At 45.6% G+C, this 72,089-nt stretch overlaps 1 protein-coding gene and 1 long non-coding RNA gene across 4 annotated transcripts; one reads left to right on the top strand and one right to left on the bottom strand.

Annotated features, from left to right (window-relative positions):
- Positions 1 to 25,981: 25,981 nt before the first annotated feature.
- LOC109736672 (uncharacterized) lies at positions 25,982 to 32,064 on the bottom strand. 3 transcript variants are annotated; one of them, XR_012189258.1, is made up of 11 exons: positions 31,849 to 32,064; positions 31,479 to 31,777; positions 30,911 to 31,030; positions 30,635 to 30,789; positions 30,357 to 30,458; positions 30,183 to 30,289; positions 29,453 to 30,108; positions 28,754 to 29,037; positions 28,564 to 28,673; positions 28,423 to 28,476; positions 25,982 to 26,451 (listed from the first exon to the last, which is right to left on the bottom strand). It is a non-coding gene; the product is annotated as an uncharacterized lncRNA (long non-coding RNA). The 3 variants fall into 3 exon arrangements; XR_012189259.1 differs by lacking the exon at positions 30,911 to 31,030 and adding an exon at positions 27,146 to 27,264; XR_012189257.1 differs by lacking the exon at positions 30,911 to 31,030.
- Positions 32,065 to 58,965: 26,901 nt separating this feature from the next.
- Positions 58,966 to 62,714, top strand: LOC109767376 (binding partner of ACD11 1). Its single transcript, XM_020326131.4, has 5 exons — positions 58,966 to 59,189; positions 60,514 to 60,617; positions 60,727 to 60,802; positions 61,215 to 61,295; positions 61,911 to 62,714. The coding sequence occupies exons 1-5, from the start codon at positions 59,145 to 59,147 to the stop codon at positions 62,403 to 62,405; spliced, it is 801 nt and encodes a 266-aa protein (XP_020181720.1). The 5' UTR covers positions 58,966 to 59,144; the 3' UTR covers positions 62,406 to 62,714.
- Positions 62,715 to 72,089: the final 9,375 nt, after the last annotated feature.

Here is a 72,089-nt window from a genome sequence, read left to right as displayed (position 1 = left end):
TAGTAAGAAAATTTAGGTATATGAGATTTGATGATCTAATTAAAATATTACTATATATAGCTACTTTATATACTTTAGTAAGAAAATTAATAGAACTAGTTTATTTTTAGTAAATTCTTAGTTGAATTAGTTAAATTAATAGAACTAGTTTATTTTGAGTAAGAAAATTTAGATATCTGAGATTTGATAATCTAATTAAAATATTACTATATAGAACTAGCCACTTTATTTTAGTAAGAAAATTAATAGAACAAGTTTATTTTTATTAAATGCTTAGTTGAATTAATAAAACTAGTTGAACTAATAGAAGTAGTTGAATTAGTTGAATTAATAGAACTAGTAAGTGTTAATGTTTCACCTATATGAACATAGGAAATGTCGTCTGACGACGAGAAAGATTTCATTAAGTGCGAATACTGTGAAGACCAGCGCGGCCTGTGCGACAGAAATTTCCTTGTTGATGATAGGCGCTTCAGCATCAAGCTGGATGAGACCTTCGAAGTGGATACAGTAAGTCACAACGACAAGTCTTTTTTCGTAATTAAGCATGACTTATATATGCTTCATTTGCTTCAACTTATAATTTTAAATTTTCACTATTCTACTAGCGCATCCCCTGCCATGCAAGAATTTTTGTCTTGGATAAGATAGGTTTTAGTGCTATGGAAACTATGGAGGTAAAGAGAGTTTACCTGAAGACCGAGCATGGTTATACTTTCAACGTCAAATTATACAATGCAGACACGTACACCTATTTTGAATGCAAAACTTGGCAAGCACTATGCAAGGCTTATGCATTTGAGCCTGATATGGTTATCACCTTTGATATTCGTCCGGAAGATGATATTGAAGGTAATAGAGACATCTGGGTCGATGTGCATACGCCTCCAGTTCTACCATTATATGAGTTTCTCAACCATATTTATGTCTTTCATATTGTTTATTCAAAAATAGTTGACAACTAATTTCTATTGACAGCTTATTTCCATTCAAGCAAACATGTCCGGCGCTTGGTAGACAGTACCTACTACTGTCCCGGAGCTGAACTAAACTGCGAGGAGATAAGTCATTATGTTTCATGGCTTGAGGATCTTCATACTGTTAAGACAATTTTTCTTCCTGCACTTAGAAATGTTAGTACTCAAAACGTGCGACCAATAGTGATCGTATTGAACTACGGTCACATCTATTTACGAAAGATGGTAAGATTTTTACTATTTGTCCTCAGTGCATCTTTTGCATACATTATTTGTTTTGCTAAACTTTCATTGCTAAGTATATTAATTACTATACGATGTTCTTCAACATGGACTCCCGATGACAGTTGTGCCTCAGTGGATCGAGACTAAAGGTCACATGTCAATGGTTAGCTTACGGCCAAGATATCCTACATTGCACATGAGTGCATTCAGGATTTCTAAAAGCGATGAATGCTTAATAGTGAAAGATTGGAGCAAAATTGTTAACGATCCCAGCAGAGAAGTACTAGGGGGCAGTAATGAGAAGCGCAGCCCACGATTAGGAGACAGGTTCATCTGCATGCTCCAGTATGATGAATCAGGAGAGCTATACATGTTCTATGCTATTTTACCTGAGAGAGAGCAGCAGGAGTGATTTAGCTACTTCATGCTCTTAGTACTTTTGTCCTCTCATGTCTGTGTTCTTCGTCCTGAACTTAATCTCAAAGGGTGATTTGCTTTTGTGGTGTTATGAACGCTTATAATATGATGACCATGTTGAACTCGATGATATCTTTGCTTCTGGTACAAGTGAATGTTTTTTCTTTAAGCTAGTGTTGGTGCTGATTAGATAGCGGTAATGACTATGATGATTAAACAGTGGTAATGACGACTATGATGATTTTTAGCTAGCTAATTTACTGTTGTTGATGATATGATGCAAGAGTTTTTATATTAATATGATGATGATGATGATGATGATGAGTTATCATATCATTTATAAAAGAAACCGCAGATTAGTTTCAGCTGGATGGATCCTAGCTAAGTGATCAAGTATATGCCATATCCATATTATACTTGATCACTTAATTATAAGTGATCAAGTATAATATGGATATGGCATATACTTGATCACTTAGCTAGGATCCACATGCATCCAGTCGAAACTAATCTGCGGTACTTCCACCTAATGATTTAACAACTAAAATAATCATTAAATTAAATTGAAAACATAAAATTAAAGGAAAAATAAAAAATAATACCAAAACACACCCAAACATTTAGTACTGGTTGGTGTTGGTGTTACCAACCGGTACTAATGTACTGCACGCACCCGGGCCTGGCTCGTGCCACGTGGTGGCACTTTAGCGCCGGTTCGTGATGAACCGGTACTAGGGGGGGAGGGGGGGCTTTAGTCTCCACTCTTTAATGCCGGTTGCAGAACCGGCACTAAAGGCCCTTACGAACCGGCGCTAAAGCCCGGTTCTGCACTAGTGAGTTGATACTAGAACACCATATACCAGGACAGCCAGCAACCAAACACTTATCTTCGTGGGTAGCCTGGCATGCCGTTGTCCCGTTTCCAGCAAAAATGTCACCTTGCAGCTCTCGCCGTGCAGGTCGCCATAGTTGGTTGCGGCAGAAACGGGTGCCGGTTCCAGCATCCGTGTATTGTGGTTGCAGCTTGTGGCCGAGCCGGTTCCAGCATCTTGCACCGCCTCCATTGTAGCACGATGTTGCAGCCGTTCCCGCACCTCCCCTTGCCGGATGCAGCTCTGGCCGAGCCGGTTACAGCTCAAGGCTGATTCGGTTCCAACATTACACATCCGTGATGATACATGTTTGCACAAACATTTGTTGTCACACATTTACATCAGTGATAATTTTATGATAGAATCAAGATAGTCATACTTGTGGTGTCGTGAAAGTGTTCCATGAGAATAATAGATTTATCATCACGAAAGTGTTGTTAGCGTGTTATGGAAGATGAAGGGACAACCAGGTCAATTCTATGCAATGAGAAGGTAAAAAGGGGTGAGGTGAAATGACTCGGGGAGGAACGAGTAATGAAAAGACATGAATGGGGGTGATTATCACTAGAAAATTAAATGTTTTCTAGAGGTGGAGCCAGAGAGGGGGTTGCTCGCCTTCGACTCTTGGGGAAAAGATGACGCCTTTTTTTGAGGGAGATAGGCACGCGCTTTTTTTCTGTGGCTGGGCTTTGATCAGTTGTTACGCCTGTAAACCGAACTATTGGCCACAACAGGGTTGCTGACATGCACATGTGCTTTGGTGGGATGGTTGCATGTCAAGAGAAATGAAGTAATGGGCCTACTTGATTATGTGGATAGCCTGAATGTAAAGAGAAATAGGATACTGGGGATGAACTCATTAGGTAATCTTATTTTTTCGAACCGTGTAGGAGAACTCCATGTGACAATATAGAAGAAAAGAGATACAAAGTCTTAAGAGTACAAAGACGACCCAACAGCAACAAAAAGGCAAAACAGAAAAGGACACAAACGATCCTAGGAGAACAACGACCTCAGGCATTTGGCGCCCGCTTTAGACCAGTTGAGTGCGTCGCCTTTGATTTTGTCCAAAATACGATCAATGGAGCTAGCTTTGTCATCAAATACTCTACTGTTGCGCTCATTCCAAATTGTCCAAGCAACCAAGACGACCATACTATTCAACTTCTTAATCTCGCTTGAAGGAACATTCGTCCTAGCCGTTGTCCACCGGTTCACAAATGAGCTACCCACAACTGGAGTGATATTAGGGAGACTGATCCAGTTCATATTGAGCACCAAATTATGTTGGATATGGAGCAGCCCAACAAAAGATGATCAACATCCTCTGCATCAGCGTTGCAGAGGACGCAACTCTCATTGTGGGGGAGATCATGCCTAGCTAAGCGATCTGCGGTCCAAAGTCGCTTGCGGACGGCAAGCCACACAAAAACTTTGCAGCGCAAAGGAGCCCAAGTCTTCCATATGGAGTTAGCTAAAATACAAGGCGGACGGTCCTCAAACCAGGCCTTATACGCTGATTTAGCAGAGAAACTATCAGAAGAACTTAACGACCAGTTCCAAGTGTCCTCTTGTCCTTGAATTAGCTGAACATCCTGTAAAGCTTCCCAAAGGTCCTATAGTTATATGAAATTGTTAATGGAAAGCTGCTGCTTGAAGTCTCTCAACCAATGACTATTTGTTAGCGCATCAGCTACCGTGCGCTTGTACTTGGTATGCTCAGGGACAGCCGCAACAATGACTGGAGCAATGTCAGCAAGGGAGTAATCATCTAACCATTTATTGTACCAGAACAGCGTGCACTCACCATTTCCAAAAGTTACAGCAGCAGCAGTGTTGAAAATTTCCAAGTCACGGCTGCTAAGTGGAACGCCCAAATGTCGCCAAGGCCTGCTTGCAGGGCCGTACTGGGGAAATCGGAGGCCCCGTGCAAATCAAAACTAGGCCCCAAGTACGAAAGAAACAATAATATTTTTTGTCAGCCAGTGTAGTTTTCCATAAAAAAATACACCAGTTGAAAGCAGAAGTTTAAAAGACTAGTAGATAGCACGTACCTGATTTGCTTTTTTTAGCTGTACAATGCTATTTTGGAAGAGCTGTAAGATTGAGAGAGAGCTGAGAGGAACTGATGGATCGTGATCGTGAGCTGTGAGGAGCTGTAAAACATTTCTAACCGTTCTTTACTCTAGTACCCTTTTTTGGTGTGTGATTCTTTACTCTAGTACCTAATGCTTCAATTAACACCTTGATTAACAAAAAAAGGGGCCCCTCTGGTGTTGGGGGTCCTGTTCGGTCGCTCCTGTTCACATGCTCATATACGGCCCTGCCTGCTCGGGTCCGCCGTAGCGAGCCATGCGCGCCGCAACCTCATGGTGGAGCTCATGGCTGCAAGAAAAGTGAGGCCGAGGCCTCCGACTTCCTTCGGGCTAGATACTGTATCCCACTTAACAGGGCACTGACCACAAACAACGACTTCAGAACCCTTCCACAGGAAAGCTCGACGGACCATGTCAATGGCTTTGAGAACCCAAGTCGGCGGGTCGAGAGAGAGCAAATGAAAGACTGCAATAGCGGTAAGGACCGACTGAACAAGGATGAGACGACCACTTAGGTATTATTATGGATTAGGGATTATAGATATAAAGAAGCATGTCACTTTCTTTTCTGAAAAAGAGAAAGAAAAACTATGCAATAATAAATACGAGTCGAACCAGGGCATCAGATAGTTTGGTTCATACGATTTTTATAAAAAAAAGCAGTACGTGAACTATTATAAATTTTCTATACGTGTGTCATTTAAGTTGTAAGAATAAGTCCCATATGAAAATTTCCATTTATGTATCTTTTGTTATATATTCTGAAAAGAGAATTTCATTGACTTATACATGTTTGAAGCAATCATTTTTCTTTCTAGTTGTAATCACGGATACTTCCAATCAAACTAAGCTGTTTGCAATAATGGCTCTCAACAACCATACACTACACACCCAACAATTTATATGCCACCACCAGCCGATTGTGTTCTCTGCATGCTTCGGAGCCTCCGGGTTTTGACACCTCTCAGAAATCCCCTGTTAGCAAAGGAGTTGAGAAAACTATGCAAGAAGAAAGCCTGTTAGGCGCATATCTGCGTGTGAGTTGTGGTATTTATTGCGGGTGTACAGTTGAGGCTAAAAACAGTTCTCTCAATGTCTTTGTCTTTTATTAGGAAGGAGTTTTCTCTACTTGTTTTTTACAGAACATAATTTATTCGCATAAGAAAAACAAAGGAAAACTGAAACGAAAATCTACTTCTTTTCTTTTGGAGGTGGTTTTTTTTTTTTTTTGCTTCTTCCAATTTCTCAATCCGAACCGGGACCAACTCAATCTGGGCCGTCTGGGCACCAGGAGTCGTAGTAGCCCGGTTAACTACTTGATCCCCTTCAGATTCTAAAAGATGTAATGGAGTTCTCACAAAAAAAATCAACATGTAATGGAGTTCTAAAAAATATCAACATGTAATCGGAATTGGCAACTGACATGGTCCACGACCGAAGAAACAAACCTTCTCAGCTCGGGCTCGAGGAGGAGAGCCATAGACACCCGTGGACGCGCGAAACCCACCATCGGAGCGCGTAAAGGAACCGTCTCCTGGACCCGAGGATCCATCTCGATGTGTCCGTCTGCATAATTAGCAGTTAAAGTGGCAGAACCCAAGAGTAACCTTTCAACCTGAACCACTAGGTCTCCACGTTATTAGAATATAACTTGTAATAGGATTAGGACTCCTACTCGGTTTGTAATAGGGCTAGGTCAGATGCGGCTTGGCTTTTATATATACAATTATTCAATACAATTCTACATGGCATACGATCCTAGGGTATGGCTAACCTGCTGGCCTCTCCACCGCCGCCACCGCCCGGCTACTTCGAGCAGCGCGCCGCCATCGTCGCCGCCAAGGTCGCCACGGCCGCGGCCTCCTCCGCCTCTACCTCTACTCTAGCTCTACCCCCACCAATACCCCCTTCCATCTCCTTCACCGACACCATCTCCGATATTAGCCCCTACATCCCCGTAACCCTAGACCTCGCTGGTCACAACTACTACCATTGGCGTCACCTCTTCGACGTCCATCTTGGGCGATGCAATCTCCGCTCTCACGTTGCCGACGACTCTCTTCCTCAACTTCATGATCCGCAATGGGTCAAGGATGATCTCGCCAATTTTCAATGGATCTACATGCAAGTCTCCACAGAAATCTTCAATCTTGTCCACTGTGACGGTGCCTCCGCCGCCGACCTATGGGCGGCCCTTCGTCAGCTCTTCCAGGACAACGTCGACGTTCGCGCCAACAACCTCCACACCGAGCTTCGGAATACGGTGCAAGGAGATGCACCAGTCGGCGTCTACTGCCAACGCCTCAAGGCGATCGCGGATGAACTCCGCGAACTTGGTGATCCGATCGAAGATCGCCAGCTCATCAACATCCTCCTCGTCAGCCTCAGCGAGCGGTTCGAGAAGCAGGCCTCCTTCGTCCCTATAATGCGTCCGCGTCCCTCCTTCGCCGAGGTTCGCTCGGTGCTCCAATGGGCCGATCGTGCCCTAACTACGAAGGACTCCCGTCCTCAGGTCTTCACTGCTTCTCCTCGCCCGCCTGCATCGACGCCGCCACCGCCACCTCCACCAACGGCACCTCCTCAACCATCCGGCTGGCATCCAAGTCCCAACTACCGGGGCAAAAACCCTAGGCGGCCGCAGTTCCGCACGGCGCCCACTCCTGCTCCGCCCCCGGCTCCACCAATTGCACCACCACCGCCCCCAGCTTCATCAACTACACCACCACCGCCGCCCCGATAGCGCCCATCTCCTGATCCATGGACAGGGCTGGTCCAGGTGTGGCCTATGCCCTGGTCCGCCCCTACGCCATATGGTCCCCCGCTTGCTTATACCGGGGGCTGGCAGCCCGGCGCTCGCCCTCACACCGGCGTGCCCATCCTCGCGCCTCGACAGCCGATGGCCGCGGACCACGCTGCTCCCTCCTACACGGCACCGATCTACAACACCAGTCCTTATGCATCCTATGTCGCTCCATCGTCCCCCTACATGCAGCGGTACAATGATGGTGTCTCTCTCTTTACGCCGATGCCGGCCCTACTGTCGACGCCACCACACCCGCCAGCTCCCATGCCTACACCGGCCTCTACTTCGACTTCGAGCTGGGACCAAGCTGCTTTTATACAAGCCATGAACAACTTTGCCGCACAAGGGAACTCAGGTACGGATTGGATTTTCGATCCTGGTACTTCTCGTCATATGTCTGCATCGAGTAATTTGCTTTCTTCTTGCACACCTTCGCCTTTTCCCTCTATTACTCTCGCTGATGGATCTTCTATTCCTATTTACTGTGTCGGTCAGGCTCAAATCCAATCCCCAATTAAGCCTTTGCTTCTTCGTGATGTTCTTGTAGCTCCTGCTCTGATTAAAAATCTGATTTCTGTTCGCCAAATCACCACTGATAATCATGTTTCTGTTGAGTTTGACCCCTTTGGTTTGTCTGTGAAGGACTACCCAACCAAGGCCGAGATCGCTCGATTCAATAGCTCCGGTGATTTATATTTTCTTCATGGTGTTCCGGTCGCTGCTCCTCCAACATCTATGGTGGCCTCTGTTGATCTGTGGCACCAACGTCTCGGCCATCCCAATAAAAATGTGTTATCCACACTTTTTAGTGAATTTTCAATACCTTGTAATAGAGACTCTCATAATTCTTCTATGTGTCAGTCATGTCAATTGGGCAAACATGTTCGCCTTCCCTTTAGTTCCTCTGAATCCTCTAGTATTTTTCCTTTTGAATTACTTCATTGTGATCTCTGGACATCACCCATAGAAAGTGTATCTGGTTTTAAGTATTATCTCATGATTCTTGATGATTTTACTCATTATGTTTGGACTATTCCTTTACGCAACAAATCCGACGTTCATAATATATTCCTTAACTTTCAGCGCTATGTCTCGGTCCACTTTTTCCTCCCTATAAAATTCATACAATGTGATAATGGTCGTGAATTTGACAACTTTAAAAATCGAAATTTCTTTCTACAGTATGGAATTCTCTTGCGCTTCTCCTGTCCTTATACCTCCCCTCAAAACGGCAAAGCCGAGCGTTCTCTTCATACTCTTAATGACATCATTCGCACTCTGCTTGTTCAATCTTCTATGCCTCCGCAGTTCTGGGCTGAGGCCCTCCACACGGCCACATATTTACTCAATATTCGTCCATCCAAAGTTAACCCACAAACTACTCCTTACTTCTCTTTATTTCTCTCTCATCCAAATTACTCCGACGTTCGCGTCTTCGGTTTTCTTTGTTTCCCAAACTCCTACTCCACTTCTCCTAACAAACTTTCCCCGCGCTCTACCTCGTGTGTCCATCTAGGTTTTTCTGACGAGCACAAGAGTTATCGTTGTCTAGATCTTGTTAGTGGTCGTGTTCATGTGTCTCGTCATGTAACATTCGCTGAAATCATTTTTCCCTTTTCCGAGCGTCGACAATTAGATCCCAACTCACCCACGCCGTCCACTAGTCCCTCTCATCGTAATCGTCTTCCCTTCTTTCACCCGCCGACCTATCCAGCGAAACCAGCCGAATCCTCTGCCGCGGTAGCGGGTCCTGCCGCGACCACTTCTGTCATCACCTCTGTTCCGGCAGAGAAAAACCCATTACACTCTATCGCGGCAGACCTCCTGTTGCCGCAGTCTTCACCGCCATCTCCCGCGTCCGCTTCCTCCGCTGCGTCGGACGCGTCCACCACATCTTCCCCCACCCCTCCTGCTCATGTTATTCCTGTTCCAACTCCGACTAACGATCATACCATGCGCACACATGCCAAGTCCGGGTTTCGTTTACCTACAAAAGATCGTCTCAATCTTCATGCATCTCTATCTCCTTCCTCTCTACCCAAATCTTAAAAATCAGCTTTCCTAGATCCTAATTCGGCCGCAGCTATGAAAGATGAATATGATGCCCTTCTGCAGAATAACACGTGGCAGTTAGTTCCTCGTTCTTCCAATACAAATATCGTTTCGGGCAAATGGGTTTTTCGCCATAAATTTAATTCTGATGGGAGTCTTGCACGTTATAAGGCTCGATGGGTATGCCGTGGTTACTCTCAGCAACACGACATCGATTATGATGAGACTTTCTCTCCAGTTGTCAAGCCCAGCACTATTCGCACTCTCCTTAGCATCGTCGTCTCTTCTTCCTGGCCAATTCATCAACTTGATGTCAAAAATGATTTTCTTCATGGCTCTCTTCAAGAAACAGTCTATTGTCAATAACCTCTTGGCTTCGAACATTCCTCCTATCCTAATCATGTTTGCCTTCTTCAAAAATCTCTTTATGGTCTTAAACAAGCACCACGTGCCTAGTTCCAATACTTTTCTACTTATGCTCAAACCATCGGTTTTACCCCACACTTCACTCTTCACCTTTCATCATAACAACAACACTGCTTACCTTCTTTTATATGTTGATGATATTATCCTCACAGCTTCCTCACAACAATTTCTAGATCATATTATCTCTCTTCTTCGCCACGAATTCTCTATGAAAGATTTAGGTCTTGTTCACAAATTCTTAGGTATTGCTGTTCTCCGTGACTCCTCTGGTCTTTTCTTGTCTCAACGTCAGTACACTCTAGATCTTCTTTCTCGTGCCGGTATGCTTGATTATCAAACTTCCCGTACCCCTGTTGATACAGGTTTCAAACTCTGCCGACGGTGATCCTTTCTCTGATCCTTCTCTTTATCGTAGCCTTACCGGTTCACTTCAGTATCTCACTCTCACTCGTCCTAATATTTCCTTTTGCTGTCCAACAAGCTTGTTTATACATGAATAATCCTCATATTCTACACTACAATCATGTCAAACGTATTGTTCGGTATCTCAAGGGCACACTAGACTTAGGTCTTCATATCAACAAATCCTCTCACACTTCCTTGACAGCTTACTCTGCTGCAGACTGGGCTGGTTGTCCAGATACTCGTAGGTCCTCATCCGGATTTTGTGTTTTTCTTGGTAACAATTTGGTTTCTTGGTCTTCAAAAAGGCAGGTTACGGTCTCCCGCTCGTCTGCTGAAGCTGAGTACCGCGATGTGGCTCATGTGATTGCTGATACGGTTTGGTTGCGCTAGTTGCTGTCGGAGCTGCACCATCCTATTGAGCAAGCTACCATTGTTTACTGTGATAATATTTCAGCTGTCTACATGTCAGGGAATCCGGTTCAACACCGTCGCACCAAGCATATTGAGATCGATATTCATTTTGTTCGAGAGAAGGTGGCTCTCGGTCAAGTTTGCGTTCTCCACATGCCTACTTCTGCTCAGTTCGCTGATATTTTTACTAAAGGCCTGGCGACTACTCCATTTCAAGACATTCGTTTCAGTCTCAACGTTGTTGAGCCTGCCGTTGACACTGCGGGGGGATGTTAGAAGACAACTTGTAATAGCATTAGGACTCCTACTCGGTTTGTAATAGGGCTAGGTCAGGTGCGGCTTGGCTCTTATATATACCTCTTGTACCGGCACAATATTGCATCAACAATTATTCAATACAATTCGACACTCGTCATTGCCGGAAGGCAAAAATGAACGACCAACTGCAAGTTTTCTTTGAGAACAATGAACTTGATGCCTTGTCCTGTCATATCTAGAACCATCAGCAACACCCCTCGCAACTGAAAAGGTGAAACGCCACGGGCTGGATGGCGAGATCAGCGATCTTGGGGAGTTCCAAAATGAAAATCATCACTGTCCGAGCGGCAAAAAGGAGGATCATTCTGCACCCGGGAGAAATCCTCAACTGAGTGCAGGTGAATTAGGATCTTGTACCCCAAAGAGTTGATGTGGCGTGATCTAAGACCAAGACCAACACAGAGCTCTGCCGCGCTGATCAACACAGAGCTAGCTTGCCAATAGGAATACCATTTGGATTATCAGTCCAAGCAACCACCTTGAAAGCGGACATGTCATCTTGTGAGGTGGAATCGGGGTGAATGGACTCGATCCAGCAAGAAGAGGACAGAACAATTGCGGCATTCTCCCAACTCCATGCATGATCTGGCAAGCCAGTTAAACCGATTAGACAACTATACAGAATACATTTGGCTTTGGCCAGAGCTTGCGTTTTCCATGGCCTTATGGACATGTGTACAACCCCAATCTTTATGTCACCCCCGTTCATCGTAGCCTGCTTCCGTTCCAATGAACGAAACACTACAAGGATATCTTCTGAATAGTGCTTATTAACCGCAAAGGAGTTGGGATCAATATTTCTACACTGACCAGCAAATGTCTCAGATTAGCTCTGGAAATGAAGGGAAAGGAGCCTCGAATCAGATCACCAGGTAAAGAGAGCCATGGCTCAGTGGTTGGGTATGCGGTTGTGCAGCCTAACGACCCGAGTACAATTCCTAGAATTGACCGGTGATGCACAGGGGTTTTTCCCCGTTTATTGCGGATCAAGCTTGGTGTGTGGTGGAACCACGCATCAAGAAATATCTTGATACTCATTTAAAAAATTCTGAGGACCATGTTTATCTTGGTACTCATACTAAAATGGCTGTATGCATCCCTAGTTGATGCAGAGACCGGGAAGTGAAAATCTCTCCCATTTTAAGGGGAGTGAGCTTAGCTCAACTGGTTGGGGGAGTGGATGTACAAACCTAACACCTGGGTTCAAATCCTCATGGAGGCGAATTTAGGTTCCTATTTATTCTTGAGGACCAGGCTCTCCTGGTACTCACGCATTTATTGAGGACTAGGCTCGGTGCGTAATCGAGATTAAAAATCCTAGTACTCATACTTAAAAGGCCATATGCATTCCTAGTTGGTGTAGAGGCCGGGGAAGTGAAATTCTCCCCCAATTTTAGAGTATATTGGCCAGGGAAGCCCCCTCCCCCTCCCCTTCGCGTCGCCTACCCCTAGGCGACGCCAGGGGCCCCGGAACCCTAGCGCCGCAGGCCTCCTTTCGCGCCTCCCTCTGCCGCCGCTCCCGCCGGCGAGGGCCGCAGTGGCGGCGGGCCTGGCGCCGAAGGCACTTAGGCGGGTGGATGCAGCGAGATCTCATCTGAGGCGGCAGGGGCGGCCCTTCTCATGGGATCCGAAGGCGGCGGCTGGGGCAGCGATCCCTTGCCGTGCGGCGGTGGCCGAAGCGCCATAAGCCGGCGGAGCGGCGGCCCTGAGATGGACGGCGGCGGTGGCAGCGCCCCATCCGATGGGGTGCCTGATCTGCGCGGAGATGGTGGCGGCGGCGACTGCGGATCCAACGCCCCGATTGCATCCGCCGCGGGGTGGCCTTCCACCGACCGACGGCGCATGGAGGGACCGGTAATTTTTTTTTTCATCTGTTGTTCTTTTGTTCTATATTCTTAAGAGACAATTTCATTGACTCACACCCACTAAAAAGAACAAATAAAATAAAATTCATCGACTCAAATCTGTTTCAAATAATTATTTGTTTTTGTGCGTGCAAGGACACAAACTTCGGCATAGACTTTCAGGCAATCTAAAAAAGTTTTGTAATAAATGTTCTCAACCACACACTACATGACCAACAATTTATATGATGCCGCCAGCTGATGTGTTCTCCACATGCGGAGTCACCGAGTTTTGACACCTTTCAGAAACCTGTTAGCAAAAGAGGAAAACAAATGCAAAATTTAAATAAAAATAAAGGGAGATCATCTTGAGAATAGGAGACGCCAGGAAGAAAACGCTCAGCAAGTCGTCAACCTCTTGCTTAGCATCATTCGCAAGAAACAAAACCTCTTGCTTAGCATGAAGTGTGAAGACGCAGTGTTGAGCCATATGATTTTCTGACACAACACAATAAGAAGCATCAAAGGTCAGGGTTCAACGACGACTCGTATTCTCTCAATGTCTACAGTCTTTTTCTTTGGACGCACTTTCTTCATGTACTGTACCATCTATCGCGTGTTTTTTTATATATTGTGCATGTGAGAAACAAAAGGAAAACATGAATATATTTTTTATTCCGTCAAAAGAAAAGAACATTAATTTTTATATTTTGAGGTGGACCGGGTGGTTTGCTTCTTCCAGTTTTATTGCCATAGCTCCCAGGTCGCCCACTCCACGCCCTTCAACAGTCCTCTCCCACGACATCTCTCCGCTCGTGACGATTTCGTGCCACTTCTGGCGAGTCTGTTTTGACCACTCCACAACAACCTCTATTTTGGCAACCTGCCGCCCGATCTCTTCCCAAAATCAATCGAAGTTTGCGAATCCCGCTAGCGATTGTAAGGTTGTAGATCGGTTTCCCCACCATCGGGCGTCCCTGTCCCGCACTTTTTTCCCATGGTTGAACCTTCCAGGGGCAGAACGCCAGAACCTATCCCCTTTGACAGTAGAAATCAGTCTGAGTTTCCCGTGAGACCCCTCCCTACCAAAGCCTTTCACGTCTACTGAGGAGGCGGCCGCACGCCTTCTTGATCGCGGGCGGCAGCTCCTCCTTGACGGTGAGGCGGTAGCGGTGTGGCGGGGAGAGCAGCGTATCGATGCGGCCGTAGTAGCTGTGCGGCGGGGACGCAGGCTCGTTCTTAACACGACATCCTATCTGGACACCGCGGTGGTGCGGGGGCGAGGCCGGCTCCTCCTTGACGCAGTGTCTGATCTGGACACCATGGTTCTGCCGGGGCGAGGCCGGCTCCTCCTTCACCGGCAAGAGCGTGGACGCCTACTGGGTCTTGACCCGGTGGCGCGGCGGGGAGGCTGGCTCCTCCTTCACGTGCGCGGTCGACGGCGGTGACGGCTCCATGCCACGGAGCGACCGATCTGTCATTAACTCGATTTGACAGACGAAATCTTCGTCCGTCAAAGCAGCCTCTTTGAGGAGTCGGGGCTTGTGTGTGATAAGGCTGGCTTCCTGCCAGCTTCTGGCTTCCGGCTTCGAAGCCGGAAGCTGCTATTTAGGGGCTTCCTGTTGCAGTTGTGGCTTCCGACCTTGTGTGTGATAAGACCGGAAGCCACAGCTGCAAGCGGAAGCCCCTAAATAGCAGCTTCCAGCTTTGAAGCCGGAAGCCAGAAGCTGGTGGGAATCCTAACCAAACAACCCCTACATAGGACCCTCAAACTAACTCTGGCCATCGTCATCGTCATAGGCGGCGGACTCATCATTGTTGTCCGCGTAGTCGCGGTGCTCCTCATCCGTCACGGCATCCAAGTCGGAGTCGGTGTGCTACTCCCCCTCCATGCTCTCAATGTCATCGTAGTCATCGAGAGCTTCATATGGACATGGCGATGGCATGCGGACACCCGAATCCTCGCTAGAGGGAGGGGTGACGTCCTGGCTCGAGGAGGGGACACACTATGGCCTATCCTAATACATATCTCCGTTGCATTTTGTGCACGCCATGCAACAATAATATAATTTGCAAATATATATCTCTATCCAACTTTATAATGATTAATTTAGAAAGTAGGTAGCTATAAATACTATCAACTGCACTAATTAACTGTTTGTATCAATTTTCTAACAAATAACCCATCACACACACACACACACACCATACATATATATATACACGCATCAAATTAACTAATAAACTACCAAATCCAACAGGGAAAAAATAAACAAGTTAATTAGATCTATGCATCGATACACAAATTACTTCTAACAGAAACATATTTTACGTCTAATTTAACTAACATTTCCACAATTTCCACAAATTAACTATCCACGTACGTACATGCATGCACATTTTGCCAAAAGAGGAAAAAAAGGTGAAGAAGCTCACCTCGAGCGCTCCTCCCTGTACTTGCGGACGCCGGTGCCAATGCGACGATGAAAGAGGTGCCCGGCGTCGATTGCGGCGGAGGGACCCGTGGCCGCGGCGGAGAGCATTGCGGCAGGGGCGCAAATGGTCGCGGCGGTGCCCGTGGCCGCGGATGCGACGTCGTCCGCCAATTCAACGGCCGCCGAGCCGGGGGGCCACGGTTCCGATGGGGGCAAGGCCTATGGATGCGGAGGCGACAGAAGCGGCGTCCTCGGCGTAGCCGCGGTGGCGGCCGTTCGTGATGCGGATGCATCGGCCGTCGAATCGTTGATGCGCCGATGACGGATTCCAGATGGAGAGGCGTCAGTGCGCGCCTGGGAGAATGGATGAGGCGGCACGGCGGCGATCCATCGTCGGAGGGGAGAGGGAGCTAGCTAGATAGGGTTTGGCCAGAGAGTGGGAGAGTGAGACAGTGAAACCCCCTCTTGTTTCACATTTAAGACAAAGTGTTTGCTGAGTTTTGCAACACGGTATAACGAGGCGGGCGGTCAACAGGTCAACAGCACGTGACCGTGTGGCGCACATGTCAGATATTTACCGAGTTTTCGGCGACAAACTCGGCAACACTGTGACGCCTTCCTATTTTTGAAGAAATAATAATGTAAAAAGTTTCCGAGTGCTACGCACGTGCAACTCGGCGGCAGAGGGACACATGGAACACCCATTTAGAAAAATACAATTTAGTAAATCTTTACCGAGTCTTTATTGGCTGAAACTCGGCAAACAATGGCCGCCGTCACGGCCCCGTCTACTGCTTGACAGCTGGTCCCGCATGTCAGCTATGGCCGAGTTTTTTTTCTCTGGGAACTCGGCGAACGTGTTATTCTGCATGTTTTTGTTTTTCCCGAGTCGATTTTCATCAAAATCTTGCAAAGGCACAGCTCTGCCGAGTTGCTTATCACTGTTGAGTCGGATTTTGGATCAAACACGGCAGACAAAAGTTCGCCGAGTTCCTGATAGAATGAAATCGGCGAACACTTGGAACTCGGGACAAAACCAGATTCTAGTGGTGCCTGTTTGAAATAATCATTGGTTTTTCCGACATGCAAAATTGTTTGTAATAATTGTTCCCAATAACCATACACTAGACGACAGACCATATATATGCCACCATCAACCGATTGTGTTCTCCGCGTGCTTCAGAGCCACCAAGTTTTGATACCACTCAAAAAAAAAGACTGTTAGCAAGAGAGTAGAGAGAACTATGCAGGAAAAAAGTAAAGGGGGTTCATCTTGAGAATAGGAGACGTTAGGAAGAAAAAACGCAGCAACTCTGTGCTGAACCGTTTAGTATGAAGTGAAGACATAGTGTAGAGCCGTATGAATTTTCGACGGAACACCAAAGGTCGGGGTCTCATTATAGAACGAGCCCTCGGCTCGATGGTTGGTGTTCGTGGTGGCCAGCTAGCCCGCCCGGGTTTGATCCCTAGGATCAGGATCAGCGTCTCACCCCGGGTATTTTCCCTGGTTTCCCCGGATAGTTTCGAAAGTTTTTCAAAACGTGTTGTGTATGTATAAGTTGTAGGCTTGTTAGGCGCATAGCGGTGTGTGAGCTGTGGTGTGATGTGCGTCTGATTGGGTTGTACAATTTGTACCGTACAAGGCTAATTTTTTCATGAAAAGCTAATTTATCGCACATGTGAAAAACAAAGGAAAAGGCATATGGTTTCCTTTTGAAGGTGATTTTTGCTTCTTCCAATTTCTTGCATCAACTCCCAAGTCGCCCACACACCCCTCCTCTTAAGAGTCCTCTCCCACTACTACTAGTGTCTTCCCCCTCCCCCTTCCACGCTAGCACATTAGCGCTAATGCATCTTCTAATAACCACCGTCGCCGGCTTAAATGCCCCTTTGCCCCGTGAGACGTGAGAAGGCGGCAGCGATGTCTCCCGTGGGTGTGCCAATGGACATGCCGGTGAGTGCCCCCCCCCCCCCCCCCCCCCCCCCCCCCCCGCTTGTGGCGACGCTTGTAATTTTGCAGGTGTGCATGGGGTATTGGTTTGTCTCTGAATAAGCCCATGCGCAACGCGATCCAACTGGCAGAACAACCACCTCCTGCCTATAACACTATAAAATGAGTTGTTCTTCCACCTCCAACTCTAACCTTTTTGCCTTGTTTAAGTTCCATTATTTTAAAACCTCGATTTGCTCATTCCTCTCAATCCCTCCACCCAAACTTGTTAGAACTTTGGGGAATCAGGAAGCAAGACCTAATCTACCCTATGACCAAACCAATTTGTACTCCCCACAAGATTTCTTCACCATTGACTTGGTAATCTTGGAGCTTGGGCTCCTAGGAGGTTAGGGTAACTCTAGAAGCTTCCTTGCTAGTGGGGTGCTCCGAAGACGTTTGTAAAGGTTGGTGGCCACATTTAAGACCAACCCAAGTGTGGTGTTCCGGAAGCCTTGGCTTTGGCACCCCTCCAATGGAGATTATCGTTTCCCCAAGGGAGTGCGAACTTCAGGATAAAATCCGCAACATTGACTCACTTGTGGTTAATCTTTTCCAGCACTTTACTTTGCCTTGTATGCTTGTGGGCTTGCTAAGTATATTGTTACCTAGTTTACACTGCCTTGAGCTTTCTTGCCATATAGGATTGCTCATATTGTTTCATATCTAGATAACTCTAATTATTCGCAATTTCATACGTTTAAAATTTGTAGTCCCCTGTTCTTACCCGCTCTAGACGACCGTATTGATCCATCCACAAGAGTTTTTTAGTCCTCGCAGGTGAGGTGCTCGAGCGGATAGCCGCGCTTCTTCTTCGAATTTCTCTTCTGGGCTCTGATCCTCCTCGTGTTCGTCCAACTGGATGTAGTCGACAAAACACATACGTAGATTCAGCCAACTCCTTTCCGCAACGAGGTTAGGGTTTCTCTTCATGCGTGCATCATGGCGATATTTGATGTCAATTACTTCAAATCTATTTAAATGTTCAACGAGGATGATGACTGCAACTCCAGGGCGCTGGTCATTAAGTGCACGTGCACGAAGGCATCCCAGATGACAAGGTCGAGCTGGATCTGATAGAACAGCGGCAGCGATGGGTCGGCGGTTCATTTTAGCAACGGTAATGGTAGTCCGGTGGTCTACAGACCTTGATGTAATTTTTATCATCTTTGAGGTGCTTTGTACTTTTGATGAACCTTTATAATATATATGGATATTTTCGCAAAAAGGGATGCATGCTACCTCTTTCCCCAAAAGAAAAGTAAAAGCCTACGTGTGCATAAATATATGCCGAACCAGGGCTTCTAATAGTTTGTTTTGTAGGTGAGTCATTTAAGTAGTAAGAATAAATCCCATATGAAATTTTCCATTTATGATTCTTTGTCTCTATATTCTCACGAGAAAAATTCATTGACTCAAATTTGTTTGAAATAATTATTTGTTTCTGCTACGTCCAATCGCATAGAACTACACCCAAATTTAAATGTTTATAATAAATGTTCTCAACAACCATACACTGCATGGCCAACAATTTACATGCCACCATCAGCTGATTTGTGTTCTCCGCATGCTTCAGACTTACCGAGCTTTACACATATGAGAAAGCCCCTGTTATCAAAAGAGGAAAACAAACTATGCAAGAAAAAAGTTCATCACGAGAATAGGAGGCGCCGGGAAGAATACGCTTAGTAGGTCTTCGATCCACTACTTAGTTTGAAGTGAAGAAGTAGTGTTGAGGGAGGATATAATGTGCTCTCGGCAGATCCATGCTCCAAAGATCCGGGAGCTCCCCAACCGTTGGATCGTGGCTCCAAGTTTCTGAGAGACGAGTCGTGCAAGTTTACCCAAAAAAACCAAAGAGATCTGTAATTTCGCTCAGATCCAAAGTCCATGCAAGATGACCATTGGATCCATGATCCAACAGCTGGGACATCCTGGAGCATGGGAACAGCATGGGAACCTGGTATTTCCTCATATGATTTTTTGACACAAGACCAGTATCAGAGATCGGGTTTCATATTCTCTCCATGTCTCCCGTCTTCTCTTCGAAAGGCGTTTTCTCTACGTGTTTTCTTTGCAAAAAATACTTCATTGCACATGAGATAAACAAAGGAAAACATAAATATATTTTCCTTTTGATTTGAAGGTGGTTTTTGCTTCTTCCGGTTTCTTCCCTTAACTCCTAAATCGCCCACACCACCCTCCTTCAGGAGTCCTCTCCCACAACTACTAGTAGTCATCTTCCTCACCTCCATGCTAGCACACCAATGCTAATCCACCCCCTAATCACTACCGCTGCCAGCCTAAATCTCCCTCTCCTCTGCTACCCGCGAGATGGCGGTGACGGCTCCACTGGAGGTGCCCATGGCTGCGCCGATGATTGCCCTATGTCCCGATTCCCCTATCTCTTGCCGCCCTGCTCTCTACAATCTTTTAGGTCATTGCTAGCGCTGGATCTAGTGGTTTCAGCCGCATGAGGTGGTAGTGGCTACTTCTGCACTACGGCATGGCCAGCCTCCTAACAGCCATGGTTATGGTCTTTGGTGGGCTCACATCCCGCTCCTATGCTGGTGCCACTATGGCCTAGCGTGCCTTTGGAAAGATTCATTCCCAACATGGTGTTTGAAACACACTTAATGTCCACGGTGAAAACCCTTGTTCTAGCCTTTGCTGGCTAGACTCAACAGTGATGAACTTGCATTGTTGTCTTGTTGAAAATGTTGTCTTAGTGATGATGGCGGCGTTAGGGTGTATCCCTTCCTGAAGGCAGTGTCGCAGAAGAAGTCGGCATAGTCCTATGTGTTACATTCATATCTTATAATGTTTCCGCCGTTGTTGCTTTTGTTACGTACTTCACTTGTTGATGACTTTGTCCTCGCAGTCTTGGATCAACTTTCATAAATATGGATGTGTGCATCAATTGATGCGAAGGCCGGGGGTTCCAACCTCCCATCGAAAGAGGAAGAATTGATTTTCAACACTGCAATTCATTAGTATACTGCTTATTAATTAAGTCATTAGAAGAGTCCTCTTCTTTGGCAACCTGTCGCCTGATCTCTTCACAAAATCCTTTGAAATTTGAAGGTCCACGATCGTCTCTTCCAATCCCCCTAGCGATTGTGAGGTTGTAGCTCAGTTTCCCCACCATCGAGCATCCCTATTCCACACTTGTTGCTAGTGGTTGAACCTTCCAGGGGCAGAACCTATTTCCAGTGAGAGTAGAAATCAGTCCAAGTTTCCCGTGAAACCCCATCCTACCAAAAGACTTTCGCGTTTGCTCGGGCACGTCATCATAGAACTCTAAGTCAACCCTAGCTAGTCGCGGCCGTGTGGAGGTGAGTTGGGAAGCAGGGGGCGAGAGTGTTCTTCCCCGGATTGGTTTTCTGAAGAGGAATCGACATGGGTGATAGAAGGGGCCTTGCACTAGACATAGAACGGGACGAAGGATTTCAAGCTGTCAGAAGTAGAGAAGATAGTGTCGAGATCGAAAGAAGGTATGCCTGTGCCTCGATAGTGAACAAGCTACATGCTGTCGTTAATCTCTTCTTATAGAGACCAGCAAAAGCAGAGTATGTGGGAAGAACGTTGGGTAATCTATGGTGCCCTCTCACTGGATTGCAATGCAAAGATCTTGGTAGGAATGGGTTTTTGTTTACTTTCCATGATGAGAGTAGCAAGAATCAGTTTTTCTTTACTTTCCATGATAAGAGTAGCAAGAATCGGTTCTCCTTACTCATTAGTAGAGATAATGTAAGAAAATAAATAAAACCGGGGTTAACCAGATAAAATGAAATATGTGGGCACTAGCATTCAGGGCATAATTTTATAGAAGGAGCCCACCCGCTTGAGGCTTCAGAAATCCGCTCCCGACGGGACTCGAACCCTGGGCTACTAGAAGATGTAGGGAAGGGAACCCTCGGTATGATGTGAAGAGAATGCTTAGGGCTCCTTTCATTCAAAGAAATTCCATTGGATATTTGGAGGGTTGGAATCTATTGTATTTTTCCTACGTTTGTCATTTGATTCACAGGATTGAATCCTATAGGATTTTTACCTATGGAATAAAGTGCACTACATTTCATTGAAAATCTAGCATCCACTTCAACTTTCAACTCTTTTGTTTTTCCTGTGGCATCAAACACTATATGCTAATCATATAGGATTTAAATGGACATGTCACTCAAATCTTATATTTTCTCTATTCCCGCGTTTTGAAAATCCTTCAAATCAAAGAGGGCCCTAGTATGAAGTGACGATGGGGTATTGAACCATATATATGTTTGTCTGGTGTGACACCATGCCACCTCCCACCACTACATATATAGTACATCAGAGCGTGATAATGCACTCCGACCTATCTCCCCGCTTATCATTTTCACTGCCTCGTCCTCCTATATATGTATCCTCCAGAGCCGTGTGGGCAGGCCATGTCCTCCGCAGCTTCACCTTCCATCCTTTGACCTCCATTAGCTTTTTGTGTGTTGTTAAATTCTGAATTCCTTGCGCGGTCAACTTTTTTTTTGCGTGTTCAATTGTTAAGTTGAGAGCTTCAGACGGGGTTGGACAATCATGCCTAGCTAAAAACATGTCAGCTTCCGACCGTGTAGTTTCCTAACACAAATTCACTAATGAAATAGGGACCATATCTCCATCGGGGAATAAAAAAAGACAAATCTATATTGACCGGAACACATTTGAAAGCTCTATTTTGTTGTGTTTTTGGATCTTGACTGGCATCCAGAAAACCACTTTCACTTGAAATATTGATTTTTGATAAGGGAATATATTACTACCACGAAGATACCAATTATACCCAACCTCTGCACCAACAAAATACCCGAAGACATCAAGGATGCACACAGCAAAAAAATAAAATAAAAAGGAGAAAAAACACCACGCCACGGTAATCAATCACTCGTAGCAGCAGCACTTTAACCACCACCAAAGACAGCACCCGGACTACAAAAAAAGGTTCTCCATAAGCAACACCTCCAAGAAGAAAACAATGCACAAGCGTTGTCATCGCCAGATCGAAGATCTTAGGTTTTCACCCTGGAGAAAGTCCGAGTTCCCAAAACAATGTCTTCAACAAAAGCATTGCCAGGTACAACCAATAAATGCCTGACCTTGGGTTTTCACCCTAGAAATCACGACTCGGTACTCGAGAAGCACCACCAAAGCCCGCCCCCACTTGCATAGGCCGCCGTTGTAAATCATCAATCACCAGGCTCACGGGTAACGTGTATGCGGTTTGGACAAGATGTGTAACTATGTTGATCTAGTCACAGAAGGAAAAATGGTCACATTCCAAATTCTAGGAAACTATTAAATTGTCCAAATTATTATCAATCTTTCCTGAGAGCAAAAGAATAGAATATGTGTGCGCTGGATTTATTTTCTCTTTTGTCCCATTTTACTACCCTTCCTAGTGGGAATTTAGGACAGTACTAGTAGACTGCCCGTGCATTGCCACGGGCTCTTGAAATAGTTTGCAAGAGTTACATGTTAACTTTCTAAGGTCTCGCCCCGTCGTAGATCCAGATCCTCACCACTGATTCCACCCCGCCTAGGCCGCCGCCTACCGCCGTGCTGCCCCATCGCGTTCGCCTCCGCTCCGGCCGCCCCGACCCCGCCCGCCTCCTCTCCGGCCGCCTCCGCCTCCGGTCCATCCTTCGCCCGGCCCCGCTCTGTCCGCCTCCTCTCCGGCCCTGCTCCGTTCGCCTCCTCTCCGGTCCGTCCGCTGCCCCGCTCCGTCCGCTTCCGCCCCGCGCCGCACGCCGCCGCCCCGCTCCGTCCGCCTCCGCCCCGCGCCGCACGTCGCCGCCCCGCTCCCCGATGGCGCCGAAGAAGACGCCGAAGGGAAAGTCCGGTTTCTTTGGCATGAGGGCGAAGCCCTCCGGGAACTTCGGACTGGAGTTCTCCGATGCCGGGCAGCGTTGGTGGCTCGGCACGTATCCCACCGCCGATGAGGCTGCTCGTGCCTACGACGTGGCGGTGTGGCGTGCCGAATGGCCGAAGACGGATCTAAACTTCCTGGAGGTCGAGTCCCAGGCGGTGGCGGAGTGGCTCGTGCCGCAGGGCATCCGGATGGAGGAGATGCCGGCTAAGATGGCGAAGAAGAGACCGGCGGTTGTTGTCGCTCCCGGCGAGAGCGACGAGGCGATGATGGCTTGGTTTGCGTGATTTGCAATTTGCTGCAAAGCCATCTCTAATGAAATGCTATTTGCTACATTTTTAAATAGGAAAATTATTCCGATCAGCCAGGCATAACTCAACAGACCAATCTCTAATGAAATGCTATTTGCTACATTTTTTAAATAGAAAAATTATTCCGATCAGCCAGCCATAACTCAACGGACCAATCCGAACCCACATTTTCTAAAGTAAAAAAGAAATTCCCTTGATAGATCAAGATGCCAAAGTGTCGTTTGCCCGACTGCTATGTTCCTATACACGCAGAGCAAATTAATTTTCAAATCAAAGAATTAAGAAAAGGAAGAATATCATGATGTTCGTGGCACTTGCCAGGTCTGCCATGCTACCATGGCATCGTCTTTTTAGTCTCTACCCACATGCCGAGTTGAGAAATAATCTTCAGATATACCCACTGTTAACACACTCACGTACATAATGGCCCTTGGCTGATTGATTTGGCTGGCTGTTAACACAAGCACACAACACACAAAATCAGTCAATAGCCACACGTATGCATTGTTTACTTTATTCCAATTGTGATGCAATCGTGACACCTATACACGCCCCGTCCGCTCGCCCGTCACGGTAATTGCCTACTCGCGCAGGTGCCAACCGCTCGACCTCGCCACCGCCGCTCACCACTCAGTCTCCACCGGCTGCCCATTGCCTCTTGCGCCACCCGCGCGCTCGCTCGGCCCAATGTTGTTGATTGGAATGCGGGACCGAAGGTAATCCATGGACAGGTTTTAGTTCTGCTTGGCATCAATCTTTGGTACTTGTCAATCCATCTAACGCACAAAAAAATCGACTCGCAGACAGAAAAGTGATCTAACTCTATTGATGAGCACAACAGTATATACCATCCCATCATGATGTTGCCATCTCTCACACTTGATGATTACATCTTGTTATTTACAACATGTACACCATCGGGCGATTGCTTTATTAGAAATATATTTACACAATATGATCAGAGCAACATCAAGGAGTCGGATGCTGGTGCACAGATTCTTCTCAAATTCCACATGCAACCCTTGTAGAGAAGAACGACATATTTTCCTTAGGTGATTTTTGACCGAGCTCCTACAGAAAAATTCAAAGAAATCATGAGGAGCATGGAGCCAGGCAAACTAATCAGAGTAAATCATGAGAGGAGAAGCCTCTCAACCTACTACAGAGAATCGAGTCAACATTAATTCGTGTAAGAATTAAACCGTAATGTAGATCAACAACCCAGTAGTTGATAAAATAACCCTGACACAACCCATTAATACAATATATGGTCACAGGAAGTAGATTGAGATTGTGCAGATATCATGATCTACGAACTGTATCTACGAATATTGATTGCAAAGTCACAAACAGAACCTCCTCACATCACAAAACAAATGTTTCATCAACAGAAACTCTAGCGAATGCCAATTGGATTATAGAAGTAAGATAGAGACATCGAAAAAAAGAAAAGATAATTCAAAGAGTATATATTCTATTTTCTTACTTGACATCACAGAGAATGCAAGTCAAAGATATTGCGATACATCTTACCCTTCTATAAATTGACTGCAAGGCACAATCCCCAGCAAAATATACAGAATGAATTGCTCCTATGGTCCAAGTATTGCATAAATAGTTATATACAGACTATTCAACAGTGAGCATAAACATGGCATGTACTACCAAAATCCCTTGGATATGGAGCTTAGTGTGCATGTCTATTCGTCTTGTTTCCCTAGTACAATGCCCATGCGTTGCCACGGTCCTTTTAATTATTTTTTCTGATTGCATACATAAGCATAATGCACTTCCAATTTCACATGTATAGAAAAAAATTACAGTAACAATCGAAAAATGTACTTGATGCAATGTATTTTCATTATTCCACTTCACTTGCATCTCCTAGTAGAACGCCCGTGCGTTGCAACGGGCTATATTGATGACTTCTTTTTTTACGTCAAAGCACTCTTCTTTTCTTCCATTCTTCCTTCCCCCAATTAAAAATGTTTCTCAGAGTGATATGTGAATGGATAAATTTACAACGATACTAAAATATGAAGGACTAAAACCATATTTATGGAAGAACATATTTCTACAACACATTCGACATGAAACTTATGGTGTTTGATAGATTGGATAAAACACGATGCTGACTTAGCACCAAATCTCATTGATATTTCAAAACATGGTTGTCGTACCATTGTACCTGAAAGATCTGTCTCCCCCTTCCTCGCTCCCTCTCTAGTAGCCATCTCATGAGCCGGTCATCATTGTTGCTGTTGATGGCGATGACAACAATGAGGAGGAACACCACAAGAGCTAGATGTTCTTGACCTCTTCCCTATGGTAACTGCCGCCTCTGCATTGGGTGTCGTTCATCAACACCACCGCTGCACCAGCTACTACTTGTATAGAAAATAAGAAGATAGAAACTTTGTGTGTTGGGTGGGCTTGAATTTGAAATTATAGCCTTATAGGAGGAAAACTTATATGAAATATGCTACAAAAATATCATCTTGTGTTTAAAGCCATGGAAACAAGATCTTTAATAAGGCCATGAGAAGACATGTGCAAAGCAACATAGTACTAAGGTGACTATGCTTTGCCATGGATTCAAGAAAGACATGAAAGTCCAGCTATAGTAATTTTCTCCTACACATTATGTGTAATTTAGACATAGATCTATTCAAGTCCAAAAAGAATAGTGATGAACACTGATTTATCACAATTTTAATCACAACACCTGTTTAAAAGATCCAGGGAGAGAAAGAGATCCATCCGGGGAGCAAGCATGTGTCGTTTATGACGGCCAAAGTGCAAAAGTAAAAAAGGAAAACGACCAGCAACACCACCACAACCTAGTTCTCCTTCTAGCACCGCGTGCAATGAAGAGGGTCTGAGCTTGAAACAACAGCCTCGTTGGGTCTTTTTTGTTGCAGCCGAGATGTAGGGGATTGCAAGCACCCTGCCTAGAGGATTCCAGAATGAAACCTGCAATATTAAAGGCAAACAGAAAATCATTAAAGGCAATCTTAGAGGTGCAAAATCATCAAGCTATGGATGCCCTCATAGAGAGACTTCTTGTCATCAAAACCGACAAGGTACAACTTGCGTACTCACACAGCTCCCACCGTCTAATTTTACTTTTTACCAATCCAAGTTATTTTTAAGGCTTCATTGGTATGCTGCAAAATCACACACATGTATAGAAATTACCATTACAATTTGTGTGGCATTCATAGAAGTTACTCCCTCCGTCCCATAATATAAGAGTGTTTTTGACTCTAGTATAGTGTCAAAAACGCTCTTATATTTTACGACAGAGGGAGTAGAAAAAAAATGCTAATCCAGTTTAGCTTGATTGGTTACCTTGGTAAACCCACATGTCATTGAACTTAATTATACCTTTTCTAATTTGGGAAGGAATGGGGAAAACATTTGTAGTCTGCACAGTTTTTATATGTAGATGTATTGTCTACCCGACAAAGGCCTTTTTTAGGAGAAAGGCAGGAGCTTTGCCCAATTCATTAAGAGAGGAAAATAAAATTACAGAATGGCCCTGTTTATGAGGAAAACAAGGCCGAAAACCATGCGATTTAAAAGGGAAAATTGTGCAAAGCCCCGAAAAAAGAAGAGAAACAAAAAAGAAACAACAATTCCGACATCAGCCAACTCGAAACTATACCACCAACTTGCCCACACCCCAGAGATGAGTGGATGAACTCTTCCGAGATGCCTTCAAGAAGGATAACGACGCCCAAGGGCGCCGCCGTTTCCATCCTTTTCCCACTAGGATCGGAAATCCTGTATTTTCCATATCCATACGATCGAGTCATTAGGTTTCTGAAATAGTGTAATGGAAAAAGAAGTGCTTCGAATCATTGCTATTTGACTCGGACCTGTTCTGAAAAAGTCGAGGTATTTCGAATTGTTTGTTGACACGGACAAAGTAAGTCGCGGTCATCGACCCCCTTCGAAGACTTAAGATTTCGCCTAGAGTGACCCACAACAGCTGGCAGACCTCAGGAGATGGCCGCCCACACCAACAACCCCCACGGCAACCCTTAAAACCAGCAAGCCATGGTCTAGTGAAGAGGAGGAACTCATCGATGACAACTCCAAAGAGGAGGGAGCTACAACGCCATGGTCGCTGGTATCCTTCAACACCCATCAAACCAAGACTTTCGCCCTAAGCCCCTCGACCTAACCCAGCCCCGAGGAAGGAACTCAGCCACCGCCGATCGAGAGCAAGCCAAGACCACGCTATATGGGCAGCAGCAAACCATGACCACCAGTTCCGAGAGCCCTTCGATCGATCCGCACGACCAACATGGAGGCGAGTCAACACCAACGTACAACACAACACAACCGAGCCTCAGATACACCACGAAAGCCAAAGCTCACGCGGTAAGCACGGCCCGGACGCAGCCCAACCATGCCCATGTCACAGTATCCAACGGCCAGCCCCATGGCCGGAGCGGACAGATCGGGACCGCCATGATCAGAGCCTTCGAGCCCGCTCCCGGGCAGCTGCCCCAGCAACCGAGTCGCCCACGCCTCCTAGGCCACCCACCTCACCACATCCGCCGACGCAAGAGGCACGACACCGCGCTGGCCGTCGCCCTCCGCTTGCCGCCCGCCCCATGAGCTCCCCAACTCATGGAGGACACAACCGCGGAGAAAAGGAACCGTCCCCGCCGCCGCCCGCTCGACGACGGTGAGGGGAGGAGGAGGGTGGGGGTCGCCGGGCTTAGGGTCGCCCATGGGGATGGAGTGACATGGGGCTGGTCGGCATTTCACTGTCTAGCTGTTTTATCATTTCCAACAAAGGCCTTTCATGCAATATAATTGGGCTATTAAGTTCTAGTATCGATCATACTGTGAGAACAACAAAAAAGAGCATATTGTATACAACGCCACAATAATGATATCATAGACATACATAAAAGTACATGTTAGTACCTTGAGCATTTTAATCCCTTCCTCGTACGTTAGCTTCAACGTTTTCTCTAGGTACTGTATATAAATTAGAAGAAGTTGAGACAGTAAATTAAGCAAAAGCACACATATAACAACACAAAACAGTAAGGAGTAATGGCTTACCTTCAGAGGTTCAAATGGATACTGCCTATTTATTTTCTCGAGTTCCTTCTGACAATTTTCATTTGGGTGTTTGAATATTGCTACAATTAGCAATCTATGATATCACAAACCTGAAAACAAAAAATCAGTACTTGGTCAGCATCGCTTCAATAGACAAACTAAAGAATTATTTCCTCCAAATCTTCCTTGCCTCAAAGTAGTGCTCCTTAATCTCCATTTCTGCATCCAACCCAATAAACTCACACAGATGCCTGTGAGTGTTTGATTTTTCTGATCTAAATACCGGACCAGCCTCAAACACGCGCCCAAAGCCACCACAGATGCTCATTTGCTTGTATGATTGTGGAGACTGCGCTAAACAAGCAGGCTGGTAATTGTACGCCAGCTTGAATGGAGATGCACCAAGTTCACTTGATCCACCAATCAACTTTGGACTGTGGATCCCAAGTCCGAGAACAAAAACTCGCTGAAAGTCTGCATGTGTATCCAACAATCATGACATGTACTCCCTATGTAAAGAAATGTAAGAGCGTTTAGATCACTTCTTTAGTGATCTAAACACTCTTATATTTCTTTGAGGAGGGATTATGGACCAAAAGAAGAAAATAAACATTGCATGCTACAGAAATGGATAATAAAATCTATCTGCATGAGATGCCACATGAATGTCACAAACATAAGCATAGTTTCGATGCACACTATCCATGTTGCATGTTAAATACAGGTTTGTGCACGTTGCCTTTTGCTGGTAGATGGAGATACTAAGATGAAAAATGGTCACACAAAAATTGCTTTTCAAATGTTAATATTACCAAGACTAATCCATGAATAAAATGTATGCAAATATGCACAGTAAAGATACTTAAAATAGTTACTGTACTAAACTCACTGATATAGAGCTATCAAAACCGGAGCCAAGGCTCAAATCTTGAACAACGATCAAAGCAGACTTCAGCCTTGTGGTTGCCGCATAGGCTCACCACACTGACAACACCAACTCTCTTCCGTCTTCTCAGTTTCTTGACAAAAAATGATACTGCTAATTGCACATTAGGGAGTAAATTATGCTTCAAGCATTCCTCAAACCAAATCGGCAATATGTAGGCTTAAAATATCAGCAGGCATCCACACAGATTTCTACAGCTGAAATATAGTGTTGTGATTTGTGTACCCATAATGCAGAATAACCTATTGTTCTATTTGGTGGTTAAATAAATAAACATTATTGTTTTTGGCTAGTGCCTGTAGAGCTACTAAATGATAGTCAGTGTCACTGTATATTTCTAAGAAAGAAAATTATAAGACTTCATTGGTTGTAAATAACGCTAATTGTAGGGAGTTGCCACCAATGTCGACTTGAAAAGAAAATTATGGAGCTTCAGTTCATATGCATCTAGTCATATAAAAAAATAAGAACACATGCTTCAGCTCCTGTTAGTTCAGTCACAAAAAAAATCACCACCAAAAATCAGAAGACAAAGTATCATTGTTATATTTGTTGACTTGATTGATTACTGTAGGTTAACACACCCAACTGGAATTAACCTGCAATAGGATAAAAGAAATTAAGATTTGAGACGTGTGTTATAGGGTTCATAGAAGAGAGAAGAGGGAGGTACCATAGCAAATCATTGGTCGCACAGTTTGACATTCAACTTTCCATTTGCCAATGAGACCTCAGTGATTCATATACATAAACGTTGATTGATATATCAGGTCCAACTCCCTGTAACTCATAAAAGTTACTGGGAAGTCAACTAAAAAACAATTCTCAGTAGAAGCATACGGCTTACCAATAAGGTGGACCAAAGGCCTTTATACAATCCTCTACCACTCTCTTCTCTACAAATTGTAGACAACATGTGAAAGATGCCCTTGTAATACCTAGTGGTTTTCTGCAGAATTTTATAGACATGAAAGTTTAGCTTACTAAAACCTGTTCCTTTGGTCTGTAAAGCTGCATTGCATGAAAGCGTTAGGTAAAGATGCTCTAAGTTCTAACTGGAAGTTATATTGATTGATTGATTGGCTTAGTGTTATTCACAAATCACAAAAGGAAGAAAAGCATCACCTGTGTTGTCAGGTGATTTCGAACAACATCCAATGGGTAAGTTACAGATGCATGTGTCACTCACGCTAGACCACCACCAAGTAAACATATAGACACTAACATAATTTGGGCCGTCCATTCCGTGAAGCTGCAACTATATTTCGAAATTTATAAACCTATAACAAAAAAACATAGTCACGAGAAATCTTGCAAGTTAACATACTAAAATTCAGTGCTGAACTTTTTGTATCGCTCATATCAATAGAAGCTGATGGTGGAATAAGAAAATCGATGTACAATTTTGACAAGATTGCCTTTCGAATATGCCCAAAACACTTCTTGTCGAACAACCCACGAAGCCATGTGCCATATACTACCCTTCCTTAGAGCTGCAACATCTGAATGCATACTTGCCACCTGTCGGATCAGTATGCCACAAGCTCATACAACAAACTTTATCATCAGCATATGGGTTATGTGACAAAAAAATTACTGTATTCAAGAACATTTTCAAGAGATTGCAATTTTGTAGCTATGAACAGCATATGGTACATACAATGAATCCACAGCCAAGGTTTAAGTTTGGACCATGATTGGACAATACAGCGCAGAGTGTTGTAAATTAACAACAATAATAATAGGCCATGACTGTCAACCAGAGATATATTGTTTGGGGCAATCAATTCAAAGCGAGGGAAGAATATATATATCACATTCAGGGAACTAAGTTGATATTATCAGCATCCAATTCCTTTGAAGAATCTATATATGTGCAGTATGAAATAGAAGAGAAATATTCCTTCACGCTCACAATCCGTGCACACGAGAACGCGGGAGATAAAAGAGGGGGCGGGAAGCCTATTACCTGCAAGAGGATGGAGAGTGGCGAGGATCGAGATGCAGATCTTGCCGACCACGCCGGCGAGGTGTGCGACGGTGATCCAGCCAAGGAGCCGCTGCGCTTGGCAGGGGAAGGCCCCGCCGACGCCATGGAAGAGGACACGGTGGCCGCCGCCAGTCGGCGGCAACGGGGACCTGGCCGATATCACCAGGGCCTGGATATCACCTCCATCATCCCAGACACGCCTTCATGGTGGGCATCCTCACGGCCCCTTGAAACCGCAACAACTTCTCCTTGCATCCCCATCGCCGGATCATAGCAAACTGCACACACGCCGAATCAGATCAAGATGCGGAAATAACCAAACCAGAAGAAGTGGAGGAGGGATTCGTACCTGGTCGAGGCCATGGACCAGAGGGTGATCTGCGGCGCCCACGCCAGATTGGTCATCATGGCCGCGGGCGAGGGAGGCGGCGGCGGCGGTTGCTCCTCTCGGGGCTGGGGCGTCTCCTCTCGGCGGCGGTGGCTCCTCTCGGGGCTGGGCGTCTCCTCTGGGCGGCGGCGGCGGCTCCTCTCGGGGCTGGAGGCTGAGATGAAACAGATCGAGATTGAGGTTAGTTTCACGTGCGGGGTGAGATACGAAAGAAAAACCAGACGAAAAAAAACGATGAAAAAAAACCAGACGAAGGTGGGACGAAAATAAACCCGGAACGGAGACTACCAACTAAGACATTAGGAGTAGAGATAACCGCACCTAATTCCAATCCTCTCAGGCCATCAGCAATTTAGACCGTCAGATGTCATGGTTTAAACGTTCTTGGCCGTCGGATCTAACCTGAACTCGTGCACTGGGCCTTCTGTCCTAAGGGGCAGCTACTCTCTCGAAGCAAAATCCGACCGCAGGGGTTAACTAGGCCTACTGCCGCGCGAAGCCCATTTTTCTGCCTTGCACACGAGCCATCCTTCGTAGCTCCTCCTTTCCCCTCTCGACCCCCAACGGCTGACTACGTCGTCGGGCTTCTCGCCGTGCTCTGGAAGGTGGCCGCTGCCGACGCGTACGGCCACATTGGCAGGTGGACGGCCGACCCCCAACGGCGACTTCCCTCTCGTCACCAAGGTTAGTACGAATCTGTTTTTTTTTCGAAACGGAGGCATAAGATTTGCCTCATCTATTAAATAAGGAGAGAATAGAGTTTAGATTTTTACAGGACACCCCATACAAGCGACATGACAATTACTCACACACAATGATAGTCCCTAGCTTCTTGGCGCCGGCAGTAACCCATAACTTTGCCTCACCAATGATGGTTTGGAGGAGAATAGGCGGTGGCGCAAATTTTTGCCGAAATACTCTAGCATTTCGCTCGTTCCAAATGGTCCAAGAGATGAGCATGACGAGAGAGGACATGGCATGCCAATTCGGGTTTCGGTCATCGGTACGCTTGACCCACCACTCCTTGACGGATTCATCAAGATTCAATCGGGAATGTTGACGTGAGGTAGCCCAAGCTTCTCGATGATAGATCTCCAAAGCCTAAGAGTGTAACGACACTTGAAGAAGAGGTGTGGCCCCATTTCTTGCTCTCTATTGCATAGTGGACAAAGACCACAATTGACCCAACCACGCTTCTCCAGACGATCGGCAGTCCAAATTCGGTCTTGCAGGGCAAGCCACACAAAGAATTTAACCTTAGGGGGTGCCCAAGCCTTCCAAACCATACGGTCCATGGGAGAGAGAGTCGATCCAAGGAACAGAGCCTTGTACGCAGTGGCCGCCGAGTAGATCCCATCGTTCGCGTGCTTCCAAGTAATGTCGTCTTCGGCTTGGTCGTCAAGGGGGAAGTCATGAACAAGCATCCAAAGAGTGAAGAATTCGCTAATGTGGCGAATGGAGATAACAGTGTTTGGATTGATTTTGAGAATCCATGCATTCTCATTGAGGGCTTCACGCACCTTCAAATTCTTTCTCCTTGATGCCTCGTAGATTAATGGAGCAATATCCATGGGTTTCCGCCCAAATAGCCAAGGGGAGTCCCAGAACGGTGTTTTTGCACCGTCACCCACAGTGATAGTTGTAGAGGCGTAGAAAAACTCGAGGTCCTCGGCGGGGCATGGGTTACCAAACCCCACCCAAGGCTTGTGGGGCTCCTTCCATTTATACCACAGCCAACGAAGACGTAAAGCCCGCGAAAAAAATTCGGTGTTGAGTACCCCCAGGCCACCATATTCCTTTGGCCTACAGACTATTTTCCAATTGACTTTGCACTTGGCTCCCGTTGTCTTATCCGCACCGGACCATAGGAACGACCTCTCCAACTTATTTAGGTTGCTGAGCGTACTTGGCGGCACAATGAGAGGCGTGATTGAGTAGATCGCTTGGGATGAAATGACCGATTTGACAAGTGTCGTGCGGCCGATGGTAGTGATATTTTGGCCGTCCCAAGTGGCCAATTTGCTCGCCGCCTTGTCCTCAAGATATTGGAAATCCACCTTTCTGAGCTGCCAAACAGAGAGAGGCAAGCCAAGATACTTCACCGGGAAAGTAGCACGAGTTGCAGGCAAGCACTGAAGAGTGTGCCCAAGATTAAGATGACTACATCGAATTGGCACAACGGAGCTTTTCTGAAAGTTGGTGCATAGACCTGTCACTTCACCAAAGCCTCTCAAGATGGAAGCAAGATTGTCAACGTCCCTTTTGATAGGAGCCAGAAAAACAGCAGCAGCATCCGCATATATGGAGGTTCTCACCGTAGGCCCCCGCCCACGTATCTTGTGAAGAAGGCCTTTCCGGGTTGCCAAATCCAGAATCTTATGCAGCGGATCAATCGCGATGACGAAAAGCAGGGGGGAAATGGGGTCCCCCTGCCGAAACCCCTTCCCATGCTTAATGGGAGGGCCGGGGATGCCATTTAAGAGAACACGAGACGATGACGAGGATAGGAGTGCGGCAATCCAAGCCCGGAACCTATCCGGGAAACCCAAACGCTGAAGGAGATCTAACATGTAGCCCCACTTGACGGAGTCAAAAGCCTTTCTTATGTCCAGCGTGAAAAGGAGTGACGGGGTCTTGCACTTGTGTAAGCGCCTAGCAAAATTACGCACGCACATGAAGTTGTCATGTATACTACGCCTCTTTATGAATGCACTTTGGGCGTTGGAGACAAGGCAGTCCATGTGTGGAGCCAGCCGGAGCGAAAGGACCTTGGCAATTATTCTTGCGATAGCGTGGATGAGACTGATAGGTCTGTAATCAGAGATGCCTTCCGCACCCTCCTTTTTGGGCAATAGCACAACATTGACGGAATTCAACCAATGCAGGCTGGAGGTGTGGAGAGAGTCAAAACACTGGATGACTCTCATGACCAAAAGCTTAATGATGCCCCAATACTTCTTGAAGAAGATCCCTGTGAAGCCATCCGGACCAGGCGCCTTATCACTAGGCATCTCCTTTATGGCCACGAATCTGTTTTTGACGACTCTGTTCCGGACACATTCTGTTCTTGTCGCAAATTATTCCAAAGAACAAAACGTAAAGAAAATCTGACCAGAATATTTTTCAGTGGCAGGTGAGCGGGTGGGGATCGTGGGGCTGGGCAATATCGGCTCCCGCGTCATGCGGCGTCTCACCGCCTTCGGCTGCGCCGTCTCCTACCACTCGAGCTCACCCAAGCTGTCGGTGCCGTAGTAGTTCGTCCCGGTGCCGCGCGACCTCGCCGCAGGCAGCGATGTGATGGTGCTGCCCTCACAGCGATTTGGGTTTTCATCCGTCCGTTTTGGCGATGTGAACATTCCTGACCGTCAGATCTGATGTACGAAGCGTTCTGTCCCGCACTATGTGTAATCTGACCCAGCTGTCCTCTGGGCTTCTGCTCCAGGGGCCGAAACGAAAGCCTCTGGGCCATCGACCAGCCGTCAGCCCATTCCAGCGATAAAGGAGGTCTGCTGGGTTTGCGAGGCATACAGAGGAGCGACCGCGTCCAATCCTTTCGGTCCCGATTCGGTTGCCTAAAGAAAAAAAATCCCGTCCCGATTCGAGGCGCATCGAAGCGACCGCACCGGCGGCGGCGACAAGCCGGCGACACTGGTGATGCCCGCCGTCAAGCGGAAACCTCCATCCCTCCCCGTGCCTTATCTCCTCTTCTCCTAACTCCCCCTCTGGTGCGCCGCCGAGCACAACTTGGAGCGGCAGCCCCCACCACGATCCGCTTCGTCCTCCCTTCACCCGAGTCATCCAGGTGGCCATGGTGTCTACAGCTGCGTTTAGGTATGTACGCCGTACGCGCGATCCCACCCCCCGCTGCTTGCTCTGCATGACCTGTGTTGATCCCACCCCCCGCTGCTTGCTCTGCATGATCTAATGTCGCCGTTTTGATTCCTTCCAATGAGCCATGTTCAAAGTCATCCTCCCGTCCACCCATTAATTAGAAGTTTAGAACTAAAGTGTGAGCTCACATATTTGCAAAAAGTGTGAGCTCCTAATATGTATCCTCCGGAGCCTTGCGGGCATGCCATGTCCTCCCCAGCTTCGCGGTCCTTCCTTTCACCTCCACGAGCTTTTGCATTTTGTTAAATTCTAAAGTCCTTGCAAGCTCAATTTATTTTGCATGTTTGATTGGTAAGTTCAGAGCTTCAAGGGTCGGACAATCATGCCTGGTTGAAATATGTCAGATTCCAGCCATGTAATTTACTAACGAGATTTCACTAAAGAAATTGAGAGCATATCTTAGTCTGGGAATAAAAAAAAAAGGACAAATCTATATCGACTTGACGACATTTAAGAGCTCTATTTTGTTGTGTTCTTGAGTCTTTTTGTTTCTGCGAGGAGTGTTCTTGGGTCTTGACTGGCATCCAGAAAACATCTTTCACTTGAAATATTGATCTTGTCACAGAAGGAAAAAATGGTCATATGTCAATTTCCAGGAATGATTAAATTGTCGAAAATACTTTTTATCTTTCTTGAGAGCAAGGAATAGATTATTTGTGCACTGGATTTATTCTCCTTTGTTCCATTTTACTACGTGAATTATTTGACCCTTCCAAGGAATGAAGAGAATGAAAGGGACACGTGTTTGACTCTTGGTGCTTAAGCAAAAGGAATGAGCTCACATGAAGTGATATCTGATCACGATTAAATAATTGACGTTGTATAAAACATGGGCTAATTGCTTCTGAAGCAAGTTACTGACCTTCTCAAGCCACTTGACTAACACAAGTTACGTACAGTTTTTTCTCGCTTTTCTTTTCAGTTTTTCCTCATATATTGTTTATCCTTTAGAACATACATTTTCAAACATGTTTGAAATAATCAATTTTATTTTGGAATACGCTTGAGAGCGTATCTTTTCATTGATAGAGAAAAAGAGAAGAAGTACAAAGATTGACACCCAAGCTACGTATACAGAGAGGCGTAGATGGGCGCAGTTTGAGCAGAAGAGGCGGGACGCTCACTTGCTCAGTCCCCAAGCACAAAAGTTCAGATTACAGGAACCCTTTTTAGATGGGCGTAGATGGGCGCAGTTTAGACCCTCGATCTCGGCTCCCCCTCGTGTCGCCTCCCCCTAGGCGACGCCAAGGGCCCCCAAACCCTAGCGCCGCAGGCCTCCTCTCAAGCCGCCCTCTGCCGCCGCTACCGCCGGCGAGGGCCAGGGTGACGGCGGGCCCGGCGCCGAAGGCACCTGGGCGGGTGGATGCGGCGAGATCTCATCTGAGGCGGCAGGGGCGGCCCTTCTTGTAAGATCCGAAGGCGGCGGCTGGGGCGGCGATCCCTTGCCGTGCGGTGGTGGCCGAAGCGCCATAAGCCGGCGGAGCGGCGGCCCTAAGATGGACGGCGACGGTGGCAGCGCCCCATCCGACGGGTTACCTGATCTGCACGGAGATGGTGGCGGCGGCGACTGCGGATCCAACGCCCCGATCGGATCCGCCGCGGGGTGGCCTTCCGCCGACCGGCGGCGCGTGGAGGGACCGGTGAGGAGATGTCGAATCTCCGCCGGTTTATCGACGGCGGCGTTTGTCTTCGTTGCGAGACTCCGCTTGGTTCCAGCCAACCGCGAGATCGGGACGACGTGGCTACCGGTGAAAATCACGCCTGACTGCGGTCATGGTGGACGATGGCGGCGTCTCGGACGTCGTTCCCTTCTCGGGGCATCGTCGTTGTAGGTCACGTCAACCAGATCGGAAGGTTCCGGGGGAAACCCTAGATCTGGGTCTACCGGATCGGACGATGACGACGTTTCGATGTCGTTCTCCCTTCTGGGGAGGGGGGCATCGTTTTGGAGCAAGTGTTGGCCGGAGGGGACAAGAGGAGGAGCGGTGTGGTATCTGACACGTAGACAACGGCGAGTCTCAGCGGCATGGAGTAGCGGGGTCTCGCTGGTGGGCGTGTGATGATGGACGAGCGCAGGATGGTGGCATTGTCTGGCGTCGTGGTGGCGTCGACGGCAGCTAGACCGGGCAAGTTACATGCAGCAGTACATCACTAAAGATGGATTGGTGGCAGGTGGCTGCGGCGGCCTCATACCCGGCAGGTGTCGTGGTTGAGGAGTGCGCCGGACTGGTGGGTGCCCTTACCCGGCAGGCGTCCTGGTTGGGACCTCAGGTCTTAGATGTTAGGCTTGGCTGCGAGGTCTGTTTGGTATTAGGCCCAGACTATCAGCATCCCTTCATCAACTGCGTAGGAGTAGCGACAGATGTTGCCTAGACGGTGGCTTTAGTCTTACTTTTGTATGACTTTGTAAAGTCTTGTGTGAATAATTAATAAAGTGGCTGCATGCATCGTTCAGATGCAGAGGCCGGGGTCCTCCTCCATTTTTTTTTAAAAAGAACTCTTTGTAATAAAGGCTCTCAACAACCATACACACTACACGCCCAGCAATTTATATGCAACCATGTTCTCCGCGTGCTTGACAGGCGTGGTTTTACTTCGCGAAGCCATTTTCTAAATTTTTGAAAGTTGGTTGCACACCATGAACTTCAGTTTTGTTATATTTTGGCAGCTAATCCCTTCAGCTATATGAATCCCTCAAGAAAAGTCCACGTCACCATAGACTCACAACTCATAATCATTCATATGTGTTCTACATATTAGTTAGCGTTTCCTCTTTTTGTATTTGGCAGACTGCCAGTATGTATGTACATTTTGTATGTGTTGACCATGGACAGTTAGATATCAAGGGTGTGTTTGGATGTGAGGCAAGGGGCAGCTCTAGCTTAGCTATGCAAGGTTATCCATTTGGTAATCAAAGTAAAACTAGCTTCTGGAAGCAATCTAGCCCTCAGCTGCCAAGAAAACCTTGCCGATGGAAGCTATTCGAATTGGCTCTCCCACACTAGCAAAATTAGCCATTATCCAAATAACTAGCCTTGCTTCTAGCGGCTCTTGCTGGAGCGGGCTAGATAATTCTAGCCCAGCTAAGCTAGGTGAGATAGCTATCCAAACGCACCCGCAGTTTTATTTTTGCATTTGTGTTTTTTTTATGCATTTGTGTATTTCTGAATGCTTGAGTGCACAAATATGTTTTTTTTTTTGCAACTATCACAAGGAATGTTTTGTAGCTATCCAAACGCACCCGCAGTTTTATTTTTGTAGTTGTGTATTTTTTTGATGCATTTGTGTATTTCTGGATGCTTGAATGCACAAATATGTATTTCATGGCACAATTACCAGTTTTGTGTGCCAATTTTCCGCTTTCCACTATGTAAAGGTGCATTATATCTCTCTACATGATGCAGGATGCTTATGCTTATATAGGCGGTGGCATCTTATGGGAAGGGAGCGGAGAAACGGGAATGAGGTGTTGTCGAGTGGGCGGGGTCTTTCTGCAGTCGCCTTAAGTTCCACATCTACACACCAGTCGCCATGGCTTGGTAGGGCCAAATCAAAGGTCCAAGGCTATAGATGAGCTCTTTTTTATTGATGTTTTTTTTCAGTTTAGAGTTTCATTCAGTTTTGGTCGCCTAGGAGCTGTTTAAGCTGGGTTGAACAGAAAACCACAAGTTTATAGAATCTAATTTTAGTTTTTTTTTAAGTAATCCAGATGTGCGAAGAGGACATTTTCTACCATGTACGGCTGACACATGTTTTTACAATGTGGAGTTTTATTTAATTTACTCCTTTTGGATCACCTATACTGAATATTACTCCCTCCATAAAGAAATATAACAAACGCTCTTATATTTCTTTACAGAGGGAGTACAAGATTAAACTAGGAAGAGTTTAAGCCAGGCAAAACTGAAATCATAATTCGCCATAGTCTCTGTTCAGTTAAATGACGAAGAGGACCCTCTTCGACCATGTGAATCAAACTCCATATTTACGCATGTCATACCTTCTTTGTAATTTTTTTTTACTTTTTTCACCAGTATGTTTACTTACTTATAGCCATGGTACTGATCAGTGTTTATACTGTTATGCACTAATCATGGTTGTTGTTACATAACCACCTGTTTCGTTCTTGACATACTGGTTCATTTGTGTTCCGCAAAAAAGGCAGAAGTATGATTGTTAGACATAACTAAAATGAATAGTGTTTGGTTCATCCCATCTATTTCAGGTTACTTTGGATACCACATACACAGCAGCAGTAATAGGTAGGGAGTGTGATTCCATAAAAATCAGATAACAGTCGGATTGTACTTCATATTTGCTTCCACAACCTGATCTGTATTAAGTTCATCCTAGCTATTTCACATTAGTTTCAGTACCGCATACACAGCAGCAATGATAGGTAGGCAGTGTGATTTCGTCCAAATCAGACAAAAGACTGATGGTACTTCATATATGCTTCCATAACCTGATTTGATAAATACTATAGTATCAAGGGTGAGAGAATGAAATGAAGTTTCTTCTCTGCTCAGACTCTGCATGCTTCCTAATAAACACCTGAGTAACCAATTGGTGCATAGCCATATCTGTTGATCCCCTGTTTTCCTGGTGCCAAACAAATAGTACAAGCATGTATAGTCTACAGTTTAAGCAAGCTCAAACCCCTGCTACTCTCAATTCTTGTATTACCTTTTGGCAGCTTCAGAATTACCTAGCCAACACATATCATTCAGTTACTATCAGTGTTGTGTATCTCACCAAAAATTGATAGACATACATACACATATAGAATCATACACTGCACTTATAGTACCCCGCAAAAAAAATACACTGCACTTATAGTGTCTTCCTCTTTGTCATCAGTCAGCCGCGATGTAAAAAATCAGGATCCCAAGAAAAGTGCTTCTAGACACTATGATGGAGCAGCCTGGCCTTCGGAACGCAGTGTACTCAACACAGAAGGCAAGGACTGTTGGTCTTGACGCAGAAATTCAGTTCTATCCATCTAAGCACCAACTAAACAACAGACTTCCAAGGAAATTCAATTCTATTTTCCACACGAACATGGTTTTAAACAGGTCTCTGCGCCAATTGGCGCACTTGGTCATCTAGTGCGATTAAAAGTTAACAGCCACGCATGACACATAGAGTTACCGTAGAGTTCCTTGGCAGTGTACTCGCGATGGCGGTGTCAGTTTAAGGACCATCTTGGACCTTGCCAGCAACTTCAAGGACGGTTCATGCATTTTACTCTAAGATATTGTTAAAAGAAAAAATTCTTGATTCAAACATATTTGAAATAATCTTTTTTTTTGGGAATACGCTCGAGAGCGCGTCTTTTCATTGACAGAGAAAAGGAGATAAAGTACAAGGATTGACACCCAAACTACGTACACAGAGAGGGGTAGATGGGCGCAGTTTGAGCAGAAGAGGGGGATGCTTAGCCCCCAAGCACAAAAGTTCAGGTTACAGGAACCCTTTGCAATAAAGGCTCACAACAACCATACACTACATGCCCAACAATTTATATGCCACCACCAGCCGATTATGTTCTCCTCGTGCTTCGGAGCCACCCAGTTTTGACACCTCTCAGAAACCCCCTGTTAGCAAAACAATAGAAGATACTATGCACGAAAAAAGTAAAGAAAGGGAGTTCATCTTAAGAATAGGAGACGTTGGGAAGAAAACATGCAGAAGCTCATCAATGCCTCGTTTAGTATGAAGTGAAGATGTAGTGTCGAGCCATATGAATTTCCGAGATAGCAGCAAGAGTTGGGTCCTCATGTTCTCCCCATGTCAAGAACAAACCCTTGGCTTGATGGTTGGTGTTGGCCGTGGCCAGCTAGCCCAACCGGGTTCTATCTCTAGGATCAATGTGAGTGTGCCACCCAAGGCATCTTCCCCAGTTGTTAAGTACGTCACTCGTCTACGGGCCTACAAGGAAGACGAAGTATCTGCCATTCACTGAGCCAGATGATTTCAGTAGTTCCTCAGGATGTGCTGCGTGTGGATAGGTTGTAAGTCTGCTAGATGTATAGTGGTGTGTAAGTTGTGGTGTGGGTGTGTGTGTGTGGGGTATGTGTTGCGCATTTGACCGGGTTCTACAACCTGTATCCGTATAGTTGAGGCTAAAACAAAGTTCTTAGTAAGTCGTTCTTTCCCACGTGTTTTTTCAAAAATAACAATTCACCGTGCATGTGAAAAATAAAGAAAAATGAAACATGTTTTCCTTTCCGGGTCTGTCTAGGGCACATCTAAATCAATGACACAAGACTTAGCGTAAACATAGTTATGGCACAACATTAGAGCCTGAGGACACACGTCCACCACAAAGATGCCGCCGCCGCACCATCCTTACTTGAACAGACTAGTTTCCAAATCCATCCCCAACCATAGGTCCGATCGCCTTGTCGGGGTAGGATCTAAATAATCTTTATTCAAAGACTGAAATTAAAAGAACATTGACTCAAACCTGTTTGAATAATCATTTGATTTTCCTCCTGCAATAAAACCAACTTTCTTAGAGACATCCACACAATTTATATTTGTTTGTAATAAATATTCTCAACAACCATACACTCCACGACCACCAATTTGTATGCCACCACGAGCCAATTTGTGTTCTGAGCATGCTTCGGAGTCACCGAAATTTCGACACCTCAGAAACCACCTATTAGCAAAAGATGAAAAACACTATGCAAGAAAGAAGAAAAAAAAAGAACATCACTTCATCTTGAGAATAGGAGACGTTGGGAAGAAAACGCTTACTTGGTGGTCAACCCCCTGCTTAGCATGAAGTGACGTTAAGGCTATGTCATCCTAAGGTGCTACTAAACGGAAGGATCTTATCAACGTCCATGAACGTGAAATCATAGATCCAACTGCCGAATTGGCAAAATTTGGTGCCATCGCTATTATAGTATCCAAAGGTATAGTGTCGAGCCCTATGATTTTTCGACACACCTGCACAGGCCGTGGTATCATATTTTCTCCACATCTTCCATCTTTCTTCAGAAGGCGTTTTCTCTACATGTTTTTCACAACAACAAAAATATATTGCGCATGAGAAAAAAAAGGAAAAAGAAATATGTTTGGGAGCCCAACATGTTTTTCCTTTTGAATGAAGGTGATTTTTTTGCTTCATCCAGTTTCTTGCCTTAACTCCCAAGTCACCCACATCACCCCCCAGAAGAGTAAGTCGTCTAGCTAGTAAGTCGTCTTCCTCCCTCCCTTCCACGCTAATCCAATCCATCCATCCATCCCCTAATCACCACCGCCGCCGGCCTAAATCTCCCTCTCCTCTGCTCTACTACGCGCGTGATGGCGGCGGTGATGGCTTCCGTGGAGGTGCCTGTGGTGGCGCTGTTGAGTGCCCTCTCTGCCACTTCCCCGTCTCCCGTCCCCTCTCGCTCTCTATATTATTCTGGGTCTTTGCTGGCGCTGGATCTGGCCACGCCAGCGCGCGCGACGCCAGTGATTTCGCCGGCGCCCGTGCCCCTTCTGTGAGCTTCGATGGTTAGGCTTAGGGTTTGGTGAATCCACCATGAGGGGGCGATTGTGGCAAAGTAGAGCTTAGCAGGGTCGTCTTTGCTACTGGACACCAAGTCTGAGGAGGAAGCAACCTCATCAGCACAACGACCAATCTTCACGACGAAGTAGAAACTCTCGGTCGACCGGAGCCGCCGGAGGAGAGAAAACCCTAGCTTTCCTTGCTAGGGGACACCAAGTCTGAAGAGGGAACCCCCGTCAGTGTTGGAATAAGCCACTGTGCCACGACGGTGACCGGCGTAGTGTGCGCCTAGGTTGCGTAGGTCGTGTCCCTGGCGTATCTGGGCATAATCTGGCACAATATCTGGTGCAAATCCGGGGCATGTCCGGGGCTTGTACGTGTGTGTGTGCGTGTGTTTCAGTTGTTGATCGGACGCCGGTGTGTGGCCGCGTCCGAGTAGCGTGGGTCGAGTCGGAGGTAGTTAGCTGCACTAGCGGGAGTGGCCGATGCGATCTGGTGGAAGTTGGCCGCGTCGTGCGCGCGGGTCAGGCGAGCGGATCGTACGCCAGTTTAGGGGAGGTGGGCTGCATCGTGTGAGTGCACGAGTGCATATATAAACCCCCCGTGAACTGAGTTTGTAACTCTCCAAGCCAGCCATGTAGCCATTGAAAAGATAAAGACGATTAGGGCGTGCGTGCGCCCACGGCGGCGTTCGTGCGCCGGCCCGGAATTTCTTGTATCTTGTGTCTTCTTCTACCTCTAGCCGAGAGTTAGAGAGGGCTGCGGTTCTAACAGTCAGCACATCTACCGATCTTCACCAGGACTCATCAGGCCACGACCACCACAGCCGGCGGCGGCCGTCTAACTCTAGATCTCCAAAGCCGTCCAGTTCCTAGCTTCTCGCCGCCCCAACATGCAAAGCTTTTTTTTTTTTGATATAAAAGAAGGGCTTCGCAGCCCTTCCGATTTTCATTAATGAAAACTATGATGTTCGGAGCTACAAGGAAAAAGGAAAAAAGCACGACGAACTGCTCCCAGCCCCATCAAATCCCCGAGAGGGAAATGTTTTATCAGAGCTGGAGGCGAGACGATGGAACCCAACATGCAAAGCTAGCAAGCAAACACACAAGCAGGCTGATTGACCAGCAGTAGCCACACACAAGCACGTCTTGCCGAGCGTCTGGCTTGCGGTACCAACTCGATAGGATGGAATCGATCTTCTACGGAACGTCTCCCTCAGCCATGGCGTGCCATGTAGTACGAAGTTAGGTCACGCACTCACGCCGCCAGTACGTGGAGGCTCCCTTATGTGTTTCTCTTAACTGAAATATAAGGACACATGCTACTTTTTCCCGAAAAGAAAAATGGGGAAATGTGCGAGAATAATTATGAGTCAAACCGAGGCCTCTGATAGTTCGAGATTCATATGATTTTTATTAGGAATTGGTAGTACATGTATTATAAAATTTCTCTACATTGGTTGTTTAATTTGCAAGAATAAATCCGATATGAAATTTTCCGTTGATGATTATTTTTGTTCTATACTCTTAAGTGGAAAATTCATTGACTCAAAAATGTTTTAGATAATCATTTTATTTTTCATAAGTGCAATTACACGAACATCGGCGGAGACTTCCACACAGACTAAACCGTTTTAAAATGAATGTTCTCGACAATCGTACACTGCACGCCTACAATTTATATGCCACCACAAGTCGAATCTGTTCTCCCCATGCTTCGGAGACACAGAGATTTGACACCTCCCAGAAACCCCATGTTAACAGAAGAGGGGGGAGACAGTTCATCTTGAGAATAGGAGAAGTCGGGAAGAAAACACTCAGTGGATCTTCTACCGCCTGCCTAGTATGACACAAAGACATGGTGTTGAGCCTTATGATTTTCCGACGAAACACCGTAGGGAGAACCGAAGACCATGGTAGAACAAGGGCTCATATTCTCTCCATGTCTTCCATATTTTTCTTCGGAAGGCGTTTCCTCTATATATTGTGCTACCGGCATGTTTTTTCGCAAAAAAAAAATCGCCCATGTGAAAAGCTAAGGGCATCTCCAACGGCGACCTGCAAATTTCCTCACGCATCTGTCCGCGGATAGGGAGATCAGTCCGCGGACACGAATGTGGGAGGCCGCCATCCAACGCTAGCCGCATACATTGCGAACTCTTTTTCAACAAACGGATGGAACTCATGCAAACTCGGCCGGATTTCATATAAACATGACTGATTTCATACAAACCGGACGAAAATGGTTACATTTTGGACATATTTTCAACTAAAAACGAAACTGGACTAGTCTGGGCCAACGTTGGCGGATATCCATTCCGACGACATGATACCCTCGACTAGTCTACTGTTGATCGCGACAGGTCTCCAACGTCGTTCCCATGACCGGCAGCGGTGAGCCTAGGAGGTATATGCTTCAGTGCAAAGGACGGCTCGCTTCCCCACCACTCATCAGAGTGGAACCACCACCTGATATTTTAGCCGGAGGGGAAGGGTACCTACGCTGCACGGACCAAAGTTGGTTCTTGGGTAAGGGGACGACGGTGGCTGGGAGAGGGAAAGACACCGGCTGTGTACACCAGTGGTGCCGCGGTGGTGGCCTTCATGGGATCCAAACGCCGGCGGCCTCCCGTGTTATACTTCTCCTTGATGATGGTGGCCGGCGCAGACGTGTTTGCCGCTACCTCATCGATGTTCGAGAAGCTGGTTTCTTCCTTTGCCGGCAGCGCACGGCTACACGTGTGTTGACTGCGGATGGCATGCTCGTAGGCACTGGAGGCGCGGTATCGTGAGCTGGCCTGGCACGGTCGCCCCTCCTCCGCGAGCTGGTCAGGAGCGGCGAGTTGGTGAACCACACTCCGGCTTGGGGCGGCAACTTGCTCCGTCGGGCTTGGCGAGGGAGGTGGAGCAGCTGTTGGAAATATGCCCTAGAGGCAATAATAAAATGGTTATTATTGTATTTCCTTGTTCATGATAATTGTCTATTGTTCATGCTATAATTGTATTAACTGGAAACCGTAATACATGTGTGAATACATAGACCACAACATGTCCCTAGTAAGCCTCTAGTTGACTAGCTCGTTGATCAATAGATGGTTATGGTTTCCTAACCATGGACATTGGATGTCATTGATAACGGGATCACATCATTAGGAGAATGATGTGATGGACAAGACCCAATCCTAAGCATAGCACAAGATCGTGTAGTTCGTTTGCTAAGAGCTTTTCTAATGTCAAGTATCATTTCCATAGACCATGAGATTGTGCAACTCCCGGATACCGTAGGAATGCTTTGGGTGTACCAAACGTCACAACGTAACTGGGTGGCTATAAAGGTGCACTACAGGTATCTCCGAAAGTGTCTGTTGGGTTGGTACGAATCGAGACTGGGATTTGTCACTCCCTATGACGGAGAGGTATCTCTGGGCCCACTCGGTAATGCATCATCATAATGAGCTCAATGTGACTAATGAGTTAGCCACGGGATCATGCGTTACGGAACGAGTAAAGAGACTTGCCGGTAACAAGATTGAACGAGGTATTGGGATACCGACGATCGAATCTCGGGCAAGCAACATGCCGATAGACAAAGGGAATTGTATACGGGATTGATTGAATCCCCGACATCGTGGTTCATCTGATGAGATCATCGTGGAACATGTGGGAGCCAGTATGGGTATCCAGATCCCGCTATTGGTTATTGGCCGGAGAGGTGTCTCGGTCATGTCTGCATGGTTCCCGAACCCGTAGGGTCTACACACTTAAGGTTCGGTGACGCTAGAGTTGTTATGGGAAATAGTATGTGGTTACCGAAGGTTGTTCGGAGTCCCGGATAGGATCCCGGACGTCACGAGGAGTTCCGGAATGGTCCGGAGGTAAAGATTTATATATGGGAAGTCATCATACGGTCACCGGAAGTATTCGGGGGTATGCCGGTATTGTACCGGGGCCACCGAAGGGGTTCCGGGGGTCCACCGGGAGGGTCCACCTGCCCCGGAGGGCCTTATGGGCTGTAGGTGGAAGGGAACCAACCCTTCGTGGGCTGGGCGCCAACCCCCCTAGGGGCCCATGCGCCTAGGGTTTGGGGAAACCCTAAAGGGGGGCGCCCCCCCCCTTGCTTGGGGGGCAAGCCACCTCCCCTGGCCGCCGCCCCTCCCACCAGATGGGATCTGAGGGGGCCGGCCCCCCTCTCCCTTGCCCCTATATATAGTGGAGGGGTGGGAGGGCAGCCATACCTTTCCCAAGGCGCAGCCCTCTCCTCCTCCAACTCCTCCTCCTCCTCTGTAGTGCTTAGCGAAGCTCTGCCGGAGAACCACGAGCTCCATTGCCACCACGCCATCGTGCTGCTGGAGTTCTCCCTCAACTTCTCCTCTCCCCTTGCTGGATCCGGAAGGAGGAGACGTCCCCGGGCTGTACGTGTGTTGAACGCGGAGGCGCCGTCCGTTCGGCGCTAGATCGGATCTTCCGCGATTTGAATCGCCGCGAGTACAACTCCATCAACCGCGTTCTTGTAACGCTTCCGCTTAGCGATCTTCAAGGGTATGAAGATGCACTCCCTCTCTCTCATTGCTAGCATCTCCTAGATTGGTCTTGGTGACACGTAGGAAAATTTTGAATTATTGCTACGTTCCCCAACAGTGGCATCATGAGCTAGGTCTATGCGTAGATTCTATGCACGAGTAGAACACAAAGTAGTTGTGGGCGATGATTTGTTCAAATTTGCTTGCCGTTACTAGTCTTATCTTGATTCGGCGGCATTGTGGGATGAAGCGGCCCGGACCGACCTTACACGTACTCTTACGTGAAACAGGTTCCACCGACTGACATGCACTTGATGCATAAGGTGGCTAGCGGGTGTCTGTCTCTCCCACTTTAGTCGGATCGGATTCGATGAAGAGGGTCCTTACGAAGGGTAAATAGCAATTGGCATATCACCGTTGTGGCTTTTGCGTAGCTAAGAAACGTTCTTGCTAGAAACCTATAGCAGCCACGTAAAACATGCAACAACAATTAGAGGACGTCTAACTTGTTTTTGCAGGGTATGCTATGTGATGTGATATGGCCAAAAGGATGTGATGAATTATATATGTGATGTATGAGATTGATCATGTTCTTGTAATAGGAATCACGACTTGCATGTCGATGAGTATGACAACCGGCAGGAGCCATAGGAGTTGTCTTAACTTATTGTATGACCTGCGTGTCAATGAAAAACGCCATGTAATTACTTTACTTTATTGCTAACCGTTAGCCATAGTAGTAGAAGTAATAGTTGGCGAGACAACTTCATGAAGACACGATGATGGAGATCAAAGGCGCAAGATGATATTGGCCATATCATGTCACTTTATGATTTGCATGTGATGTTTATCATGTTTACATCTTATTTTCTTAGAACGACGGTAGCATAAATAAGATGATCCCTCTCTAAAATTTCAAGAATGTGTTCCCCCTAACTGTGCACCGTTGCGAAGGATCGTTGTTTCGAAGCACCACGTGATGATCGGGTGTGATAGATTCTAACGTTCGCATACAACGGGTGTAAGCCAGATTTACACATGCGAAACACTTAGGTTGACTTGACGAGCCTAGCATGTACAGACATGGCCTCGGAACACAAGAGACCGAAAGGTCGAACATGAGTTGTATAGTAGATACGATCAACATGGAGATGTTCACCGTTGATGACTAGTCCGTCTCACGTGATGATCGGACACGGTCTAGTCGATTCGGATCATGTATCACTTAGATGACTAGAGGGATGTCTATCTAAGTGGGAGTTCATTAAATAATCAGATAAACTTAATTATCATGAACATAGTCAAAAGGTCTTTGCAAATTATGTCGTAGCTTACGCTTTGGTTCTACTGTTTAAGATATGTTCCTAGAGAAAATTTAGTTGAAAGTTGATAGTAGAAATTATGCGGACTGGGTCCGTAAACTGAGGATTATCCTCATTGCTACGCAAAAGGCTTATGTCCTTAATGCACCGCTCGGTGTGTGAACCTCGAGCGTCGTCTGTGGATGTTGCGAACATCTGACATACACGTTTTGATGACTACGTGATAGTTCAGTGCGTAATGCTAACGGTTTAGAATTGAGGCACCAAAGACGTTTTTGAAACGTCGCAGAACATATGAGATGTTCCAAAGACTGAAATTGGGATTTCAGACTGGTGCCCACGTCAAGAGGTATGAGACCTCTGACAAGTTTCTTAAGCCTGCAAACTAAGGGAGAAAAGCTCAATCGTTGAGCATCTGCTCAGATTGTCTGACTACTACAATCGCTTGAATCGACTTGGAGTTAATCTCCCAGATGAGATAGTGATGGTTCTCCATAGTCACTGCCACCAAGCTATTAGAGCTTCGTGATGAACTATAACATATCAGGGATAGACATGATGATCCTTGAGCAACTCGCGATGTTTGACACCGCGAAAGTAGAAATCAAGTAGGAGCATCAATTGCTGATGGTTAGTAAAACCACTAGTTTCAAGAAGGGCAAGGGAAAGAAGGGATACTTCATGAAACGGCAAAGTTGCTGCTCTAGTGAAGAAACCCAAGGTTGAACCCAAACCCGAGACTAAGTGCTTCCGTAATGAGGGGAACGGTCACTGAAGCAGAACTACCCTAGATACTTGGTAGATGAGAAGGCAGGCAAGGTCGACAGAAGTATATTGGATATACATTATATTAATGTGTAGTTTACTAGTACTCCTAGTAGCACCAGGGTATTAGATACCGGTTCGGTTGCTAAGTGTTGGTAACTCGAAATAAAAGGCTACGGAATAAACGGAGACTAGCTAAAGGTGAGATGACGATATGTGTTGGAAGTGTTTCCAAGGTTGATGTGATCAAGCATCGCATGCTCCCTCTACCATCGAGATTGGTGTTAAACCTAAATAATTGTTATTTGGTGCTTGCATTGAGCATAGACATAATTGGATTATGTTTATCGCAATACGGTTATTCATTTAAGGAGAATAATGGTTACTCTGTCTATTTGAATAATACCTTCAATGGTCTTGCACCTAAAATGAATGGTTTATTGAATCTCGATCGTAGTGATACACATGTTCATGCCAAAAGATATAAGATAGTAATGATAGTATCACATACTTGTGGCACTGCCACTTGAGTCATATTGGTATAAAACGCATGAAGAAGCTCCATGTTGATGGATCTTTGGACTCACTCGTTTTTGAAAAGATTGAGACATGCGAACCATGTCTATTAGTATACATGCATGAAGAAAGTCCATACAGATGGATCGTTTGGACTCACTTGATTTTGAATCACTTGAGACATGCAAATCATAACACATGGGCAAGATGACTGAAAGGCCTCGTTTTCAGTAAGATGGAACAAGAGAGAAACTTGTTGGAAGTACTACATTTGATGTGTGCAGTCCAATGAGTGATGAGGCACGCAGTGGATATCGTTATGTTCTTACTTCACAGATGATTTGAGTAGATGCTGAGAATATTTGCTTGATGAAACACAAGTCTGAATTATTGAAAGGTTCAAGTAATTTCAGAGTGAAGTTGAAGATCGTCGTGACAAGAGGATAAAATGTCTGTGATATGATCATAGAGATGAATATCTGAGTTACGAGTCTGGCACACAATTAAGACATTGTGGAAATTATTTCACAACTAATACCGCCTGGAACACCATAGTGTGATGGTGTGTCCGAACATCATAACTGCACCCTATTGGATATGGTGCATACCATGATGTCTCTTATCGAATTACACTACCGTTTATGGGTTAGGCATTAGAGACAACCGCATTCACTTTAAATAGGGCACCACGCAATTCCGTTGACACGACACCGTATGAACTATGGTTTAGAGAAACCTAAGCTGTCGTTTCTTAAAAGTTTGGGGTTGCGACGCTTATGTGAAAATGTTTCAGGCTGATAAGCTGGAACCCAAAGCGGATAAATGCATCTTCATAGAATACCCAAAACAGTTGGGTATACCTCCTATTTCAGATTGAGTGGGAGGATGGTGGAGACTTGATGAGGTTATTGAACCGTCACTTCAACTAGTGTGTAGCAGGGCACAGGAAGTTGTTCCTATGGCACCTACACCAATTGAAGTGGAAGCTTATGATAGTGATCATGAAACTTCGGATCAAGTCACTACCAAACCTCGTAGGACGACAAGGATGCATGCTACTTTAGAGTGGTACGTAATCCTGTCTTGGAAGTCATGTTGCTAGACAACAATGAACCTACGAGCTATGGAGAAGCGATGATGGGCCCGGATTCCGACGAATGGCTCGAGGCCATAAAATCCGAGAGAGGATCCATGTATAAAAACAAAGTGTAGACTTTGGAAGAACTACTTGATGGTCGTAAGGCTGTTGGGTGCAGATGGATTTTAAAAGGAAGACATACAATGATGGTAAGTGTCACCATTAAGAAAGCTCGACTTGTCGTTAAGATGTTTTCCGACAAGTTCAAGGAGTTGACTACGATGAGATTTTCTCACTCGTAGCGATGCTAAGAGTCTGTTGGAATTATATTAGCAGTTACTGCATTATTTATGAAATCTTGCAGATAGGATGTCAAAACATTGTTTCCTCGACGATTTTCTTAAGGAAAGGTTGTATGTGATACAACCAGAAGGTTTTGTCAATCCTGAAAGATGCTAACAAGTATGCAAAGCTCCAGCAATCCTTCTAAGGACTGGAGTAAGCATCTCGGAGTTGGAATGTACGCTTTGATGAGATGATCAAAGATTTTGGGTTTTTACAAAGTTTATGAGAAACTTGTATTTCCAAAGAAGTGAGTGGGAGCACTATAGAATTTCTGATGAGTATATGTTGTTGACATATTGTTGATCAGAAATGATGTAGAATTTCTGGAAAGCATACAGGGTTATTTGAAAAGTGTTTTTCAATGGAAAACCTGGATTAAGCTACTTGAACATTGAGCATCAAGATCTATAAGGATAGATCAAAAACGCTTAATAGTACTTTCAAATGAATACATACCGTGATAAGATTTTGAAGGAGTTCAAAATAGATCAGCAAAGAAGGAGTTCTTGACTGTGTTACAAGGTGTGAGTATTGAGTAAGACTCAAGACCTGACCACGGCAGAAGAGAGAGAAAGGACGAAGGTCGTCCCCTATGCTTTAGACGTAGGCTCTACAGTATGCTATGCTGTGTACCGCACCTGAAGTGTGCCTTGCCATGAGTTAGTCAAGGGGTACAATAGTGATCCAGGAATGGATCACATGACAACGGTCGAACTTATCCTTAGTGACTAGTGGACTAAGGAATTTTCTCGATTATGGAGGTGGTAAAAGAGTTCGTCGTAAAGGGTTACGTCGATGCAAACTTTGACACTAATCCGGATGACTCTGAGTAGTAAACCAGATTCGTATAGTAGAGCAGTTATTTGGAATAGCTCCAAGTAGCGCGTGGTAGCTGCATCTACAAGATGACATAGAGATCTGTAAAGCACACACGGATCTGGAAAGTTCAGACCCGTTGACTAAAAACCTCTCTCACAAGCGAGATATGAACAAACCCCATGGGTGTTGGATTCATTACGATCACATAGTGATGTGAACTAGATTATTGACTCTAGTGCAAGTGGGAGACTGTTCGAAATATGCCCTAGAGGCAATAATAAAATGGTTATTATTGTATTTCCTTGTTCATGATAATTGTCTATTGTTCGTGCTATAATTGTATTAACTGGAAACCGTAATACATGTGTGAATACACAGACCACAACATGTCCCTAGTAAGCCTCTAGTTGACTAGCTCGTTGATCAATAGATGGTTATGGTTTCCTAACCATGGACATTGGATGTCATTGATAACGGGATCACATCATTAGGAGAATGATGTGACGGACAAGACCCAATCCTAAGCATAGCACAAGATCGTGTAGTTCGTTTGCTAAGAGCTTTTCTAATGTCAAGTATCATTTCCATAGACCATGAGATTGTGCAACTCCCGGATACCGTAGGAATGCTTTGGGTGTACCAAACGTCACAACGTAACTGGGTGGCTATAAAGGTGCACTACAGGTATCTCCGAAAGTGTCTGTTGGGTTGGTACGAATCGAGACTGGGATTTGTCACTCCGTATGACGGAGAGGTATCTCTGGGCCCACTCGGTAATGCATCATCATAATGAGCTCAATGTGACTAATGAGTTAGCCACGGGATCATGCGTTACGGAACGAGTAAAGAGACTTGCCGGTAACAAGATTGAACGAGGTATTGGGATACCGACGATCGAATCTCGGGCAAGCAACATGCCGATAGACAAAGGGAATTGTATACGGGATTGATTGAATCCCCGACATCGTGGTTCAGCTGATGATATCATCGTGGAACATGTGGGAGCCAATATGGGTATCCAGATCCCGCTATTGGTTATTGGCCGGAGAGGTGTCTCGGTCATGTCTGCATGGTTCCCGAACCCGTAGGGTCTACACACTTAAGGTTCGGTGACGCTAGAGTTGTTATGGGAAATAGTATGTGGTTACCGAAGGTTGTTCGGAGTCCCAGATAGGATCCCGGACGTCACGAGGAGTTCCGGAATGGTCCGGAGGTAAAGATTTATATATGGGAAGTCATCATACGGTCACCGGAAGTATTCGGGGGTATGCCGGTATTGTAACGGGGCCACCGAAGGGGTTCCGGGGGTCCACCGGGAGGGTCCACCTGCCCCGGAGGGCCTTATGGGCTGTAGGTGGAAGGGAACCAGCCCTTAGTGGGCTGGGCGCCAACCCCCCTAGGGGCCCATGCGCCTAGGGTTTGGGGGAAACCCTAAAGGGGCGCCCCCCTGCTTGGGGGGCAAGCCACCTCCCCTGGCCGCCGCCCCTCCCACCAGATGGGATCTGAGGGGTGGGAGGGCAGCCATACCTTTCCCAAGGCGCAACCCTCTCCTCCTCCAACTCCTCCTCCTCCTCCGTAGTGCTTAGCGAAGCTCTGCCGGAGAACCACGAGCTCCATTGCCACCATGCTGTCGTGCTGCTGGAGTTCTCCCTCAACTTCTCCTCTCCCCTTGTTGGATCAAGAAGGAGGAGACGTCCTCGGGCTGTACGTGTGTTGAACGCGGAGGCGCCGTCCGTTCGGCGCTAGATCGGATCTTCCGCGATTTGAATCGCCACGAGTACAACTCCATCAACCGCGTTCTTGTAACGCTTCCGCTTAGCGATCTTCAAGGGTATGAAGATGCACTCCCTCTCTCTCGTTGCTAGCATCTCCTAGATTGGTCTTGGTGACACGTAGGAAAATTTTGAATTATTGCTACGTTCCCCAACAGCAGCGAGCTTCCTCGCTCGTAACTGTTGGGCTCGGCGGGCCATCCAGTCGGCTTTTATGCCGGGGAACTGCTCTTCCTGCTCGTTGGATGCCATGAAAAGGGTGGAGGAGGAGATGAGGAGAGCGGACTTGATGCTGCGATTCTTGCCTCATTTATATAGGGGACGGACGGGAGGAGCTTGCTCGTCGTTGCGTTTAATGCCGGCCTGCTCATGAATGTACGTGTGGTCAGAGTAGGTTCCTCGGTTTCCACGTGGGTTTAATGGAGGCGTTTAAATGCAGCGAGAAGGCATGTTCAGCCGGGCATGCAGCGGGCGGCGCCCTCGGCCGATGCGCCGCTTCAATGGCGGAGGCAGTGAGAGGTCACGTCTGCCCTGAGCCGCCTTCAATGTGGAGTGACAAGCTCTACAGTAGCATGAATTTGGGTAACTGACAACAAGAGGGAAACACGCGTAGGAGTGGAGAGGGGATTTTGGTGGGTCAGGGTGGTCAGAAGCGGGTGTGACCGCGATCCGGACTCCCGCAAAGCTCCACCACATTTATCTCCTATTTGCGAGAGAAAACGCGCCTGGACTGTGCCGCGGACCGACACAGGACCGCGTTGGATGGCTTCCGCGGTTCGGACAACGGGGTCCGGGTGAGTGCGGGAGGTTTGCTGATCGGCGTTGGAGATGCCCTAAGGAAGACAAATGTATTTTCGTTCTGGCGGTGATTTTGCTTCTTCCCATTTCCTTTCTGGCATTAACTCCCAAGTTCCAAGTCGCCCACATCACCCCCATTGAAGAGTTCTCTTCCACTACTACTACTACAGTGACGACTAAAACAGGTCAATAGCGCTGGTCCTTAGGTGCACGTGCATAAAGACTTTCCGACTGTCCTTAACAAGGTTAAACTGCCTCCGATAGGGGAGGGGCGATAGTCGGTGGTTTAGACACCTTCATGTAATTTTTATTATGTTGAGGTGCTCTGTACTTATGATGAAGTTCCATAATATATTTGGATCTTGTCATAAAAAGATGCATGCGACTTTTTCCCCGAAAAGAAAAGTAAAAGCTATGCAAGAATAAATATATATCAAACTAGGCCTCTAATAGTATAATTCATAGGATTTTTTGTAGAAATCAACATTAACTATTATAAATTCTCTCGTGTATCATTTAAGTTGTAGGAATAAATCCCATATGATATTTTCTCATTGATGGTTCCTTTGTTCTATATTCTTAAAGGAAAAAACATATTTATTTTGGAAGGCTGACATTAAAAAACCATTAACTCAAACTTTTTGAATAATCATTGTTTTTTTCCATCCGCAATCAAACAAACATTCTTAGAAACTTCCACACAATCTATGTTTGTTTGTAATAAATGTCCACAACAACCATACACTACACGGCCACCAATTTATGTGCCACCGCGAGCCGACTTGTGTTCTCCACATGCTTCGAAGCAACCGAAATTTTGACGCCTCTCAGAAACCACCTGTTAGCAAAAGATGAAAAGAAAAACCATGCAAGGCAAAATAAAAAAGAAAGGGAGTTCATCACTTCATATTGAGATTAGGAGACGTCGGGAGAAATATGCTCAGGACGATGCAGAAGCCCAACTTAGCATGAAGCGAAGGCATAGTGTCGAGCCCCATGATTTTTCGACACACCTGAATTGGTCAGGGTCTCGTGGACGATAGATGGCGGGACATGTCGCAACTTGCATATAGTGCCAGAAATCATTCAAACTAAGCATGAATGCCTACCATGGGCATGCCTACCTTCTTGCAAAGTTGGGGTCATTTGAAGGATTTTCTTAAATAGACCATTTGCAACGGAGAGTGTTCGGGTAGGCCAAAAGGGTCCGTTTGAAAGCACGTTGTTTTTCGACATCCGTCAAATGACCCCAAATTTTTTCACCAACTTCTATGATGAATTAAAGGCATCATGCCAAATTGTTTGAAATTTTGACAAGTTTTGCATTTTCTAGAATTTCTCAGCAAAAAAGGGGTGATAAATGGTCGGACGTGTGGCAACATGAAAACGGTGCCGGAAGTCGTTCAAACCTCACATGGATACCTCATATGTCCATGTCAGGCTTCTAAACAAGACGGGGTCACTTATCCATAGTCCAAAGAAAACACTAGTTGAGAGGAGTGTGCTAGACTAGGCTAGACGGGTGCATTTGTGAGCATGTAGTTTTTTCTGTGTTGAATGCCTCTGTTATTTGCAATTTCCATCATTACTAATCAACATGAAAATTTTCTTATATCCTAACAATTTTTTAAAATTTGTCAAAAAAATTGGAATTTCAAATTGTGAACACAAGTTTATAAACTTGAACACTTTTTCCAGAGAAAAAAGCCCAACAATTGATGTTGTACACAAAATGCAAACCATACACTTTTAAAAAATATCAAGTTTTTTTAAACTCAAACATTTCTTTAATCTATGAACAAAAAAATAAAGAAGGGAACATTTTCTGAAATTCTAAAACATTTTTTTTACAATTGTAAATAATATTTGAAAACAACAATATTTTTTGTATGCCAAAAATATTTCAAATCTTTAAAGAGGTTTCAAAAATAATAATAAACTTCTAAAAGGAAAAAATGAAATAAAGAAAAACAAGAAAATAGAAAAGAAAAAAAATATGCTTAGGCCTTGAACCATTTAGGCAACGGCATCACCCTCGTGGCTGCCTGTTGGTCCGGCCTAAGTTTTCACAGATATTAAGAAATTTCATCAATTTTGAAAGCAAATTTTCAGGAATTTGTAAAGAATTCAGGTTTTGGCAAAAGTTTGTAAAAGTTGTAAAGAGTTCATGCACTTGGAAAAAAGTTCATGGATTTCAAAACAAAGTTTGTCAATTAAGAACTATTCACGAATTTGAAATTTTCATGTAAGTCATGATTAAAATTTTGCTCATGTTGTTTCGATAGATGTTCTGAAATTGTTCATGTTTCAAAATTTTGTTCAAATTTCCAAAAATGTTTGCTTAAATTTAGTTCATAAATTGAAAAATATTCGACAGTTCAAAATTGTTCACAATTTTCCAATAAATTTTTGATTTATTTTAGAAAATATTTCATATATATGAATGTTGTTGTGTTTTCTTATATATTTTGTGCTACGAAATGCCATAAATAGCGGTGAGGTGAAGTGGCGAGCAACGTGTGGCTTTAAACAGTGAGGTCTTGAGTTTGAGTCCTGATGAGCTCTGCTTTTTTCTTTATATTTTTACGCCGCTTATATTGAACGTGCTAGGAGGGACATGGCTTAATGGGCTGGCCCAATCGCGCGCGCTTGTGGACTTCGTATACAGACATGGCTTAATGGGCCGGTCCAGTCGCTCACGCCTATGGAATTTGTATACGAACATGGCTTAATTGGCCGGTCTAGTCGCTTGCGCCTGTGGAATTCATATACGGACATGGCTTAATGGGCCGGTCCAATCACTCGCACCTACTGAATTCGCGTATATGGACATGGCTTAATGGGCCGGCCCAGTCGCTTGCACCTACTGAATTCGTGTATATGGACATGGCTTAATGGGCCGGCCCAGTCGCTTGCACCTACTGAATTCGTATACGAGGTCCCGTGATGTACTTTTAAAAAGACCATCCTACCCTTTATTATGAAGAGGTATGGAGTAATCTCAGTCGCCGATGTGTTTAAGGGGGTGTACCAAAGCAGAAGTGCATTAATTCTTTCTACTTGGATCGTTTAAGTTGTAAGAAAGTCCCATATGATATTATTTTTAATTGATGTTTCTTTTGTTCTATATTCTTAAAGGAAAAAAAGATAATTATGTAGAAAGGCTGAAATTAAAAACTCATTGACAAAAACCTGTTTGAATAATCATTTGTTTTTCCTCCCGCAATCAAACAAACTTTCTTAGAGACGTCCACACAATCTATGTTTGCTTTGTAATAAATGATCTCAACAACCATACACTGCACGCCCAATTTATATGCCACCACGAGCCGATTCGTGTCCTCCACATGCTTCGGAGTCATCCAAATTTCGACGCGCTCTCAGAAACCACCTGTTAGCAAAAATGAAAAGAAAAACCCTATGCAAGACAAAAAAACAAGAAAGGGAGTTCATCACTTCATCCCGAGAATAGGAGACGTCGGGAAGAAAACGCTCAGTACGACTCGGAAGCCCCGCTTAGCGTGAAGCGAAGGCATAGTGTCGAGCCCCATGATTTATCGACACAGATGAAATGGTGGCGGTGTCACATTCTCTCAACGCCTTCCGTCTTTCTTCGGAAGGCGCTTTCTCTACATGCTTCTCGGAAAAAAGAACTAGTTTATTGCGCATGATAGAAAAAAAAAGGAAAAAAGAAATATGTGTGGGAGCCCAATATGTTTTCCTTTTGAAGGTGTTTTTTGCTTCTTGCAATTGCTTTCCTCTTAACTCCGAAGTCGCCCACACCACCCCTTGAAGAGTCCTCTCCCACTACTACTAGTAGCAAGTCGTCTTCCTCCCTCCCTTCCACGCTAATCCAATCCATCCGTCCCCTAATCACCACCGCCGCCGGCCTAATCCCCCTCTCCCCTGCTCTACTACGCGCGCGATGGCGGCGGCGACGGCTCCGGTCGAGGTGCCCGCGGCGGCGCCGGTGAGTGCCCCCTGTCCCGCTTCCCCCTGTCCCTTCTAGATTCTTCTGAGTCGTTTCTCCCGCTGGATCTGGCCGCGCCAGGCCGGGCGACGCCCGTGGTTTCGCCCGCGCCCGTGCCCCTTCCGCGAGCTCCGCTGGTTAGGGTTAGGGTTTGGCGAATCCGTGCTTAGTAGGGTCGTCGGAGCTGGAAGGAGGCGCGCGCCGCCTTGGCCCGGGTCGGAGCGCGAGATTCGTGGCTGGCTGATTAAGCTAGCGCTCGCCGGTTCCGTGGGGCTGGCGAGGAGGATTTTTTTCTTTCAAACATGTGAATACTGCTTGATGTCTGTGATTTGTACTACTAGCTGATTATCTGGGCTTGTGCTACTAACTGATGCATTTAATCTGTGAATTTGTTTGTTGCGACTACAAACTCCCGGATATCGATTCGGGTTGGAGCTCGAGATCAATTGCAGCCGGTTCGTTAAGTTAGTATGCGCCGATTCCGTGGAGTAGGATAAGATGATTGCTCCAAACATGGGGAAACTTATGGACCTGTACTAGCTGATTGTCTGTGTCTTGCGCTAGCTGATTATCTGTGACTTCTGGTAGCTGATTATCTGTGGCTTGCGCTAGCTGATTACCTCTGACTTCTGCTACCTGATTATCTGTGGCTTGCGCTAGCTGATTATCTGTAACTTGTGCTAGCTGATGGTTTTAATCTGTGAGTTGTTTGTTGTAATAACCAACTCTGGAATATCATGTTCAGTCTGTCGGTGACGCAGTACCTTGCTTGCGTGATTGAAGGCTGCTTACGTGTGATCTCCAAGTTGAGCGAAATCTTTGTTTGTGTTGGGAGTTCAGAACACTTTTTGCTTATCTCACTAGCTAGTTCTTTGGGTTATATGAGATGACCTGCAAGTCGATTAACAAATGCTGATGTTTATATGTGATTTAGGGTGAAGTAGCAAGCATATACGCGTTAAGTTATAACCATTTCTAATGTTCTTACTGTAGCAAGCATATGTGAGTTGGGAAAAACAACCGGATGATTGTTGTCGAGTTTGGTTTAGAAGATCAGCCTGATTGTGGTGGCTCACTGTGTTTTTTAAGTTTGCAAGAGTGCTTAAGCAAAATGGATTGATTTGTGTTTATATGAGGAAGCATGAGCTTAAATACTTTGATTCAGTACATCAACTAAAGCCCCACTTACATGATAACTCAACTGTTGAAAGCCTTTGCTTGACTATGGATTTCCTTATGCAGTGTGCTGTTTGGCTTTATTTTTGCTTCCCTGTTTGTTTCCCTTTGTAGTTGTTCTGTAACTGATAATGTTTTGTCATGACAGGTGAGGACTGTGAAGGTCACAAATGTTTCCCTGAGTGCAACTGAGCAAGACATTAAGGAGTTCTTTTCTTTTTCAGGAGACATTGAACATGTGGATATGAAAAGGTTTGTAAGTTTGTAATATTTGCACAACAGGATCATATACTTCTATTATTCTTCTGAATAGTATTTTTACTTGCATTATCAGATTTTGATTGCTCTATTTTTTTCTCAGTGGTGACGAGTGGTCTCAAGTTGCATATGTTACTTTTAAAGATGCCCAAGGAGCAGAGACTGCGCTTCTTCTTTCGGTGGGTAATTGAAGGCCTTTGTAGGATTCGGTTCAGCTGCTACAATCTTCTCTCCAGTTGTTCACTATTTCTTTAATCATTGTCCCTCAACAGAACTCTGCCATATTCCATTGTCACATTTAGATGTGAAATGTTTATGTCAGATGTTTCAGACGCCATACCTTATTTTTACATGCTTTTCATCTCAACAAAAGTAGTATCTAAACCTTGCAAATATATAATTCTTTAATTGCTCTTTAATCCAGTTAATGGTCAATCGCCTTGCAATTCTTACTCAATGATTTTTCTGAAATAGAAAGCAATTGTGGCAGTATAAGCACAGTTCTCATTTTCATAGGATCGACATCTATGGAATATTATCTTGTTCTCATGAAAACTATCTCTGAGCAGACATTTTATCTCATTGTAACAGGGCGCAACAATAGTTGACCTTTCTGTTATCATTGCACCTGCTCCAGAGTATCAACCGCCCCCTACTGCCTCTGCTCCACTGGTATGTGATGCCTCAGTTTACCATGTTGGCCTGTTTAATTCTTTGTGTGTTGTGTCCTGAGTTGAACATGGCACATATGATAATTCTGTATGTATGTAGGTCAGTTCTGTTTTTCTTAAATTCACTGAAACCGTACTGATTTTGTTGACATCATACACTTTATGCATATTCCTCTTTCTTTACCATAAATGAGATCAAAGTTGCAATGAAGTTTCATGCTTAGTTGTAGTTAACAAATGACCATCAGAAACCCGTGACATATTTCACAAGGTTCCATCTGCCGGACCTCTTCTTGATTTATTTATGTGGAAGGCATACTCAGTACCCATTAATGTCTTGCATCCTATTAGTGCCAAACCAGAATGCAGTGGAGCTCTGGTGTCCTGCTTTTGTTAGACATAAGATCTTTTATGCCTGGTATTATGCTCAACTGTATTATGTATTTATCTCTTTGGCTTTCAGACGTTCCAAATTTTCAAGTTGTGCAGTGTGAACTAGTGCTGGTGTTCATGCACCAGACCTGGATTTATGTTACTGGCAACCTTAGTTCAGTAGTAACATGGAAAATACAATTGAAGTGTTGTTGTAATATCGAATATTGTCTTGTGTTTTCAGATGAGCGGAACCAGAGTACCAGTGGGTGGTGACAATGTGGTCCACAAGGCTGAGGATGTTGTCAGCACTATGCTTGCCAGGGGTTTCACCCTGGGCAAAGATGCCGTCGGCAAAGCGAAATCTTTTGATGAGAGGCATGGCTTCACATCCACTGCCACCGCCAAGGTGGCCTCCATCGACAAGAAGATAGGGCTCAGCGAGAAGTTCACCATGGGCACTACAGTGGTAAACGAGAAGGTCAAGGAGATGGACCAGAAGTTCCAGGTCTCTGACAAGACCAAGTCGGCGCTGGCTGCGGCCGAGCAGACGGTGAGCAACGCCGGGTCTGCCATCATGAAGAACAGGTACGTCTTCACGAGCGCGTCGTGGGTCACCAGCGCGTTCGGCAAGGTCGCCAAGGCCGCCACCGACGTCAGCACGATGACGAAGGAGAAGATGTCAGCCGAGGACCAGCAAAAGGGCTCCGGGGGCAGCTCGTACACGCCCATCCGCTGATCATTGCCCCCGTTCCGCTGCGCCTCTTGCCATGTTGTATTATTTATTGGTGGATCAGAAGACAACATTAGATATATAGAACACATCAGATCACCCCTTCCATATGTGAACTTTTGCAACCCAGGATTTTTCTCTCTTTGTAGAAGAACAGGAAATTTACTTTGGGGTTTTACATGGTACAGAACTGTTCAAGGTAGAATTGAATGAACCTTTTACTTTGTTAAGTTGTGGAAGGGTGCTGTAATAATATTGCTAGTGTTGTGTTGATCATAGCAGTACAGAAATGCCATGTGCTCCATATGTACTGAATTGCTCGCACATCTATCAAGTGATGGTGTAATAGTGCTTCTATTTAAGCATGAGAGGAGAGATAGAACCGGATCATGGTTCGCAACAAAGCCCTTCTGTGTATCAGAGGGTGAGCAAGGCGTAAAGTTTCATCATGCAAGGTGTAAGGTTTCGTTGTTTACAGGTTCATACTAGCATATACTCCCTCCGTTCGGAATTAGTTGTCGAAGAAATGGATGTATCTAGACGTATTTTAGTTCTAGATACATCTATTTCCGAGACAAGTAATTCCGAACGGAGGGAGTACCACATAAGTGATGCACGCAAGGTTTGCACTTAGTTTGAACAGCTTTTCATATGCTGCACATGAACATATACACCACAACCATTTGCACTGGACACGAGTTTAGCACTTAGTTGGAACTGATTTTATAAAGTTGTTGAAACCCGTAAACATCATGGGACTTGGAAACATCGGGATTGCTATCTGCACAATCTTCCTTTGCATGAATTCAGATTTGCCGTGATGGTTAGCATGAGATCAGGGAATGACTTTTCTTGTGCGCACCGTTTTGGAACTAGCACATTTGGTTCAAATGGTACCGAGTATTTTTGTAAGTGGAACTCTCCACTCTATTTTTGCCTTGGATGTTTTATCTTGGCTAGCACGGTGTCAGCATCTATAAGAGCATCGACTGCGCCGTTTTTTTAATTGGTGAAATGTATATTTAACATATTTGTCTAGAGAATTAAAATTTTGCCATAACCATCATACTAACTCATAAACTAAAATGTTTTGCACAAAAAAGGTCAGCTCGAGCATAGGAGACTATCAAAAATAATACAAAATGACAAGCTACATTAAACAAGGATGCACATGTGCGAGAGATAAAAAGCCCATGCTTGAAGAACTCCTACCGATCATTTTGAAGGTACACTAGCATTTAGGAGTGTGGTTAAAGAACCAATCATATTAGCAATCAACGAACTAACTACTGGCTAATAGGAACATATCACCAGGGTCGAACCTATCATGCTAGTTATCAACATGCTGCTAAACACTAACGCCCACACGTGTGGGCGTTTGCATCTCGCCCACACGCGTGGATCCGCGTCCGTTTGTGGGTGCACGAATCTTGGCATGTTTGTGGTGCTACGTAGGACTGGGCTGGTGTGTGGGCATTCACCCGGTCGTCCACATGTCCGTTTCACCACACGGAGGGGCCGGTGTGTGGGCGTTTAGCAGTTCGCCCACACGCCAGTTTTCACTCACGCACAAGGGCTGGTGTGTGGGCATTTGCCATCTCGCCCACACGCCCGTCTCCTCTCCCACACACAAGCTGCCAGTTGCCATGTGTTTTGCAGTGTACATGGCAACTGCCCTAGTGTGCATGTAAGCAGATGGCAACTCTCTCTTTTTTTACCCGAACATGTCAGTTGCCATGTGTTTTGCAGGGTACACGGCAACTGCCCTAGTGTGCTTGTAAGCAGATGGCAACTCTCTCTTTTTTTTTTACCCGAACATGTCAGTTGCCATGTGTTTTGCAGGGTACAGGGCAACTGCCCTAGTGTGCTTGTAAGCAGATGGCAACTCTCTCTTTTTTTTTACCCGAACATGTCAGTTGCCATGTGTTTTGCAGGGTACACGGCAACTGCCCTAGTGTGCTTGTAAGCAGATGGCAATTCTCACTTTAACCGAACATGTCGTTTTGCCATGTCTCCTTGTAGCGCTACACGGCAACTGCCTAATGTTAGTAGGTGGCAACTTCTAAGGTTTTTAAATCATGGCAACTGTAGTAAACCAGACCATACATGGCAACTGCTTAGTGTTAGTAGGTGGCAACCTCCAAAGTTTTCAAATCATGGCAACTATAGTAAACCAGACCCTACATGGCAACAACTGCAGTTGTCCAAAATGGCATCTGGCACTTGACCTGAGATGGCAACTGCAGTTGAGCAACCATGGCAACTGTAGTTGTCCGACATGGCAACTGTAGTTCAGCGACATGGCAACTGCAGTTAAACGGACATTGAAGAGGGTCCGGACCATGGCAACCGGGGACGCGTGGTGACTGTCACGCAGGGCATGCGGGACCGTGAGGTAGGTGGCTGAGAGAGGTCGTGTGGGCTTTATCCATTTTGCCCACACGTAGGCGTGTGAGAGGGATCGTAAGGAAAAAAAGAGGCGTGTGGGTGCTAGTTGTTTTGCCCACGCGTAGGCGTATGGGCTGGTCCTCTTAAACACATCACACAAAACGTGTGGGCAGACCCTTTAATGCTCTCACGTATGGCAGTTATCGTAGTCCAAATAGTATCCACAGACTACATAAGTGGATGCTAAGCTACCAACAGAGCAGGTGCTTCCGGTTTATTAATTGAACACAAGGTTAAAGTGTAACTAGCTGCTAGTACAAGCATAGTAGATAAACAAGGCTCTTGGCCGGCGACGGTCACCGGCTATAGAGAGGTCATCTTCTATGGAAGCTCCCGACAATGATGGCCAAAAGCTCCAGACAAGCAGTGTGGGGGTCAAGAGAAGTACTAGCAATAGTATAAAAGCAGAGAAATTCAAGTAGTTCTTAAATAAAAATAAAAAAGAAATGTTATTCCTTCCACTTTTGTTTGAGTGGCTTATTACAGGGTTGTAAAGAATCATGCTTACTTTGTGTGTGAAATCATGGTGTTTTTCTGCGATGAAATGTTATATCTTGTTCATGATTTAAAAATTTACAATTTTGTTCTTATTATCTAATCGTACAAAGGCAATGCCCAACCTACGAAACAACAATTTTCTACACAAGAAAATGTGGGGGATTTGGATGGAAGGGAACATGTGGGATTGGTGAAGCGAAGGGGATCACCAATTCCCCAAGCCCCTTTGGGGCTTGGAATCCCCCTATGCCAAACAAGGCTTTACGGTGTGCCTGTAGTGCTCTTGCACGTGATGTCCATTTCCCACCTCACAACTCCATCGAGGGGCTTGGAATCTCCCTATGCCAAACAAGGCTTTACGGTGTACCTGTAGTTCCCTTGCACGTGATGTCCATTTCCCGCCTCACAACTCCCTCGGCTTTGCCAAAGGACACGAAGGGGGTTTAAGAAAGACATGATGGGTCAGACAAATTGAAGCGCCCCTCTCCCTTGTTTGTGTTTTGGCATGTGCTCAATCCAGATCGGCATTTTTTGGAGCCCAAAAAATCATTTCATCTCGTCACTTAGAAACCAACAACGTGTTTATACCGCGAAAGGCTTTCGCCCCACTTTATATATAAAGCAATGATCCAGTTACAACCAACCTCGTACAACTCACACCAACACATACAAGGCAACATACAAGAATGTTGGGAACAGCTACCCACCCCACACACTCCAAGCCGTCTACAGGAGAGAAGAGAGAGCGCCGCTTGAAGTCGCCGGAGGCCTCAACCGTGAACGAATCACAGCGAAGAGTCGAAGCTGTGCACGATGAACCGATTACTCCAAGGCGGAGCCTTCAACAAGGTCATGGCACCTAAGTACCGCCATCGCCCGATCAAGGGATCGAGGTTTCCCCGGAGCAACACGGAGGACGAATAGGAACCACGGCGGCGCCTTCAAGAAGGATACGACGCCTAGTCATTGTTTATATAGGTTGACAAAATTGTTGAGTCATCTTTACAAATCGTTTACAAATCGTTTGTAACGTAAACTGTCAACCCAGTCATTGTAGCATAGTGGTATAGTGGTATGTATTCATGCCTGTCACGTGGGTGGCTTGGGTTTGATCCCTTGCAATGGTGTGTTTGTTTTCATTAGTAAAGCTATGTTTTCACTTACAATAGTTCTTGGCTTTTTAGTATATATGTACTCTCCATCCTTAGTAAATATTTTTTGACATCTTAGTACATAGTACTCTCCATCACTACTAGGGAAAACGTTATACACAGAACTTTAGCAGTAGCGCTTGTTAAAAAAGCACGCTACTGCTAGACAGCAGTAGCACGTGCAAAATAAGCGCGCTGCAGATGCATATATATCAGTAGCGCGTCTCACCAAAAACTCGCTACTACTAAAATTCCAACCACTAAGCCGATGGGCTACACATAGTAGTAGCGATCTTCCCAAAATCGCGCTACCGCTAATATTCTTATAGCAGCGCGTTTATGCATAAAGCGCTACTGCTAACGAAAATAAAATAAAATGAAAAACGAATAGAAAAGTAAATGAAAATGAAAGAAATAGAAAAAGGAGAAAGGAAAAATATAAAATGTAAAGAAAAATAAATGAAAAAGGGATAAAAGGATGAAGACGTAGCAGTAGCGCGTTCGCTGAATTAGCTATAGCGCGTTTTCTGTAACGCGCTACCGTTACTTTTGACTTAACCCAAAAACGGTTTCCCCCCGGCCACCACTTCTCCCCTTTCCCCTCGCCCCACATCGCCGCCGTCTCCCCCACTTCGCTGCCACCCCCACTTTGCCGCCGTCTCCTGCTGGCGTCGACGCCGCGCTCATCCTCACCGCCGCCGCCCGAGGCCGCCCAGCCTCACCGCCGCCACCTCTCGGGCCGCCCTCGGCCTCACCGTCGCCTCCCTCGATCTCACCGGCGCCGCCCTCGACCTTACCGCCCCCGAGCCCGCCCAGGACCGGCCGCCTCCCCATCCCGAGCCCGCCCTCGCCACCCCTACCTCCGTCGCCGAGCACCTCCCCGCCACCGTCTCTCCCCTCTCTGTAAGCCCCCACCCATCCTTTTTAGTTAATAGATGTTAATGTTAAGTAGTAGATAATGTTGATGTTTTTTAGTTAGGGTAATAATAGATGTTAAGTAGTAGATAATGTTGATGTTAATTAGTTCAGTAGGGTTTAGTTTTTGAATTGAGTTTGTTTAACTAGATGTTAATTAGGGCAGTAGGGTTTAGTTTAGAGTAAAGTTTAGTTCAGTAGTTAACTAAATATAATCTATATTTGGTTTTTGAATTGATTTTGAGAGAGCATGAGATTTGTGTAGATTTTCTTGTAGTTTCAAACGCTAGGACATGCAAATTTGAAGTGGTCAGGATATATGCAAATTCCTCAATTGTGTTTGAACATGTTTCGATTGTGCCCAAGTGGCCTTTTGTTGTTTCCAGGGAATGAAGCCGAGTGGCCTATGTTTTGCCGGAATGTTGATTCATTTCCGTTCCGGCAAATTTTAGGTTCTCGATTTGTCCACTTTTTAGCAAAGGTCATGCCGAAATTTTCCGTGAATTTCGGCATGACTTGTGCTACAAATTAGGACATATCGAGTGCCCGGGATTTGCCGCACCAGGAAGGAGTCAACGTTCCTGCAAAACAATAGGCCTTTTTATGTCATTATTCATTTTATTAGGTCTAGAATTAATTGACTAGATTTAATCGTAGGAAACATGGCTAGCAACGATGAAGGACAGGGTTTTGGTGATTGCGACGACGTCTACCGGGCGGCAGACGAATTTTTGAGCCTTGCCGACGATCAACCGATGTTGTTGCTGGGCCCACCGGTGGCATCGGGGACCGAGACCGACATGCGAGAGAGGGATACGAACTCATGTACTGCATAGTTCCGCTCTCACTCAAAGTGATAGCTCTTCTCGCGTATATCATTGTTTAGATATGGATGACGATGTAGTTGCAAGTAATCGAGACTTGTATCGCTATTTTCGAGATGATGACGAGAGACCACTTTGTGTTGGATGATGATTATGGTGATGACATGATTTGATGAGACTGGTTGTATGTATATGCTATGATTACATTTGTATGTGTATGATATGCTAAAGATTATTGTATAAAGCCTATTCAAATACAAAACAAATATGCAGAAAAAAACTAATACAACTAGCAGTAGCGAGTGGAACAAAGTTAGCAGTAGCGCTGCCTTACCAGTAGCGCTTTCTTCTAAAAAGCGTTGCAGATATTAGCAGCAGCACTCTTCACCAAAGCGCGCTCGAGCTATCCATGTATAGCAGTAGCGTGGGACGACAGGCGCTACTGCTAAACGTTAGCTATAGCGCCTTATCAGTAGTGCGACGTCCCGCGCTACTGATAGGCAAAATACCCGCGCTACTGCTAGGGTTTTCCTTAGTAGTGCATCCCCAACAATTTATCCACGGTACAATATTTTCCCCTCATTTTTGTGCGGATTCTTGAAAAAAAGTATAAGTTTGTGTATTCGCATTTGATCCAGTGCAATTTATTTTACAACATAAACTATTTTTGTTAAGAAATTTATTGCCATTTTAACATAAAATTTCCATCCCTAGCAATGGCCCCTTTCCATTTCCTCCCAGTTTTGGCCAGACACTTTTTGCAGATTCTTGGACAAACAACAAATTAATAATTGTCATTATTGTTCGACAATCATCACAAAGATGTCTAAGTGACACATAATTGTGGTGGCCATAAGACTAGAGGAGTAAGTTGTCATTGCTGGGCACTGGCCGGCTGCCCCGCAGCCCTACCCCACATTTCTCCACTTTCCTAGCACATACTACAAAAATAATAATTTGATAATTTTTTTACTATGTGATCTTATATTGCGGATATTACGATTGCTTAGGTCTGTTTTTGCTCTCATAGTGACGATTTATTATCTTTACCATGTTCATAGTGAAGATGCATGCGACTTGAGATGGCGAGTGCAAAGGCTTTGTCAAGTTATGGACTTATGGTCATCTACTACACTTTGAGCTTGAAATGCTATGATCACCATTTATCTACGAGGTAATGTATTGAGGGGATAACTGTAGTAGTTTAGAAATATCCATATATTGCTTTTATGGCAGTATTGAAACGTAGACATGAAAGCATTCAACCCATGGTTGTTGTGCCATATGGTATCAAATGGTACAACAATGTATGTGGTAGTGTTCCTATTTAAGCATGAGAAGAGAGATGGAATATGATCATAACTCGCACTAAAACCATCTTGCACACCTGAGGCCGAGCACGGCGTGAGGCTTAGTCATTGCTAGGTTTTCATACTAGCATATACCACACACGCAATGCACACAATTTTTCTACTTAGTTCGGATAGCCTTTGATATGCATGCTAGGTTTATATCAACATACAACACATGTGTACACGATGGAGACAAGTTTTGCACTTAGTTGGAACTGCTTTTGCAATCTTGATGAAACCCAAACACATCCTAGGACTGGAAAGCATCAGGATCTCCGGCTGCACTAGATTTTCTTCTCGAGGAAGTAGTAATCAACAACCTCGTTAGCTTGAGAAGCACTCTTCTTCAGAGCATTGTTGATCTGGGACACTTGATTGGGGTAGTACAAAACATAACCATGTGTGTTCTGCACATGCACCCAGTCCAGATCAGCATACCAGAGTCCGTGGTTGCAGATCAGGTGGATGTATTAGACTGGGAAATTTTACGGTGCATTATAATACACCAGAGCACATGTATTATATGGGCGATCTAACGGATGAGAATAACTGGGCCTTTTTGAGCCCAAGGGTATTTTCGACCTATTTTTTTAAAACTTTAATCGGCCCAATTAGGTTCAGGGGTATTCTTGTCCTAAAATTTTCAATTAAATTAATTGCATTAATAAAGCACTTCATTATAGAGGTCCAATCATCGTGCGTACTCTTTTGAATTTCGGTTTGAGCGGTTCGTCCTCTCTCCTCCTCTCAAGCCCTAACCTCGGCCCCCTCGATCGCCGCCGATCGCCACCGGCGCCCTCGATCGCCGTCGATCGCCCCCGGCGCCCTCGATCGGCGCCGATCGCACTCGCCGTGTCTACCCCTCCTGCTCCTACTCCCCCTCACTCCCTCCATCGCAAGTCACCCCAGTCGGGTCGCGGCACCAGATCTTCCGACGAGCCGCTAATCCACTCCTTCCCCGAGCGGACGCCACCTTCCCCGACCCGAGAGGCCACATCATCCTCATCGACGTGCATCAACTTTTTCACGCCAGATCTTCGCTGTAAGTGCCTAGCCCTCTCAAATCTTTTCTGGTCACTTGTGCATATAGTACCAATAGGGGTCGGATTTGATTCGGGTTTAGGATATGTCATGTGAGGTTTAGGGTTTATCGTTTCAGAAAGTTGTGACGAGATTTCGATCGGATTTTGTTAGGGTTTAGGATATGTCATGTGAGGTTTAGGGTTTATGTTTTCAGAAAGTTCTGACGAGATTACGATTGAAAGGAAGTGTAAGTCGGATGTAGCTAGGACATATTGAAGGACTTAGTTAGGGTTTTGTGGCATGAGAAAGTTGTCAGCTGATTTGGATTCAAAGAAAGTTATTTTGGATTTAGTTAGGAGATACATTTGAATTGAGTTTCGAGATATTTTGGATTTAGTTAGGAGATAATTAATTTTGTATGGAGTTTGGACTTATTTTGGATTTAGTTAGGAGATAATTTGGATTTAGTTAGGAGATACTTTTGGATTTAGTTAGGAGATAATTTGGATTTAGTTAGGAGATAATCTTGAATGGAGTTTGGAGATAATTGATCTATCAGGGCATTCACTAGTAGGAAAAGGGGCTTTTACCCCGGTTCATAAGGGCCTTTAGTCCCGGTTCTGGAACCGGGACTAAAGGGTCGTTACTAATGCCCTAGACCTTTAGTCCCGGTTCTTACACGAACCGGGACTAAAGGCCGTCCACGTGGCCTGTGCGGGGAGCCCAGGCAGGAGGGCCTTTGGTTCCGGTTGGTACCACCAACCGGGACCAATAGGCAGGGCCTTTTGTCCCGGTTGGTGTCACCAACCGGGACCAATAGGCATCCACGCGTCAGCAGCTGGCAGGAGCTGAGGTTTTTGTTTTTTTTGAAAGGGGGTGGTTTAGGGGTTTCGGGGGGTTGATTTAGGTGTTTCATATATTGTGTTAGCTAGCTAATTAATAGAGAGAAGTGTCCTCTCTTATCTCCGTGCTTGGTCGACGTACGCTACGTACTATATACGTACCGGAGAGGAGTAGACACGCTAGCTAGTAATCAAATGAAGGAAACAGAAGATCGTCATGAACATATGCATATAGAGAGAAGTGATATCGACCACCTCTCCTTCTCCGAGATATTGGTCGAACAACAAGTTCTCGTATATCTATCCGACACTACCGGCTACATATATACAATAATTATCTCTTACAATACAATCTCCTAATTAAATTGTAGGAACACAGGGTCCACATAGTATTCTCCGTTTTCAGCGATCACGTGGTCAAGGAAGAATGCCGCCAATTCCTCTTGAATTCCTCGCATACGATCTTCTGCTAGGAGTTCATCCCGCTTCCGAAACATCTAATTTGAAGAAGGGGGTCAATACATATATATATGAGTAAATGAAACTCAACACAAATGATGGTAAATAAAATAAAATTGTGAATATTATTGCTTACGCACTTCATATTGTTCTTCAGTGTAGCCCCGCTCACAGGTCG

This window comes from Aegilops tauschii, chromosome 7 (genome assembly GCF_002575655.3).
Source record: "Aegilops tauschii subsp. strangulata cultivar AL8/78 chromosome 7, Aet v6.0, whole genome shotgun sequence".
Taxonomy (NCBI): domain Eukaryota; kingdom Viridiplantae; phylum Streptophyta; class Magnoliopsida; order Poales; family Poaceae; genus Aegilops; species Aegilops tauschii.
This window is presented reverse-complemented; position numbering and strand designations above follow the sequence as displayed.

What these genes read in the sequence shown, in the direction of transcription:
- LOC109767376 (XM_020326131.4), top strand. Translation starts at nt 59,145, where the DNA reads ATGGCGGCGGCGACGGCTCCGGTCGAGGTGCCCGCGGCGGCGCCG. An exon ending in AGGTGCCCGCGGCGGCGCCG is followed by an intron (nt 59,190 to 60,513) that starts GTGAGTGCCCCC and finishes TTGTCATGACAG; the next exon opens with GTGAGGACTGTGAAGGTCAC. An exon ending in GAACATGTGGATATGAAAAG is followed by an intron (nt 60,618 to 60,726) that starts GTTTGTAAGTTT and finishes TTTTTTTCTCAG; the next exon opens with TGGTGACGAGTGGTCTCAAG.